Source organism: Peromyscus eremicus, chromosome 23 (assembly GCF_949786415.1).
Source record: "Peromyscus eremicus chromosome 23, PerEre_H2_v1, whole genome shotgun sequence".
Lineage (NCBI taxonomy): Eukaryota > Metazoa > Chordata > Mammalia > Rodentia > Cricetidae > Peromyscus > Peromyscus eremicus.
Genome location: NC_081438.1, coordinates 4,779,619 through 4,848,567, shown reverse-complemented (window position 1 = coordinate 4,848,567; position 68,949 = coordinate 4,779,619). Strand labels below are relative to the sequence as shown.

Genomic DNA, 68,949 nt, shown 5'->3' with positions numbered 1-68,949 from the left:
TGTTTTATAAATTTATAAATAGCAAAAGGCTCTGATAAGGCCTGTGATCATTAACTTGTAGGGATGGTGGCTGGGAGATGCCCAGTAGGGGGGGTGGAGAATCAGAACACCAGGGTGGGGGGAGGGTGACCTGGGGGCTGTGGGGAGCAACATCCCCTCCCCCCCCATTCCCAAAGCCGGCAGAACTTTCACGCGAATATCTCCCTGCTCGCTACTTTGTTGGGTTTCCTGCACGGTGCCTGAATTCTCATAATATGGGGGTGAGCCCCCAGAGGGAGGCTCTTACTAAATCAGCTTCACAGATAGGGAAACCGAGGCTCCGACTCGGGCAGGAGCTGTGAAGGAGGGGCCTGAGGGCTGGCTGAGGAGTTTGCCAACAGTCTCCCGAGAACATTCAGGGAGCAGCCGCTTTTCTGTCCAAGGTCCTGATCCTGACTTGGGGTGGGGGAGGGCTGGTGGAGCCCAGCATTTCTGGAAGTGTTGGGGAACCTCCCTGGGCCTTGGGCAAGGGGCAGGGGAGCAGTCAGGCCCCCTGCCTTGGCAGGAAGAGGAGGGCAAAGGACTGCCTCGCTGCAGGGGAGGGGCAAAGGGCCAGGTATTGCCAGACCCAGGGCACAAGAAACCTGGATAGGGTGGGGCCGGGCCTGACCTGTTCAGGGGCGCCAGGTGGGACTAGGGGCTCAGGTGTGAGGCTCAGGGGACAGGGATGCCACCGGTCTTCTTACCTGGCTAGGTAGGTACCTCTTGATCAGCAGCCCCCACAGTGGGGGAAGTAGAGGCTGGAGTAGGGTTTGGTCCAAAGCAGCTGAGCAGAGGTCAAAGGGCTCCCTGGGGGCTGGCAGAGTCCTGGAAGCAGACAGGGAGAGGGACCGCAAGGAGGATGAGGAGGGAGAGGGTTGGAGGAGCTGGGAGAGCAGAGGAGCCAGGGAGGCAGAGGGTCTCGGAGCAGCTGGGAGAAGGGGCAGGGGAGAGAGGCTGAGCTGGGAGGAGGCTGGAGTTCCTCCCTCCCAGGTTGGTTTTCTTTAATGCTAACAGCGCGCTATTTGCTTTCCATTTAAATTCGAGATGTTGCTATAAATTATCAACCAGCTCCTTGTCCCTGCGGAGTTTATAACTAACTACCTGGGTTACTTATTGTTCAGGTAACAAAGGGGACCTGAAAATGTCCCAGGGACAAAAGTGGGGCCTCTAGTTTTAGGACAGGGGGGTGAGAACTCTGGGGAGAGGGTTGGAGGACCCCCATAAAGGTCTGGGTAGTGGGGAGGTTGAGGCTGGAATAGGGGGTGATAAGGACTAACTCCTCATGGGAGCTGTTGGCTCAAAGACCCACATTTGGAAGAGGGAGAGGTGGATCTGGGGTCTGACCCCCATATGCCTCATGTGTGAGACCACTGTAGACACCCCAATTCTCCTTCAGATCTCTACCGTGTGACCTTGGGCAAGTCTCTTCCCCTCCCCTGCCTCAGTGTCACCGTAGACAAGGAATAAAGACAAACTCTCCACCTTGGTTCTATTTCTACTCATCCCTCCCCTCCCCTAGCCTTCTTCCCCCCTCCCCCAGACTCCCTCCCCTCTGTATCCCTTCTTTGGTACCTGAGATGCTGACTTTGCTGGTCCTGGATGCACAAACTGATTTCTACCTCACGGCCTTTGCCTGTCCTGTTCTTCCTGCTCAGGACCCTTTCCCCCACCTTCTTCCCTGGCTCTTAGCACCCTAGCTGCACGTGGGCTGTACCCCACTTTCTCTCCCCTTCACTGAGTCTGCCTACTTTCTCCGGCCCCTTAATCGTTTATTTATTTAGTCTCTTTGTTCATTTCTTATCTCCTGATGTGATCTTGTCTCTCTTTCCCAGGGGAGGGAAAGAGACTTGCCCAAGGTCCCGCAGCAGATATCTGAAGGACAGAGATCTGAGGGGAGAACTGGGTTGTCTGCAGTGGCCTCACACATCTCCAGGGAAAAGCTGGTGATGTCACCACTTGCCCGGTGCCCCCCCCCCATCCAGCCTTGATACACCAGGCATGAGTGAACAAGTGATTAGACATCCCTGAGGACACCTCCTACTCCTCCCTAGGGGAACACTTGGGATCCAGAGCTGTGTCCTGTCTGCCAACTGCTTCAACGCCATCCTGGTTGTTTCCTGACCCTCCTTGTCACCCAGCAGCAGGGTTCTTACAGCTGGGGGCCCAGGGGCAGGCAGCAAGCAGGATGCTTCACTGGACAGTGGCTTGCCTTGGTTCCCATCCCAGCTCTGCCCCTTTCCAGCCTACTAGGTGGGTTCTGTCCCTGAGCCCCAGTTTCTTCGTGAGAACAACACTCAGTCACCAGGTCAAGAGCACGACACACACTAAGCGGAACAGAGCCTGTAACATGTGTAGTCCCATTTCACAGATGAGCAGAGGAAGGTTCAATGAGGCAAAATGATTCCCTCAAGCAGTAAGGCCAGACTCAGGCCTGAGATGGCTTAGCCCGCGCGTCTGCACAGCGCTCTTGATTTCCATGCCTGTCTTTGTGTGTTCGCCGCCCCGCACCCCCAGTCATTTTTACGGCTCAGCTTGACCTTCAGAAATCCTTTCCCACTTGGGGCTTTAAAACTCACAAAAGGCTGCTGGGTGGTGGTGGTGCATGCCTTAAGCCAGCACTCAGGAGGCAGAGGCATGCAGATCTCTGAGTCCAAGGACAGCCCGGTCTACAGAGTGAGTTCCAGGACAGCCAAGGCTACAGAGAGAAACCCTATCTCAAAAAACCAAAAATACCAGGGCCGGAGAGATGACTCAGTGGTTAAGAGCACTGGCTGCTCTTCCAAATGAACCTAGGTTCAATTCCACATGACAGCTCATAACTATCTGTAACTCCAGTTCCAGAGGATCCAACACCCCCACACAGACATACATGCAGGCAAAATATATGCATGTGTATATACTGATATACACGAAATAAAAATAAATAACATTTTTTAAAAAGCAACCCAAAACCAAACTAAACCAAAGACCCCCACAAAGGGTTTAAAAATGTATTAAACTTGGATTTCCCTTTGGAATTTCTGAAACACACAAACACACACACACACACACACACACACACACACACACACACACACTTGAGACATGATCTCAAGTATGCCAGACTAGCCCCAAGGTTGATATATCAAGGGTGACCTTGAACTCCTGATCCTCCTGCCTCTGTAATCTGTGCTGAGATTACAGGCCTGTGCCACCATACCTGTTTTGTTTTTTTATTTTTTTATTTTTTAAACAGGGTTTCTTTGTGTAGCTGGGCTGTCCTAGAATTCACTTTGTAGACCAGGCAGGCTTTGAACTCAGGGATCTGTCTGCCTCTTCTTCCACCCCCAGAACCTTAGGATTAAAGGTGTGTGCTACCACAACTGGCATCCAGTTTTATGTGATGCTGGGACTGAATCCAGGGCTCCGGGCATGCTTGGCAAGTGCTTACCAATTGAGCTAGTTCCCGGCCTGAGAAATAGGAAATACCTTTAGTCCTACTTTACATATGAAGAAATGGGAAGGGGGCATGGATGTAAGCCACGTTGCAAGGCCATTCAGAGAGTGGGTAGCAGAGCTGGGAACCTTCCTAGATCTAAGCCCTACCCCCAACCCCCACTGAGAATTGGACTTCCTCTCCAGAGGAGTGGCCCTTCAGTCCGGTCTCTTAGCTCCATGGCTCTGGATATCAGAGAACCAAAGGCCTAACGCTGGGGACACCTGTTTGACTCCAGAATAGGGAGGACAAGATGAAGGCAGATCATCACTCTTCTGGGTTCTGCTGTGGGGATGGGGTACACAGAACCGCAGTGATGGTGATGATGATGATGATGATGATAATGATAACTATACCATTCCACTCATGAACCCTTGCTGTGGGCCAGGCTCGGCCCCAAAGCCTTCATCCCTACTGGGGACTCATTTACTTCTTCCGGCAGAGTCAGAATGAGTGTGCATATGCTTGCACACATGTGTGAAGGGGGAGGGAGAAAAGGAAGAAGGGAGGGGGAGGGAGAGAGAAACAGACTAATGCAGTAAATCTGCCCCCCAAGAGTGGCACAGATGACTTCTCCCAGGAAAAGACAGAGGATGGGTCCTTTCAGCTCTGGGATTTTTATTTTTCATATATTGTTTTGAGACAGGACCTCCCAATGCTGAGGTCACCCCCTGGCTCTGTCTGGCATTTCATAATCACTTTCTGCTGATGTGAAAAGAACTGATTGAAAAACAGGTGTGATGGCGCACGCCTTTAATCCCAGCACTGGAGAGGCAGAGGCAGGAGGATCTCTGTGAGTTCCAGGCCAGCCAAAGCTATACAATGAGACCTTGTTTCAGCCACCCTCCCCCAAACAAAACACAAGTTCCTATCACTTTGAACACTTCCGCTCCCATTCAAATGCCGTCTTCTGTTTCTGTGTGTGTTTGTGGGGGGTGGCTGCGGTGTCTATTATTCCATTTGACCTAGCATAGGAGAAATCAAGAGAATTAGAGATGGAGCAGGGAGAGAGAGGGTGAGGTTAGGGAGGGGGAGAGGAAGGAAGGGAAGGAGGGAGAGAGACTGAGACAGAGAGAGAGAGAGAGAGAGACAGACAGACAGACAGACAGACAGAGAATATGAATCAGAGACACCCTGACAGAATATGAGAAAAGCCCCACCTGTCCTGAGAGCTAAGTGACCTGTCTCCCTGCAGGGGAGGGAGGAGAAAGGTGAGGGCGAGAGGGAGGGGGGGAGCAGGTGGAGGGCTGCCCTTGCCAGCGAAGGGAGGCCACCAGATAAATATGTTAGCAGAAGCTGGACTTTGCCCCCACTTCCCTCCTAGCCCTGACTGGCACCCAGGGAAGGGAGGAGGGGTGGGGCTTCACGAAGGCCCTGAACACGGGGTGGAAAAGGAGGAGGGGAGGAGTCTGCGGGGGGGGGGGGGGGTCCCAGCGATGAGAAATATTCTTGAGCCCCGACTAGATCAATCTGGGACAAGATTTCACTTTTCTGAACTAGAATTTCGTCCGAGGTGGAGCCAGGGTCCAAACGAAGCGCACTTCCTGGGTTTACTTTGAGATTCAGGCGGCTCCCAGTGAGTCCTAGAGGCCATCGGTTCCTTTTTATTTGCTGTGCCAGTTTAGATTGCCCCGGCCTTCTTCTCTGTACCCCTGCCGGTCTGGAAACCACTGATAACAGGAGGGAGCCAGAGGGTCTAAGCCAGTGGTTCTCAACCTTCCTAATGCTGGGACCTTAAGTACAGTTCCTCATGTGGGGACCCCCAACTGTAAAATTATTTCATTGCTGCTTCCTAGCTGTAATTTTGCTACTGTTATGAACAGTCATGTAAATCTCCGTTTTCCAGTGGTTTTAGGTGACTCCTGGGAAAGGGGTCATGACCCACAGGTTGAGAACCCCTGAGCTGACTTTGGGGAGGAGGGAAGTGCTGGGAGGTAGGCTGCCGGCTGGCTTCAGAGTGCTGGGGGCCACTTTCAGTTTGCAGTTCAGTCTGAAACGTTAGATGCAGCCAGTCCTCTGTGTCACTGAGTTCCAAACGTGCAGAGTCAGCCAGCTGGGGACTGAAAATACCTTATGGAATTGCCTCTGCACTGAACCTGTATAGATTGTGTTTCTCACTGTTGTAACCTGCGCTGATTAAAGTAGATGGAGGATGTGCGCAGGTTCCGTGCAAGTCCCAGCCCAGCCCTTTTACTTTCTGAGACAGAATTGCACAGTGCAGCCCCAGTTGGCCTGCTACTCAGTATATAGACCAGGCTGGCCTTGAACTCAGAGATCTGCCTGGCTTTGCCTCCTGAATGCTGGGATTAAAGGCATGTACCATCTTTACCCAGCCTCAGCCTGCTTTCTTATACATCCTAGGACCACCTGTCCAGAGGTGGCCTCACCCACAAAAGTCTGGTCCCTCTGACATCAATCACTTATTAAGAAAATACCCCACAATCTTGTCTACAGGCCAATCCCCCTCCCCCAACTCCGCCCCAAAACAGGGTTTCCCTGTGAAGCCCCAACTGTCCTGGAATTTGATTTATAGACCTGGCTGGCCTCGAACTCAGAGATCCACCTGCCTCTGCCTCCAGTGTGCTGGGATTAGAGGTGTGTGCCACCACTGCCCAGCTACAGGCCAATCTTATGGAGGCATTTTCTCAATTTGTGGTCCCCCTCTGCTCAGATAACTCTAGCTTATGTTAAGTTGTCTAAAAAACAACCAAACAAGTCAGCATCTATCTACCCAGGCAACCATCCACCCATCCACCCATCCATCCACCCATCCACCCATCCATCCACCCACCCATCCATTCATCCATCCATCCATCCATCCATCACCCATCCATCCATCATCCATTTATCCATCCATCCATCCATTTATCCATCCATCCATCCATCATCCATCCATCCATTCATCATCCAGTCTGTCCTCCATCCACTCATTCACTTGGATATCATCCATGGCACACTCTGTGTCAGGCTATTTTGGGTTCTGGGAACCAGACAGGTCTCCCACCCTTAACAGTTGTTTAAAACTCACTTAACAAGGCCTGTGAGAGGGCTCAGCAGGGCAAAGCACTTGCTGCAGAGACCTGATGGCTTGAGTCTGATCTTCTGGACCTATATAAAGGTGGGAAGAGAAAACTGACCTCCACACACATACTGTAGCACACGTGCGCACATGCGCACACAAGTGCACACACGTGCCCGTACTGGTGAGTAGGTTCAGAAGAGGGGAGGAACTCCGAAGGAGTCACAGGTGAGGGTCTTCCCTGCTTCCAGTGGGCATCTGTGCATGTGTCCACGTGTCCTAGAACAGGACCTAGTACAGGTCCTACTCACAGAGCAGGGCCCAGCCTCATCCGAGGTGTCTTAAAGGGCCGTTGAGCAGACCCTGTCCTCACTCCCCTCCAGGGAGGACCCATGGCGCGTGGCGAAGATGGTCAAGTCCTATCTGCAACAGCACAACATCCCGCAGCGGGAGGTGGTCGACACCACCGGTCTCAACCAGTCCCACCTGTCTCAGCACCTCAACAAGGGCACCCCCATGAAGACGCAGAAGCGGGCTGCTCTGTACACCTGGTACGTCCGCAAGCAGCGAGAGGTGGCTCAGCGTAAGTAACGACCCCAGCCTGTGTCCTCCCTGGCAGGGCCCGCAGCTCTCCATCCACAGCGCATGGGGGGGCGGGGAGTCGCCACCCCCATCACACAGACAAGTGAGGCTGAGAGGAAGCGGAAGGACACCCCCAAATGTACTGGCCACTCTGCCCAAGGCACGGAGGGAAGGGAGCCGTATCGGTCCCAGGGATCTGCAGCTACACAAGCTGGATCTCTCCTTCCAGGAACGCACTGCTCAATGAATGGGAAACTGAGAGAGATCGCTATGTTTAGTAAGACACGGATTTTATATGCTAATGACAAAAGCCGGCAATAGTGAGCACTTACTGTGTGCTGGGTTCAGTGCTGAGTAAAATGGTGAGCAGATCGTGGAGGGGAGAGTAAGCCCTTCTATCTCAGGAAGCCGGGGTTTCAGGAAGGTCCCATGCGAAGCACGACCATTACTTAGGTCTTAAAGTGTCCCTGCGGAGGTATAAAGAAGGGTGTCGCCATCAAGAGGAACAGCATGAGAAGGCTCAGACACTAATACTTAAGCAGTGGTTCTTAGCTTTCCTAATTCGGTGACTCTTTAATACAGTTCCTCATGGTGTGCTGACCCCCAACCATAAAATTATTTTATTGCTACTTCATAACTGTAATTTTGCTCCTGTTATGAATCCCCATGTAAATATCTGATATGCATCCCCTGTGGGGGTCTCGACCCACATGTTGAGAACTGATGACTTAGAGGCTGATGAACTTCTCATATCTCTCTCTCTCTAACATACTTAGGATTGAACACAAAGCCTCACACACGTTGGGCATGTGCTTTACCATGCACGGAGCTAAGTTTCCAGACCTTTGTTTACTTTTTGATACAGGGTCTCACTATGTAGCCCAGGTTGGCCTTGAACCTGTGATATTGCTGACTCAGCCTCCCAAGTACCAGGATGACAAGTGGGTTCTGCTACATCCAACTTGATATCACTCTTTCTAAGGCTTCTAATAGTTGGCTGTAATTGGGAGACATTGTGGCTTATTTAACTAGCCACTTACTGAGGGACTTTTAGAGTTTTTCTGATAGGTTCTCATGACCCTTTTTTGCAAAGAACATCCACATAGAAAAATTCCTAGATGTGGGATGTTGGGGTGCAGAGTAAGTGCTTTTAAGATTGTTGATGGAGCCGGGCGGTGGTGGCGCACGCCTTTAATCCCAGCACTTGGGAGGCAGAGGCAGGTGGATCTTTGTGAGTTCGAGGCCAGCCTGGTCTACAGAGCGAGATCCAGGAAAAGGCGCAAAGCTACACAGAGAAACCCTGTCTCAAAAAACCAAAAAAAAAAAAAAAAAAGATTGTTGATGGAGCCAGGCAGCAGTGGCGCACGCCTTTAATCCCAGCAGAGGCAGGCAGATCTCTGTGAGTTCAAGGCCAGCTTAGTCTACAGAGCGAGTTCCAGGACAGACTGAGCTGCACAGAGAAACCCTGTCTCAAAAAAAAAAAAAAACCAAAACAAAAAAACTAAATCAACAACAAAAATTGTTGCTGAACAGTTATGAGATAGTTGGGGTTAAAAGTCTGACCACTCAATGACCTGAACTGGACCACCAGACGGAGGTTTTTTTTTTTTTTTAAGCTCTATTTTATTTGATTTTTCTTTTTCTTCCTTCTTTCATTTTTGAGACTATAATTACATCATTTCTCCCTTACCTCTCTTCCCTCTAAACCCTCCCATATACCTCTCCTTGCTCTCTCTCAAATGCATGGTCTCTTTTTTCATTAATTGTTGTTACATGCATATATGTGTGTGTATAGACATGTATCCCTAAATACAACCTGCTCAGTCTGTATAGTGTTTTCAGGGCTGAGCATCTGGTACTGGATGACCTATCTGTGTGCTCTTCTCTGGGGAAGACTTATTTCTCCCTCTGTCAGTGTTCCTAAGTTGCCTGTAGTTCTTGTGTAGGGTTGAGGTCTCATGCTCCCCTTCCCCTGTGGTATGTCCATTGCTGATGTCTTTGTCCGCCTTGTTCAGCTCATGTTTAGACGATTGTCTTGGTAAGACTATGGGTATAACTTCTGACATCCCTAAGAGACAGTCTTACGGTAAATTCCCTGACCCTCTGGCTCTTACCATCTTTCTGCCTCCAGTCCGAAATGTTCCTTGAACCTTCCACACAGGAGCTGTTTTGTAACCCTGCAGCCCAAGGGGTTGGTTTGGTTTTATTTTGTGTGTGTGAGTGTTTTTGTCAACGTAAGTTGTCTGTGTGTCTCATGCCTGCAGAGGGAGGCCGGAAGAGGGCACTGGATCCCTGGGCACTAAAGTTACAGGCGGTTGTGAGCCACCACGTGGGTGCAGGGACTGACTCCTCTGGGAGAGCGGCCAGTGCTGAAGCCATCTCTCCAGCCTCCAGCCCAGAGTTTGGAACTTTAAGGGAGAAACTGGAGGATGGGAGAAGAATGTTCAAGATGAGCCCCAAGTATTAGAGCTCTTTTAGTGAAATGGGGTAGAACCCCAATTCAAACTGACTTAAGAATTTTAAAAAAGGAATTTATTGCTCATGAATGAGCAATCCAGGGCTGTTTCAGGCATGGCTGCCTCCAGGGCCTTAACTGACTTTTTCATACACTTCGTAGCTTGGGTTGGGTTTGTTTTCCTCCTCCCATCTTTTCCTCTTTCCTTCTTTTTTTTGACTAGGGTCTCATGTGTAGCCTGCTCTCCCTCATACTCACTACACAGCCAAGGATGGCTGCTGCTTCTTCTCCCTCTTCCTCCTCCTCCTCCTCCTCCTCCTCCTCCTCCTCCTCCTCCTCTTCTCCTCCCCTTCTCCTCCTCCTCCTCTTCCTCCTGTTCCTCTGAGACAGGGTTTCTCTGTGTAGTTTTGGTGCCTGTCCTGGATCTCACTCTGTAGACCAGGCTGGCCTTGAACTCACGGAGACTCTGCTTCCCAATGCTGGTGTTAAAGGAGTGTGCCCCCACTGTCCAGCCGAGGGTGGTTTCTTGAATTGCTCCTCCTGCCCCCACTCCCCAGGTGCCAAGCTCACAGCTGCCACCACGTCGGCTCCTTGGGCTGGTTTCTCTTCTGTGGGCATCCCGTCGGGGGTCTCCTTATAGGGGCACAGACTGGTCCTGGGAGCGCTGGGCTGTCATCCTACCAGCTCAGCAACCTCAGAGAGGAAAACAGTCTTCCGGTTTTCAGTTGGATGACTTACTTTAATAACAATAAAAATCCTTTAAAATAGGCCTAAGACACAAAAATCCACAAATCTTTCAGTGGTGGTGGTGAGCTTTGGATGTTGCTATTGTTTTTGTTTTGAGACAGGGTCTCGCTATGTAGCCTTGGCTGGCCTGGAACGCACAATGTAGATCAGGCTGGTCTTGAACTCACAAGAGATCTGCTTGCCTCTGCCTTCCGAGTACTGGGATTAAAAACATATGCCACCACACCTAGCCCCAGTCCACAGATCTGAAGTGTACCATTCATCTGGGCACAGTGGCCAGCCTGGTCTAAATTAACTTACTTCCCCCCCCTTTTCCCTCCCCCGCTCCTTTCTTTTTTTCATTTTCTTCGTTCCTCTGAGGCAAGGTCCCTCTGTTGCCCCAGCTTGCCTGGAACTTGCTCTGCAGCCCAGGCTGGCCTCAAACTTAGAGCAATCCTCCTGCCTCAGCCTCCAGCGGGCTGGGATTTTAGCTGTGAGAATGCTCTCCCAATGCATCTCTGCAAAGCTAACAGAGCAGCAGAGCTGCCCGTTGGATGAAGACCTGCACAGTGCCGTTTCCTAGCAACCCCTCCAGGAAGGCTTGTCACCAGTCCCGACCTCCACCACGGCTGCTTACGGCCGGTCCCGAAGTTGCATGATGTATACATGGTGGTATTGTATTGTGGTTTTAACTTTAAATTTTTTGGGTAACCCATTACACTGATATTATCATATAATTACCGAAGTTCATCTTTAAGAAGCACATATTAGTCAGGCAGTGGAGGCATACGCCTTTAATCCCAGCACTCAGGAGGTAGAAGAAGGCAGCTCTCTGTGAGTTCAAGGCTAGCCTGGTCTACAGAGCAAGTTCCAGGACAGCTAGGTCTACACAGAGAAACCCTGTCTCAGAAAACAAGCAAACAAACACCCCCCCAAAAAAAAACAACAAAAACAAAAACAAAAAACCCCAAACAAAACAAAACAAAAAAAAAGAAGTACCTATTTAGAGCCAGCTGTGGTGGTGGCAGATGCCTTTAATCCCAGCACTCATGAGGCAAAGGCAGGCAGATCTCTGTGAATTTGAGACCAGCTTCATCTATATGCCAAGTTCTAGGACAGACAGAGTTGCATAGTAAGATGATGTCTCAAAAAAAAAAAAAAAAGCTCCTCTTCCTGAGGACTCAGGTTCGATTCCCAGCACCCACATCAGTGTTTCAGAATCACCTGCAACACCCTTTTCAGGCCTCTGTGGGCACACACACACACACACACACACACACACACACACGCACACACACACGCACACACACACAATTACATGCACATACAAACAAAAAATTATTAATCATACACAAAGTGTTTCAGGTTTAGGGGCCAAACCATAGCGTCTGGTACCTCAGGTCTTGGTCCTGGCTCCTGCCATCCTGTGGCCACCCAGTGAGTGTGTACAGAAGCAAGATGCGACCTCAGAGGCAGTGTGAGTGAGTGTGAATGGGCCACAACTGTGAAGAATGTTGCACTGTGGGCCAAGTTAATTAATGAATTGTTTGTCGTTTAAGACAGGATCTCTCTATGTAGCTCTGGCTGATCTGGCATTCAACATGCAGAGCAGGCTGGCCTTGAACTCCCAGACCTCTGCCTACCTCTGCCTCTTGAGTGCTGGGATTTATGGCACCAAGTCCTCTTTTAGCAGTGGATGGGGCTTGGCTTTGGGTTGGACTCAAGACTTCATGCATGCTAGGCAAGGTCTCTACCACTGACTCATGGCTCCAGTCCAGATTCGATGCCTTTAGTCTTAGCTGCCAACTGCTCTGTTTCAGCGCCTTGGGGAAGACAGAGGATGGGGGCGGGTCCGGTGAGCCGACGGTGCAGGTGGGCGTGGTCAACTCACCTCGCTCTCTGTCCCGACAGAATTCACCCACGCGGGCCAGGGGGGACTGATTGAAGAGCCCACAGGCGATGAACTGCCGACCAAAAAGGGACGGAGGAACCGGTTCAAGTGGGGCCCAGCGTCCCAGCAGATCCTGTTCCAGGCCTACGAGAGGCAGAAGAACCCCAGCAAGGAAGAGCGGGAGACCTTGGTGGAGGAGTGTAATAGGTGGGGTGGTGGTCTAGCCAGGGCTAAGGCTAAGCCAGGGAAGGGGGGTGTCTCTGGGTCCCCGGGGGGCTCACCAGTCCTTGAGAACTCTTGCTGTCCATTGAGAGGAATCCATTTCTTCCCATTGTTTTGAATTGAATTCTCAGCATCCCCCACCCACCCCAGCAACACTTTGGGGGGGGGGGTCACTCATCTCCTATCATCTCATCTACAACCCTATGCCTGTTTTGTACATATCGTGACTGAGGTCAGAGAGGCTAAGTCACTTGTCCAGGGTCACACAGCAGGACTGGTACTGTAATCCAGATCTGTCAGATTCAGCACTTGGGTAGACTCCACTTCTCAGCACAATCCTCCCTTCTCTGAGTCTGCCCTGCGGGCTCATGGGTGCCATCTTTGCAGGGCGGAGTGCATCCAGAGGGGGGTGTCACCGTCTCAGGCACAGGGGCTAGGCTCCAACCTCGTCACGGAGGTGCGTGTGTACAACTGGTTTGCCAACCGGCGCAAGGAGGAAGCCTTCCGGCACAAGCTAGCCATGGACACATACAACGGGCCTCCACCGGGGCCAGGCCCGGGCCCTGCACTGCCTGCTCACAGCTCCCCGGGCTTGTCCACATCCGCCCTCTCCCCCAGTAAGGTCCACGGTGAGTGCTGTGCGGTAGGGACATTGGGATAGGGGTGGAGAGAAGTGGATGGGCAGAAGGGCTGGAGGGATCGACCCAGGGGTGACAACCACCCCCAAATACTCTGCACCCCGCCCCTCCACTCTGCCCCACCCACTCTATCCACTCCACTCCGTCTGCGCTCCGCCCCTCCCCATCCACCTCACTCCATCCACTCCATTCCCCTTCTCCCACTATGCTCAGTTCACACTTCCTTCCATCCTTTTACCCCACTCCACTCTCGCCACTCACTCCAGTTCACGCTGTGCACTCCACCCCACTCCGATTAGCCGGATCCACCCTGGCTCATACCGTCCTGCCCACTCACTAAAACTCCATCCATGCCACGCTGTTCATCCCACTCCAACCCACTCTATTCAACACAACTCGCCTCCGGTTACTTCCGGGCAACACAAGCACTTTGGATCTATCCATCCAGACCATTTCAGTTCAACTCAATCGTGTTCAGGTCATAGTTTGATCCAACCGATTCCCATTCAAACCATTCAGTTGGACCAAACTAATTCCACGGAATCCAGTTCGTCATACATAGTGTACCCCATGGTGTCTGGGAATTGGGGCCAGGACCTCTTGCACACACCTCTCACCCATGCACATCCTACTGTATACTGAGTCATTTCTAGACGACTTATGACACCCAGTACAGTGAAATCACCATGTAGACAGTTATACAGTATAGGCTGAGGACTAGTGACAAGAAAACCACCTACATGTGTTCAGTGCAAATGTGGAATTGTTTTTTCAAATATTTTTGATCCAACAATTGATTGAATCCGAGGCTGCAGCACCTGTGGATAAGAGGCTGGCTGTAAAGCTCAATTCAATTTAGTCCAATTCAATTGGATTTCGATCAGCTCAGCAAAAGCTCAGTCTCGCTCAACTCATTTCTGGGCCCATTTCAGGAGATTTAATTTAATGTGGCCAATTGCAGCCCACTCTGCTCAGCTCAGTTGACTTCCATTTAGTTCTCTGAGCCCCGATTCGGCTCAGTCCCATTGTTCTTTGAGTGTCTTCTACACAGAGGGGGGCACACCAGGCAGTGGGGGACACAGGACCATGAATAAAAAGATCTGGAAGCAGCTAGCACAGAAAGATGGGGTGCCGGAAAAACAGTGGTGTGGTGAGGTCTGTGGGGAGCAGAGGACGGGAAAGGGGGCGCTCAGGCTAGACGTTGCTCCCCACTCCAGGTGTGCGGTATGGACAGCCTACAACCAGTGAGGCCGCCACCGAGGTGCCCTCAAGCAGCGGCGGCCCCTTAGTGACAGTGTCTGCGGCCTTACACCAAGTGTCCCCCACGGGCCTGGAGCCCAGCAGCAGCCTGCTGAGCACTGAGGCCAAGCTGGTGAGTGAACAGCTCCACCCTGTGTGGAAACCCTGCGTAGCCCCATTTTCCATGGCTAGGAGACAGTGTGGGGATACTCCAACTCAACTTGCCTTACCCTCCTCACAGGTCTCGGCCACTGGGGGTCCCCTGCCTCCAGTCAGCACCCTGACAGCCCTGCACAGCTTGGAGCAGACATCTCCAGGTCTCAACCAGCAGCCGCAGAACCTCATCATGGCTTCGCTGCCTGGGGTCATGACCATTGGGCCTGGGGAGCCCACCTCCCTGGGCCCCACGTTCACGAACACAGGCGCCTCCACCCTGGTCATTGGTAAGGCAGGTGGGGGTGAGTGGGCCCCTGTGCCTCCTGCAGAGTCTGGGATCTGGAAAGAAGAGCCACTGGGACCCATCCATCCACCCAACACCTACTTTCTAAATGTCTGTGACTAGGCACCCATGATCCCAGACAATGAACCAAACAGAACCAATAAGCACAGTGTAGAAATTACTGAAATCATCCAGTATGAGGAGACCGTAGGGAAAACAGCAGGGTAAGGATGTATGTGTGAGGTGTTTTCTAGTTCTTCAGCTTTTTTTTTTAAAGTCTCAAACCCTTTATATGCAGGAACTATTGCTCAGTGTCTAAGACATAGGGAGCTGCTAGAAGAGGGAGCAGAGAGAGAGGCCGGGGCTTTGCCACTGCTGTGGAACCCCTAGGGCTCCAGGGAGGCCTGACCACCTCTAATCTACTCCCAGCCTGCCTCTCCCGCCAGGCCAGATGTGGAGCTATTGGCCTGGAGGATGACTCTTCACGGCCACGTGTTTGTGGTGGTCCTACTGTAGGGCTATTCTTAGCTCCTCCCTTTCCTCTTAAAACCGACAGGCTCTGGGAAGGGGGGATAGTGTCCCTCAAAGGGTCTGGGCTGGGTCTAGGGAGGACGCAGGGTGGCGGGTGCGAGGTTTCGCTGACTCCTGCCTGTCCTGCACCAGGTCTGGCCTCCACCCAGGCACAGAGCGTGCCGGTCATCAACAGTATGGGCAGCAGCCTGACCACCCTGCAGCCGGTCCAGTTCTCCCAGCCGCTGCACCCCTCCTACCAGCAGCCTCTCATGCCCCCTGTACAGAGCCACGTGGCCCAGAGCCCCTTCATGGCCACCATGGCCCAGCTGCAGAGCCCCCACGGTGAGCGTCCCTCACGTTGGTCTAGGGGAGGTGGGCTAGAGGTCGGCTGTGGGTAGGCACAAGATAGGGTAGGTAGCAGGTGCTGTGGTCTGCCTGTGTGTGGTGCAGGTATCTACCGGCCACCAACCTGCTTCTCTGTGTGTGTGCACAGGAGCTCATGTGGGCTTTTCAATGTGTGCAGTGCTGGCGTCCATCGGTCAGGTGCCCAGCTTTGTTTGGGTGCTGGAGCACAGGCCACTGCCTATTCTCTGAAACCCCTGGGGCGGTGCACCCTTCAGTTTATGACCTTTCCACTTTTAGAAAGGTGGCTTGTGGATATCTCATGTTACATATGACTCCCAGTCCAGGGTGGGCAGCACCTGTCCACAGAACGCTGTTATTTCTGCGATCAGAGATGGGAACCACAGGATGTAGGTTAAAGATTCACGCAGGGTTGTGGGGAAATAGCTCAGTCAGTAAAGTGCTGAAGACTCACCCTTCAGAAGCCACGCGGGGGTGGGACATGGTGGTGTGTGCGCTTCTTGTAACCCAGAGCTGAGGAGGCGGAGGCACACTGGTGATCCCTGGGGCTCGGGCCAGCCAGTCTAGCCTACTTGGCGAGCTCCAGGCAAGAGCGAGAACTTTCTCAGAAAAGAGGGTGGGTGGCACCCGAGAACAACAGCTGGGGATCTATTGGCCTCACACACCTACACTTGTATGTGCACACACACACACACACACACACACACACACACACACACCTATGCACGCACACTCACATAGCCTCACACCAGGTCTGCATAAGGCTGCCCATCAAATGGGCCACGGGGCCACCCTTACGGAACGCTTCAGGTTCAGACCTTTTGCACTTCAGCATGGAGACAGGGACTTAAGGACCTGTGTGAGGCTGAAAGTGAATCTGTGTCTGTGTGAGCACCTTGCTTTTAGCTGAGCTCCTAGGACAGTGTGCCATTACTGTATGCTAGGTGAGTGTTCAAGTCTCTGGGAGAGTCTCGAGGTGGAACCGTTCATGTTGGCGGTGTCCTGGAGATAGAGGCATTGCTAGCCTCTGCCCTGCTCAGCCCAGATGGAGGCCACCAGCCTCCTTCAGAGGCCTGCATTTGGCACAACCACACCTGAGCTTCAGGCTACAGCACCCGCGCTTGCTACTCTGGTCCCTCTGCTTAGTTAGCATCGCACACTGAGCACAGTACTAGAGAATACCTGCACTTGGTACCACAGTACCACCTGCATTTAGTACGGCAGTATCCTCATCTACTACATCACCTGTACTCAGCACAGGCCCACTGTGCCTCTGCTCCTCATTTGCTTATACACAGCTGGGTCGTATTCTACCTGGGGCAGTGGAGAACACAGAATGAGTTGGAGTGGTACTGGGCCTTCCCCTGGCTGCTCCCCATCTGGCTTAGCTGAGCAGGCCCCTATAATGGGAAGGTAGGGGTCCATCTCTCTCATCCGGATCCCAAAGCACTGCCCCATCAGGGCATTCATCGGGCCCCCTGCCCACTTCCTATAGGGTACTCAGTCTTGAGGGAAGGGTCCAGTTAGCCCTATCTATCTGTGTCCTCTCTGCCCAGCCCTCTACAGCCACAAGCCCGAAGTGGCCCAGTACACCCACACAAGCCTGCTTCCGCAGACCATGCTGATCACAGATACCAACATCAGTGCCCTTGCCAGCCTCACACCCACCAAGCAGGTAAGGCCCTGCCTCCTGAAGCCACATCTGAAGCCCCACCCTCCCATGCCATGGGCTCAGGGTGTTACTCTGGTTCCCTAGGTCTTCACCTCAGACACAGAGGCCTCCAGTGAGCCTGGGCTTCATGAACCATCATCTCCAGCCACCTCCGTCCACATCCCCAGCCAGGACCCATCGAGCATCCAGCTCCTGCAGCCGGCCCACCGGCTCAGCACCAGTCCCACCGGTGAGGGATCTGCTGCCTCCCAGTAGGATGTGAGGTGGTGTGTGCAATGGACTGAGGGTGGATGGGGGGGGGGGGGGCTTCACGTGTGGAGGTCAGAGGCCAGCTTTCAGGACTTGGTTCTCTCCTTCCACCATGTGGTCCCGAGGATTAAACTGAGGTCATCAGCTTCTTTACGGTCTCACCCACCCTGAGGCACTCCTACCCACCATGCCATCTCCCCAGGCCTGGCTCAGTGCTTAGTGGCCAGCATTAAAAATTCAGCTTTTAGCGGGCGGTGGTGACGCACACCTTTAATCCCAGCACTCGGGAGGCAGAGCCAAGCAGATCTCTGTGAGTTCAAGGCCAGCCTGGGCTACCAAGTGAGTTCCAGGAAAGGCACAAAGCTACACAGAGAAACCCTGTCTCGAAAAACCAAAAAAAAAAAAAAATTCAGCTTTTGCTGGGTGTGATGGTGCCCGCCTTTAATCCCAGCACTTAGGAGGCATAAACAGATGGATCTCTATGAGTTCGAGGCCAGCCTGGTCTACAGAGTGAGTTCCAGAACAGCCAGGGCTACACAGAGAAACCCTGTCTCAAAAAACCAAAACAACAAACCAAACAAAACCCCCCAAAAACTCAGCTTTCACCCAGGAGTCTGGCTCTATGGCCTCATCTGGGAAACTGGGAGGGCTCATGTCCTTATATCATAATGGACATGCACCCCTCAGCCCGTCCAGCTCCACCTACTCAGCTTACAGCCTACAGCGTCATGGAGGCTGCTGGGCTCTGAGGTCTGGGGTGTCCTCCACCCCCAATTTTGTGACTTCAGGAAAGCTGCTATCCCATGGAGCCTCAGATCCCCCACGTGGCCCTTACAGCTGTAATGGCAGTTATTGAAGACACTGTCTCCTTGTACAGATGGGCAAACACACACTCAAGGAGGTGAGGGAGCCATCTCCCACAGCTATGGTGGAGACAGGTTGGACCAGGTCAGATCCAGAGCTCACCCTCTGTCACTTTCATCGGTTTGGAACCTCTCAAGACAGGGTTGATGGCATTCACACTGTGTACAGGGAGTTGCGCAGCACACTGTAGGGCAAGCGCATCTGCCATCTGTCCCACACAGCAGCGGCAGGCTGGGACACACCGGGACAGCGGCAGGACACAATGGTCTCAGCGAAGAATGTCTTCTCTAGGAGGCTTTAGTGTTTTCTTCTCTCTCTAGTTTAAGACTTCTGATTAGATGTGGCCCGCCCACATGGCCAAGGGTAACTTCTGCCATTCACTGTTAACCACATCTACAAAGTGCCTTCTGAAGGGCTGTATACAAGCACGAAGCCCTGGGTTCGATCCCCAGTAATGCAAAAACCAACCAGCTTTTCCAATAACAGCCAGTCAGTGTTGACTCAGCCCGGCATCTGTGAGGCTCCCTGTAGGCCCTGAGGGGAGAGGGCTGACTTGGGCTCCTGGGATCTGTTGATTAAGAATGGGAGGCTCTGCTTTCTCCCTCTGGAGTATCCCTAGGGACGGGCAGGTGGGGTGGAGGTCAGAGGGGACTTGGCTGACAGCCAGTGACCTCATTTGCTTCTCCAGTGTCCTCCAGCAGCCTGGTGTTGTACCAGAGCTCCGACTCCACCAATGGGCACAGCCACCTGCTGCCATCCAACCATGGTGTCATCGAGACTTTTATCTCCACCCAGATGGCCTCTTCCTCCCAGTAACCATGGTGACTGCCTCTCAGGCGCTGGGTTCCCAGAGCCTGTACTGCCTGCACAGGGGACAAGAAGGACCACAAGCCATGCTGCTTGGAGGACATCTGAGACTGCCATGTGTCTCCTGCCATAGGCTGCTGGCCTTCTCATCCCCCAGCTGCTCCTCCAGCATCAGAGAGGGATGGCTTTGGGGTGTCTCAGCCTGAGAAGGGGACCACAAGCGACTGGAAGACAGATCAATCTGGGCAGTGTTTTGGAAGATGATCCCGCTGCTCAGGAGACTTGATACTTGGAACAGAAGGGGGAAGCCTGTGATGCTGGCACCCCCAGTCAGAGCCTGCAGCCCCCACAGGACCTGAGGCCCTAGATCCACCGCTGCCTTCTGTCTCCTGTGCATCCTCAGGCCATTCCACTCTGCGCCAGATCCTTCCAGCCAGTGATCCACATGCCTGTTTGCTGATCATCCTCCCCACCCCAAACGTGGGTTTTCCAAGCAGCTGTTCTGTGAGGCCTGGGAGCTCTGGGGAAGGCATGCAGGGCTCTTCTAGGCTTTCTCGAACTGAGCCATCCCCTCTCCAGCCCCAGGATCTCATTTGCTCCCTCGGACGGACATGTCTTTGATGCCAGCCTGGTATCTCGCCTCTACTAGAAAGGCCACTTCAGGGAAAGGGGTTGTCATCCCTGTTCCTTAGGGTGTGACTCCCGGAGGAGACGACACCCTGGGCCATCAGCTCCTCTGGCTTTAGGGCCCTAACAACAATTCCTTCCGGTGTGAGGGAGGCGGAACTCAGAAGGCAAGGCCTGAGCCGTGTCTGGTGGAGAGTGTTGAGACCAGCAGAGAGAAGTCACCTACTGGCCTGGGCTGAAGCCTGGGGGTCAGCAACCATTCTGAGGCATCCAAGGTCCTGAGTGCGGCTGTGAGGGGCAAAGCAGCTCTGAGAACCCAGAGCACATGTGACGCCATCTCCTTGGGCCTACTACAGAGAACCTGGCTCTTAGTGGGCTCCGGTCTGGGACCGAGGAAGGGCCAGGAGAGAGCCAGTGACCCCTGCAGCTTAGAGCCAGCTACGGACAAGTCTGTACACTTATTTAACTTTTAGTAAAGTCAATGAAAAAAATGTATGGGAGCTTCCTGCTTATCCCTCAGTGGCCAGGAGGGAGGGCCGAGGGAAGCCAGGCGCAGGCCAGGGGTCCTGAGGCATAGGCAGACTCCAGACACATGGTCGCACGGTTCTCTTGTTTACCTGGAAATGAGGTAAGGTAAACAAGAGCAGACTCCACCTGAATCTGTACCTCCTCCCTGCAGAAGATTCACTGAAAGAAACCCTGTCCACGTGTGGTGCCATTTCCTGGGTCTTGAAGCTGAGGTGAGGAAGCAGGTCAGGGGGTGTGGATGGGAGGGTCCCATATGTGGTTTTTATTTAAGATGTTCCCCAACTTTCTGTGCTGAGGATGTGGCTCAGTGGTAGAGCCCTTGCCTAGTGAGCACGACTGTGTAGGTGTGATCCCCAGCACCAACACCCCAGCACTGACTCTCGTCATCCCACTCAGGAGGCCGAAGCACCAGACTGGCAGCTCTCGGGCCAGTTTGAGCTACACAGAGACTCTTTCAGACGAACAATAAAACAAGGAGTCAGTACCAGGCAGGCGCAGCACCTAGTCTATGACTTGGGTCACCTGATAATTTATTTTCCTTTTTCTCTTTGGTGCTGGGGACAGAACTTGAGGCCCTGTGGCCAAGCCTGCACCTACCACCCAGCAGGTCTCCGCACTCTGGCACCTTATTTTCAGTGACTGAACTGACTTAAGACACGCTACTACGGACAGTATATTAACAAATCTGGGGTAAGAGGATTCTGGGGGAAAGTAGGGTGATATCTTTCCTTCCCTTCCAGACAATGTTGTTAGGTCTGTGTGGGCTGGGGAAGAGGTATAAAAGTTTTTCTGGGCCTCAGTAGCTTGGAGACCCCTCCCCCTCACTCTTCAAGACCACTTGTCACACCAGGCTGGGCAGGTGGGGGAGATGGAAGCTGAGACTCAGTCTCAAAAGCTGGAAGAGCCCTCCTTCCTGAGGTAATAGAATGTTCTGGAACCGCAAGTCCATCCCCTTGCTCAGGCCTCTCCGCACACACCCACTCCTTTGCTTGGACTCTTGGACAGGCCCAACTAAAGTCACTTGTGGGCAGAGGCGGTGCTGGAACCTGGAGGGAGTGTGGCTTGGCCCCGCCCTGACCCCGTGGGTACCTCACCCTCAAGAGCCGGTGGCCATGGTGCCTACAGCCTGACGTCAGTTTTCAGCACGCTCTGCTGGTGGGCACGGGGGAGCCTCCCTGGCTTTCTTGGTCTTTTTCTTCCTTTTCTTCTTTTTGGTCCCAAGTGACGCTGGGTCCCCGTTGACGCTGCCTGCCTCCTTTACCGGTTTCAGGCCTGCGGCTCCGGCCAGGTCAATGTCGGCCTCCTTCCTGGCTTTCTTTTTCAGCTTCTTCTTCTTCTTCTTCTCCGCCTCCCTCTCCACCTCGGCAGGACAGTGTATGGCCGACTCCTGGAGAATGTCCGACGCGGACACAGCTGCCTCCCGGCATCTCTGCCACTCCTCGTCACTGTCTTCGCTGCTGCCGGGAGAGCAGTCGGATTAGCCGGTGTCTGGACGGGCCTCACAGCTGCCCTGCCACCTCCAGACCAGGTGGAGGCGGCCAAGCAGCTCGGGCTCAGGGGCGAGGCAGCCTCAAGGTCGGCTTCTTGGCCATGTGACCTTAACTCTCTGACCTCAGTACTCTGATCTACAACAAGGACCTTGAGAGCACCCAAACCTCACAGAGCGTCTCAGGAGGCAAGGATGATGAAGGAAGCCATCTGGCGCAAGATGGCTGCTCATGACGTGTGGAGATCCTTAGCTCCCCCTAGAAGACCCTGTGCACTTCCTGTTGGGGCACACTGTCCTGTGATCTGATAGGCCTCTTCCCTTGGTCTGGACCTGACTGGGGCCACGTAGCTACTTCACGGGATCAGCCAGGAGAGGAGAGGCTGTGAACTCTCACCTGGAGCTGGGGGGCTGGCGCTTTCGGCAGCGTTTCTGAGAAGCTTCCTTCTCGTGGCCTCCGGGGATGGATGTGAAGAAAAGGCGGAAGCCTAAGAATCATGGGGGCAGAGTCAGCAATCGGAGAAGCGGGCACCGACCCTTCCTCCGGTGCGGAGGCTACAGCCTGTCCTCAGGCACCCCTGCCATGTGCATGTAAACTGAAGCTTGTCTGAGGAAGGGCTGGCTTGTTCTCCTGTGGAGCTGGAGATTGGAGGGAGGGGTATAGGGGAGAAGGGAAGCAGGGATGAGGGGTGGAGAATGACTCCAATCCAGACAGCAAGCTTCAGAGGCTTCTGGTGGATTTTGTTTTGAGACAGGGTCTCTCTATATAGTCCTTGCTGTCCTGCAGCTTGCTCCATAGACCAGGCTGGCCTCGAACTCAAGAGATCCACCTGCCTCTGTCTTGAGTGCAGGGATTAAAAGTGTATGCCACCACACCCAGCCTTCAGAAGCTTCCGGAAGATAGCAGCTGAGTCTCTTACCTGTGGCAGCCTCCAAAGAGGCCCAAGTATAGGACAGGGTCAGACAAGAGTGGGTGGGAAAGACTGTGGGCTGAGAAAGTAAGATGCTTCTGCCGGTACCAGGGCAAGTGAGGGGTCTCAGAGCTGGCTCATTCTGGGAATGGGGTACCATAATTCCCGCCTCAGAGTGCGGGGAGAGCAAATGCAAGGAGAAACCCATGGCACAGTGCTGCCGCCCTGTGGCGCTGGCAGAATGTCCCACGGCGCCACAGACACACAGCGGCGCCTCCCAGGGCGCTGCACCCACCCACCCAGTGGCACCTCCCCACGGCAGCATTTATGAGCACTTTAAGGACTCACCATCCTCCTCCTCCTCTGCCACCTGCTGCACCTCCACCTTGCGCGGCTTCTTCCACACTTCTGAGATGGCGATGGAGCTGAGGGAGAGGAGGTGCCAGACTTAGGATGGCATTTCGGGTACCAACAAAAGCACCTTTTGTTTTTTTTTTTTTTTTCTTTTTTTTTTCTTTTTTTTTTTAGATTTATTTATTTATTATGTACACAGTGTTCTGCCTACATGCATGCCTGCAGGCCAGAAGAGGGCACCAGATCTCACTACAGATGGTTGTGAGCCACCATGTGGTTGCTGGGAATTGAACTCAGGACCTCTGGAAGAATAGCCAGTGCTCTTAACCGCTGAGCCACCTCTCCAGCCCGCACCTTTTGTTTTTAAATTTAAAAAATTTTCCTTTCTTTCTTTTTTTTTTTTTTTTTGCTGGGTTTGGGGCACAAGATTGTAATCCCAGAATCTGGGAGGTTAAGGCAAGGGGATCATGAGATAAAGGGCGCTCCTGCTCACCTGTCCAGCATGGCTCCCAGCTTCTTGGCCACGTGGGCTCGGAACTCAGGAGTGGTCTGAAGCTCATTGGCATCTTCGTTGTGCTGGTTCACTTCACGCCTGAAACACACGACAGGACATCACTTTCTGACAGCTTAGAAGCTGCTCCCACAAGGGAGGGACCACTTGTCTTGTTCCCGCTGACACCCTGCGGTCTAACCTAGCACCTGGAACACACAGGGGACCGATATTTGTTCAATGACTCAGAGAAGCTTCTTTTTTTTTTTTGATTTTTCGAGACAGGTTTCTCTGTGTAACAGAGTCCTGGCTGTCCTGGAACTCGCCTTGTAGACCAGGCTGGCCTCGAACTCACAGAGATCCTCCTGCCTCTGCCTCCCGAGTGCTGGGATTAAAGGCGTCCGCCACCACCGCCGGGCCCAGAGAAGCTTCTTTCCAGAGCACAGTACCTGAGGCTTGGCTGGGACGCTGGCACCTGTTTACCTGCTGCATCTGTGGAGCGATGAAAACATGATGTTTAGAGTGAACCACCGCGGCTGTGGGCTGGGCACATTTTAAATGACTCACATGTATAACTCAAGGATTCCCCCCTTCCATTTGAGAGGTGACCATTATCCTCATTCTGCCAAAGAGACGTGAAAAATAATTTGGCTAGAGTCTAAAAACTAATTTTTTTTTTTTTTGGTTTTTCGAGACAAGGTGTAGCTTTGCACCTTTCCTGGATCTCACTCTGTAGCCCAGGCTGGTCTTGAACTCACAAAGATTCACCTGCCTCTGCCTCCCGAGTGCTGGGATTAAAGGCGTGCACCACCACTGCCCGGCTAATTTTTTTTTTTAAATGAGATTTTGTTACATAGCCCAGGTTAGCCCTGAGTTCATGCATGACTAATAGCTGATTTAACGGGAGCTAGAAGGAGGGTACAAAAGGAGGGTACAGAAGGAGGGTACAGGTCACTCGGTTCCAGAGGCCCGTTAATGTTTAACAGGCAAGCCTAGTGTGATGTGATTATGGTTTATTGAGTGCCTACTATGCGGGGCTGTATGCTGTGGAAGAAGAGACTGGCTTTTGTCATGGTCACTGGGGACGATGATGGTGGAGTCCGCTGGACAAAGTGACGGATGGCTGAACTAATAAGCAGGTGCCCCGCCTGCCGAATAACTCAGACAAATGTCGGTGTCCTCCGAGGACTGACGTTCTTGGTGAGAACAGACGCTAAATGACGGTAACACAATATAAAATCGGGTGATAGCAACAGTGTATAAAAAACACGCACAACAAAGGAGAGGCGAGGAGCACAGTGTGGGGGACTTTTCCTCCAAAGGTGGGCAAGGAGGGCTCTGCAAGGTAACAGCTGGGCAGAAACCTGAGAGAGGCGAAGGGGTGAGTCGAGTGGTGCCTGGAGTCTTTCAGGCAGACGGAGGCAAGCCCGCAAAGCAGGAAGGAACCTGCGGTGCTGAAAGCCACCTGGAGGCTGGTGTGGCCAGGAGAGGAGCAGAGAGAGAGACTGTGGGGGTCGATCACCCAGGCCTCCCAGGAAGGCGGCATGAGGACTTGGGTTCTGAGAAAGAGGAGTTGATGGAGGAGTCAAGGTCTCCAGCGACACAAACCGGCTTAGGTTTTTATAGACTATCTCAGGCCACTAGACAGAAGACCCAAGAGGACAAAGGCTGACGGGGGTCTGCTCACATCACTGAGGGCTCTGAATACAGACAGTGTAATGATGGAGTCTACACAGTGGGATGGGCTGGATGTTGTACGAGAGGGACAATGGATGATGGCTGAGATTCTGAGGTGGACAATGGGACCAGGATGGTCACTTGATGGCTCCTAGCACAATGCAGAGTACGGTGCATTAACTCCAGAGCCACCATTGTGTCTACGTCACTGTGTGTTCACAGTGTGTCTGCCTGATACACTGTTCTATGTCAATGCACTCTCAAATGCCTGATGCCCCTGGATATGATGTGTGGGAGATGGTCATCTGTCTTCTATAGCACGGAGTCATGAAGAGTAGCTCCCATTATGACTATGGCAAGGTCCTCCCAGGAAACAGAAAACAGTGTCAAACTCCAGACCCGGGGCGAGTCATTTAACCCCCTCCCCACAAGCTTTTGTTTTTTACATCTCTAAACTGAGGAGATTACCTTTCAGCAATGGCAAGATCACTTTTTAAAAAGTATGGCAGCACATGCCTTTAATCCCAGCACTCAGAAGGCAGAGGCAGACAGATCTCTGTGAGTTAGAGGCCAGCCTGGTCTACATTAGTGAATTCCACGACAGTCAGGGCGACAGAGAGACCCTGTCTCAAAACAAAAACAAACAAAAAACAAAACCAATACAAACAAAACATCTTTCATAGTTAGTGTTATACACTGTTTTCATGTCCATCCCCTTCCTAGACTTGAAACGTTTATTATTCCACCATGGGTTTTGGGGATCCAACTCAGCTTGCAGGCTTGTGTGGCAATTGCTGAGCCAACTGCCGATCTAGAGATGGGTCTGAAGATTACAGGAATTTTAAAGTAGAGAAGAGTGTAAATGATTTCTTTCCAACTCTGTATTGTGAATAAAAATACTTCAGTGTATCCCTAAGTAAAAGAGTGTAATGGAAGGGATATAATAACAGTATGGTGACTTCCGCTGCAACCAAGTAACGGGCATTGTCAAATGTCTGGCTTGTCGCTCACATGCATGACGGGAAAAGATGCCAACTTTAACTCGGAGTTAATGAAAGTAAAGATGCTGTATTTTTTCTATTTCAAATCATAGGACCTGTTGGATTCTCTATCCATGATTAAGAATCCCTATAGTGGCAGATTTCGGATTCACTTCCAGTTTGCTAGGGAATCACAGTTAGACACACTCACTGGTGACCTGGAGTGGGACAGCATGCGAGGGCCGGGAAAGACAGGATTCTGAGAACACAGGCAGGGGTTGCATCTCGGTCATGGTTACCTCCCCAGAGAAGAGCAGTAAGGACGCGTGGAGGAAAGCGCCGTCAGGAGACATTTAGGTCCCTCGGCTCTCTCCGCTGGAATAAAGGAGTCGCCCTCCACCCTTGGTGTGACTCTGACCCCCAGATGGTTTCAGGAGCTTCTGGAAGCCCCTCGAAGACGCCAAGACGCCGCGACTGCATCCCACCATCCATCCCTCCCCGGGCCCAGGGGAGGAACCCCGCCCTTCGGACAGCCCCCTACCGGCTCTGGATTTCTCCGTCCCCCGCGGGCGCTGCTCCAGCCCCCAGGCGGGCATCGCCGCCTCGCGGCACCGCGCCAGCTCCTCCGCATCGCTGTTGCTGCTGCTGCAGCTCTCGGAATCGCTCATGGTACCGCTGGGCGCCACCATCTTGACGTGCCGCAGAGGATGGTGGGGAAAGCGCCCATGTTGGATGTGACCTCCCCTTTCCCATGACCCACGTGAGCGCGAGGGACGCTCAGAGCATCATGGGGATTGTAGTTCTCAGGCCGCCACTGGCGGTGAACCGTCCTGAAAGATGAGCTGTAGGAGGGTCCATGAGATGACCACCTTCTCCAATCCATTTTTTCCTTTTCCTTTTCTTTTTTTTTCTCTTCTCTTTTCCTTAGCCTTTATTTTCTTTTCTTCCTTCCCTCCTTCCCTTTACCCCCTCTCTCTATTTCTTTCTTTCTTTCTTTCTTTCTTTTTTTTTGCTTTTCGAGACAGGGTTACTCTGTGTAGCTTTGCGCCTTTCCTGGAACTCTCTTTGGAGACCAGGCTGGCCTCGAACTCATAGAGATCCACCTGCCTCTGCCTCCTGAGTGCTGGGATTAAAGGCGTGCGCCACCACCGCCCAGCCCTCTATTTCTTGAATATTTCTTTGTTTGTTTGTTTGTTTTGATACAGGGTCTTGCTGTGTCGCTTACGCTGGCCTGGAGTTTTCGATCCTTTTGCATCACCCTCCTGTGGTCTGGGGTTATAGGCATGTACCCTCAAGCCTGGCTTCCAATCTTTACTGGATGGGGGGAAATGAGATACACATAGGGAACAGTAATATCCTAAAGTCAGACAAGGAGGTAATAACAGAAGCAGGATTAGTTCTTTTTTTTTTTTTTCTTTTTAAGGAAAAATGAATTTTTTTTGCGATTTGATGAAATTGGGAAGGCTAACTGCCTTTTTTAGTTCATATTTTGATCTTAGGAAGATTGTTCAACTATAGGCTTTCTACAAACAAGAAGACAGGTCAGAATGACTCTTGGAATAGCCGAGGCCTTGCCAGTTACAGCAGTCCATAAGACAGCTGCAGATTAACACTTAAGATCTGGTTTAAGATGCAGACTCTGGTCTCTAAATTCCTCCTGTGACTGGTACATAAAGTGAGCCTGAGGAAGGGTTGGATGAACAGTTTAGTCTGAGAAATACTGCGATTTTGTGCCCTCCCCCGAGCATCTTATACTGTGGGGAACTGAATGTGGAGGTCATGAAAAATTTGGCAATAATAAAGGTTCTGAATTTGCAAAAAGAGCAAACACATTTCAAAACCAAGCATGTGATGAACCTGTGATGTTTCTGGTGCTTGCAAAACTTTACTGCGGCATTGAACTCATGATATGCACACAGTACTGCATATGTCTTCAGACACGAAACACCAATGAATGCTGAAACTCCTTGGCATGGCTTTGAGACTAACGCATGCCATGAGCTGCAGTGTTCTTACTGTACATACAAAGTTGTCTGCTCTAAGGAAACACAACGGTTTGATTGCGGGAAGCAAAGAATGCTTTTTTTTAAAATGTCATTCCTTAGCACATATCAAATTACTACATCTTTGGATTGTTTTCTATTACAATATTTGATTGTAAAAGTTACTAACTTGGGGCTGGAGAGATGACTCAGAGGTTAAGAGCTGACTGCTCTTGCAGAGGTCTTGAATTCAATTCCCAGCAACCATCTGGCGCCCTCTTCTGGCTTGCAGGCATACATGCAGACAGAACACTGTATACATAATAAATAAATAAATAAATAAATAAATAAATAAATAAATAAATAAATAAACAAACAAACAAACAAACAAACAAACAAACAAACAAATAAATAAATAAATAAATAAATAAATAAATAAATCTAAAAATGGTTGACTTTTGCCCTAGGTTTAGGGCAGCGTTTCCAACAACTTCTGGAATGGCCTTAGACGTGTGTCAGCTGTTTTGCACGGTGTATTTCTGAGAAGAGGCATTCTCAGCACTGATGATTATAGAACCAAAATATTGATCCACTCTGACAAACATTGAAGAAGTTCTGTGGCCCACAGTATCAAATATTTAGGCAAGATTATGTAAAATTAAGCAAACATATCAATCTCGTTAACATGCAACATTGCTTCTGTCTATGTTTCCCTTGTGTGCATTTATGCATGTTTATGTGTGTGTAGATACATGTACACATAGGTGGGCATGACTATGGAGGTCAGAGGTGAACCTGGAGTATTGTTCCTGAGGTGCTGTCTCCCTTGTTTTTTTTTTTTTTAAAGTCAAGGTCACTCACTGGCCTTGAAACTCACTGAGTAAGCTAGACTGGCTGGCCAGCAAGCCCTAGGGATTTGCCTGGCTCCTTCCCTGGTGCTGGGATCACCAGGGTGCACCACCATGCCTGGCTTTTATTATGTGGGTTCAGGATGTGGAACTCAGACCCTTGCAAAGGTGAACACTTTACTGAATGAGCAATATCCCCACCCCACCTGCCCTTTTGAGACCGGTGGACATATCCCTGGCTAGCCTGGAACTTGCTACGTAGACAAGGCTGGCCTTGAACTTACATTGCCCCTTCTTGTTTCTGCCTCTCTCATATCAGGATTACAAGTGAGTGCTTGTAATTACACTTGCTTTACTCTTTAACCAACGGCAAGTGATATACACATCAAATAACTTTAAAAAATTTGTATTATATTTATTTATTCGTGTGTGTGTGTGTGTGTGTGTGTGTGTGTGTATGTGTGTGTGTTTGTGTGTGGGTGTGTTTGTGTGTGTGTGTGGTGTGTGTGAAAACATGTGGAAGGTAGAGGACAACTTGAGAGGGTCAGTTCTGCACTTCTACCATGTGGTTCCCAGGGATCAAACTCAGTTTGCCAGACTTGGCAGCAAAGACTTTTACGTCCTAAGCCATCTTGCTGGTTCCAAATAATTGTTTTAAAATATATATATATTTTATAATTTGTTTTCTGCAAGTGTTTTTTTTTTCCTGCTTGCTTCACATACTTATATGTCTGTGATGATGTGAAAAAAATTTCTTGAGAGGAAAACAGTCTTTTTTTCTTTCTTTCTTTCTTTCTTTCTTTCTTTCTTTCTTTCTTCCTTCCTTCCTTCCTTCCTTCCTTCCTTTCTTTCTTTCTTTTTCTTTTCTTTCTTTGAGACAGGGTTTCTCCGTGTAGTTTTGGTAGCCTGTCCTGGATCTCACTCTGTAACCCAGGCTGGCCTCAAACTCACAGAGATCTGCCTGGCTCTGCGTCCCGAGTGCTGGGATTAAAGGCGTGCGCCACCACCGCCCGACAGTCAAGAGCACTTGTTGCTCCTGAAGAGGACCGGGATTCTATTCCTAGCACTCTCATGGTGGCACACAACCATCCACAATTCCTATTCTAGGGAATCCGACATCGACCTCTGAGGGTTTCAGGAATGAATGTAGTGCATATACATATGTGCAGGCAAAGCACTCATACACACCCAATAAAATAAATAAGCCTTAACATTTTTTAAGTGACTGCTGTGATCAAAACATTTGAATCTCTTGCAAACTCTTGTGTGGAATTCCTACCTCCCCAGCTGATGGCATTAGGAGATGGAGCCTTTGGAGATGATTGACAAGCAACAGAGCCTTTATCACTGCTGTTAATGCTCCCAGAGATCTGCCTTTCTCTCCTTCCACCACATGAGGGCATAGTGAGAAGCTGCCATCTGTAAACCAGCAAGAGGTCCTCACCAGGTACCAATGATCTTGAACTTCTCAGTAAGAAACAAATGCTTGTTATTGATAGGCCACTGGGCTTAACGGTTTTGTTATAGGAGTCTAAATGATCCAAGACAGTGACTTGTTCATCTTTTCTTTTGAGAAAAGGTCTCATAGCTCAGGCTGGCCCCAAATGTAGCCAAGGATGACTGAATTCTTGATTTTCCTGTCTCTGTGCTGGGATTACAGGGGTGTGCCACTACACCTGGTTTGGGAGGTACTGGGGATTGAACTGGGACGTCATAGGTGCCAAGTGAGTGTTCTGCCGGTGGATCTGCCTCAGCCCTGTTCATTCCTTTTTCAAAGCACCTACAGGGGCTGTGTTATGAAGTATACAAAGCTATGGGTGAGCTAACCTGTTTACCCTTTGCAAAAGAGAGGCTCTTTCAATCCCTGGAGACAAGAGAACTAGGAAAGGTATAGAATACTAATGTTAAATTATTCAGAGGTTTTTGAAAACCAGCTATGAAGTGGACTTGAAACTATGGTAAGTCCACCAGAAAACAGGTCAAAAGGGAGCCTTTGATAGGTTGTTTGGCATAAACCCAATCACAATATCCTTTGGCAATAAAAATGAGTTTTTTTTCCTTTGTCTCTAAACTATTATTTACTATTTATATATGGGTTTTAGGAGTTATGGGCAGACAACTTGGAGTCAGGGTCTCACGACGTAGCCCTGGCTGGTCTAGAACTCACAATGTAGACGAGGCTGGCCTCCAACTCACAAAGATCTACCTGCCTCTGTTTCTCAAGTGCTGGGATTAAAGGCCTGCCACCACGCCAAGGAGGGATTTTAAAACATTGTCTGGTCTTCAATCTCCCAGGCTTTGTCTCTTTTCGTTTCAGTTTCTCTATATCCATCAGTCCCCAGAGCTGAGAGGCCTCTGTGGAAATGAATGAAAACCACTAAAATGGGAAGAAACAAAGGCTGTTTATTCTCAATTCGAAAGGAACTTGATGCCCTACCCTGCCTTTGATAGTCAGAGGCCGGCAGAAGGAGGGTGGGGGACAGGGAAAGCTTCAGATATGCCCTGATGGAGGTTTCTGGTGTAGGCAAGTTGGAGATAAGACATCCTGAAGCTGGGTCAGTGTAACTGGTTGGGAGGCTTATTTGGCTTCCTCTGAACAAGTTAAGAGTTTATTAGTGAAACTGCCATTTACTGACTAAATCCTGGTGGTGTGGCCATGAGGATTTCTGCAGTGACTGTAGAATTCCATTGCCACACAGAGGGTCTGGCTATTGTCTGGTTGCATATGACTTCTCACATCCCTTCTGGTTCCCCCTGGCAGGGTACTGAAGACTCGGACCATCCTGGCAGAGAACCGGAAGGAGGGACAATGAGGCTGAGTCTAGGATAAGACAGTGATCAAAAATGCAGAGGCGTTTACAGAGGAAACTAGCTGGGTGCAAATGAAGCTTTCCCCTCTCTCTTCCTAGACAGGGTGAGGGTGACACTGTCTTGGATGTCATAGGATTTAAAGTCAAGCCAGTCCTGCAAGATGTGGCCCTGGAACTCCAGCTGCTGCTCCTGGCTTTGAAAGCCCTGCCGGTCTTCAATCTGCTGCTTCAGGCTCAGGACAAAGTCAAGGGGGTGGATGGCGTAGGCGTGGCTCCCACCATCCGGGTTTTTCACAAAGACCTGGATCTCGGGGGAGATGGTGTCCAGCAGGCAGATGTGGATGTGGGAAAAGATTCCGTAGTAGGCAAATGAACAATGGCTCCTGAGGAGCTGCCGGGTGCCGCCGGGCTCTTGAAAGGACAGGCGCTGCAGGCCGGAGTAGCCCCGGCTCCGTCGGATTTTCTCTTTAAGTTTCTTTATGGGTTCATAAGGGTTCACCCAGAGGATTAAATCGGGGTGACCCCACTGCTCCACTGTCACCTGGATATCTGGTGCTCTCTGCAAGACAGGAGAGGCAGGGTTAGGCTCACATTTCTGTCTGATGACCTGTACATTCCCTTCCCAGATTCATCTTCGTCATAGCAAAAACAGCTTCCTCGTCACTGTCATGATCATGATCATCATCAGCAGCAGCAGCAGCAGCAGATGTTTGGGGAGTGCCAATCACTTGTATTGGGGAGTGCCCAATCTTACTGGGCATCTCCCATGAGTACATTTTCAGCCCCATGAGGTTGGCTCTCCCCCCACTTGGTAGTCACAATGATTGTGCCCACGTAGAGCTCAGTATTCACTGCATGGCACAGCAGAGTTTTGAAGGACTCTAAGCCTAGCGTTGTAAAGTTTTCAAGATAAAAAAAAAATCCTCCAGCCCAGGTGGGGGTGACATATATGTGTCATTCTGGCACTCAGAACAGGGGATCGTGAGCTCGAGAGTGTCCTAGGATACACAGTGAAGCCTGGCTTCAAAAATCCCAGAGGCACAGGCTGGGTATGGTGGTGCACACCTTTAATCCCAGCACTCTGGAGGCAGAGGCGGGCAGATCTCTGTGAATTTGAGGCTAGTCTGGTCTATAGAGCGAGCTCCAGGACAGTCAGGGCTACGTAGTCCTGGTTTCATAAATAAACCCCGGAGGCATACCTTTCCGTCCTAGCCACTGGTTTTATTTGGCTGTAGCCCCTCATTTTCTGCCTGCACCTTACTTTAGAGTCTCTGCTCTAGTTTCTGCCATCTGCAGCCTCTTGTTCTCACACGTACGATGCTCATCCCCACCTCCCGTTCTTTTCTCTTCAACCTGGAGTATCTTGGAGAAAGAGCTAGATAGATAGATAGATAGACAGACAGATAGTGTGAGTGTGTGTGTGTGTGTTTGTGTGTGTGAGTGTGTATGAGTATGTGTGTGTGAGTGTGTGTATGAGTATGTGTGTGTGAGTATGTATGAGTGTGTGAGTATATGAGAATGTGTGTGTGTGAGTGTGTATGAGTATGTGTGTGTGAGTGTATATGAGTGTGTGTGTATGAGTATGTGTGTGTGAGAGTGTGTATGAGTATGTGTGTGAGTGTGTGTTTCTGTGAGTGTATGTGAGTGTGTGTGAGTGTGTGAGTATGAATTTGTGAGTGTGTATGAGTGTGTGTGTGAGTGTGTATGAGTGTGTGTGTGTATGAGTATGTGTGTGTGTGAGAGAGAGTATGTGTCTGTGTGACAGTGTACATGTGGAGGACAGACAACTTTCAGGAGTCAATTCTGTTCCTTCTACCATGTAGGCACCAGGGATGGAACTCAGGTCCTCAGGCTTAGCAGCAAGCCCCTTCACCCACAGAGCCTTCTCACTGGCATTTATATCCTTGTCGGGTGCTTTGGGCTCACTCCAGCTTGAAGTTCCTGCAGGGAATCTTGCCTGGTGATTCTAGCTAGTGTTTACTGTCTGTTTCCAGAGCCCCATTAAAGACCTAATTGAACCTAGCTTTGCTGCCTATTAGCACTATGACCTTGATTCCTTGACTTAACCCCTCCGGAGCCTCAGCTTGCCTTTCTGAAAAATGGAAACAATAGTCCTTACAGTAACAAACAACAAAGATAGTGATAATATTCAACCTTTCCCTAGAATTGCCTGTGAAGTTCAGTAGAGACAGCCCCTAGATAAATACTTTGCAAGTTGTAAATACTAGATTATTATGCTCTTTCCCTGTGTCGGAGATGTACCATCGTACAGTGTTTCTTAGTGCTTCTCGTTTTCCGAGAGTCTCATCTCTTTGGTAATCTGTCTTGCAGGTTTGCGCAAACCTGCTCTAGTTTGCTGCTAATAGTGTTGTATGTATTCCTCAACAACAAGGTCATGTCCCATTTCTGTACCTTCCACACTTCCTCCTCCCTCTCTCCCCAACCCCAAGTCCAATGCTGGCACCTAACAGCTGAGTGACTTGACCTAGCTGTACTCAGAGCACACAAGCAGTAATCGGGAATGTGAACCTGAGATTCCAGTAGGGGAAGAGTGTAAGGATGTAAAAGTTGGGATCTCAAGGATTAGAAAAATCCAAGTTCATAGCTGGCTGCAGGGTGGTGTCGCAGGCTTCCTGCCTCTGAAGTGCTGTTCTCCACAGGCACCTAACTGGGCAAACCAACACGATGCAGGTGTAGTGTTTGGATTGTCAGCCACTAACAGTCCTGGGAGGAGCCATTACCTTCACAGTCCAGCTGGGGACCGGGGTGTCCCTGTTGTCATAGCAACAGTCCTGTTTCAGACACTGGTTGGCCCGCTGAGCAACTATGTCCCATCTGTACCCTTCCGCCACATTGTGGGTAGGGTCTGCCGGGTCCAGGATGATGGGTCTGCAACACAGAGAGAGGATGCCCAGGATCTTTCCAGTTTGGAGGCTATTGTCTGGGGAGACGCTTCTCAGCCACCATCCTTTCCAGCCACAGAGCATCTGTCCATCCCCCAGAGCTGTCAGTCAAGGAGGGCCTTAAACTATCTATCACAGGAGAGCAAAGGCATGAAGAAGATGAGATTTTGGAGAGGATGAGGCTGCTGGGTGCATCCTGGAGCAGTACGAGATGTCCACTCCGGCAGGGGAGACCTCTCAAAGTCATGACAGGCTGCCCAAGTTTGAGGCCAAATTTGATGAATGGCCTTTGATAACAGTGACACCACCATCATCATCTATCGATAACTTCTGAAGCACTGGACCAGAACCTGAGTGAACCTGCTTTAATCCTCTCAACAGTTCTAGAGGGATTATCCTTACTATTATTGCTATCCCTGTTTTAGAGGCGAAGGAATGGAGACCTAGACCTTAAGGTCTCATGGTTGATAGAGAAGGTTCCAATTCTCCTACCTCAGCAGGGAAAGCTCAGTCTGCCTCTAAGATGTCTCTCCTGTATGCAAACACTGAATGACTAAACGTTACTGGCTTGAGTGGAGCCCGATGGCCTTCATGGGCCCCATGGGAGACTGCCTGAGGTAGACTCCACGTCCATAAGTAAGACCTACACTTTGTGTTCCTGGAGGTCGGGGCTTAGGAGTGGTGACTTTGTCCCTGGGATAGAATGTGAAAGCAGGCTCCTGGGGTGAACTGGACACTTTGAGCTCCATGCCTTTGGCTCCAGGCATCCCCCACTATCTGACCGAGATGATCAGGGAGCAGCCCATGCTGTCCCAAAGGCAGTCTCAGTGCACACTTAATAAAGTCAAGTCATAAGACTCCATATTTTCCCCCAGTCTCTCTCTTTTTGCTTTTTTCTGTGGGACTTTGTGTCCAGCGGTGGCCCAGTACCTTTCCCTTTTGAGCTGTTTCCTGACACAGTCCTCGATGACTGGGTTCTGCAGCGTGTAGTACTTGGTCCAGTAGATGCAGATGAGTTCATGATCCTGGAGCAACTCCATCACAGTGGCGAGCCCTTCATCCAGCCTGAAGTTAGCATCCTCCTGGGTGCCTGCTTCCCATGCATAGACAGTTAGTAGTTCCAGGGCATAGAGAGGGGGCAGGTTGGCCCGGGGGCACTTGTCTCTCACATACTGCAGAGAGAGGGGAGAGAGACGGAGAGGGACGTAAAGATTAAGTGTAAGGAGGGCATCCGGCCCAGGGGCAGAAAGTCCAAAGTCTAACCTGGGTTCTTTTACCTACTGGCTGTGTGACCTTGGCCAAGTTGCTTTCCCTCTCTGGGCCTTGGCTTTCCCATTTTAGGATTAAGGGCCTAGTAGGATTCAAATTGTGTCTGAATTAAAATTTAGGGGAATATAATTTATCTTTGAATCTCTCCTCCTCCTCCTCCTCCTCTTCCTCCTCCTTCTTCGTGTGTGTGTGTGTGTGTGTGTGTGTGTGTGTGTGTGTATGTGAAGTTAGTTCCTCTCTACAACCTTTACATGGGTTCCTGGGGTCAGGTTAAATTCTGGTCACCAAGCTTGTGTGGCTAGCACTTTTACCCCACTGAGACATCTCATCAGATGGATTTGAAATTCTTTTTGTATGTTTATAAAAGCGTGTGACAATACGTGGACATGGGTGTGGGGGCTAGAGGTCCGTGTGATATATTTTCCTCAGTTGCCCTCCACATTTTTTGTTGTTGTTGTTTTCTTCGAGACAGGGTTTCTCTGTGTAGCTTTGCACGCTTCCTGGATCTTGTTCTGTAGACCAGACTGGCCTCGAACTCACAGAGATCCGCCTGACTCTGCCTCCCGAGTGCTGGGATTAAAGGCGTGCGCCACCACTGCCTGTCAGGCATTTTCTTAATTAGTGATCGATGAGGGAGGGCCCAACCCATGATGGGTGCACAATTCCTTGGATGGTGGTCCTGGGTTCTATAAGAAAGCAGGCTGAGCAAGCCATAGGGAGCAATCCAGTAAGCAGCACCCCTCCATGGCTTCTGCATCAGCTCCAGGTTCCAGCCCTCCTTGTTCCTGTCTTGACTTCCTCCAATGATGGACTATAATGTGGAAGTGTAAGCCAAATAAACCCTTTCCTTCCCAACTTGCTTTTGGTCGTGGTGTTTCATCATAGCAATTGTAACCCAAACTAAGACATAACTCTTTTTACTTTTTTTTCAAGGCCTGGCTATGAAGCCCAGGTTCATGCGTGTGTGTGTGTGTGTGTGTGTGTGTGTGTGTGTGTGTGTGTGTGTGTGTCTGTGTATGTGTGTGTGTGTATGTGTGTGTGTGTGTGTTACAGATGAGTATTCCACCTGACAGCTAATTTTTTTTTTTTAAAACTTTTTTTTTTTTTTTTTAAGATTTTATTTATTTATTATGTATACAGTGTTCTGTCAGCACATATCCCTGCAGGCCAGAAGAGGGCGCCAGATCTCATTACAGATGGTTGTGAGCCACCATGTGGTTGCTGGGAATTGAACTCAGGACCTTTGGAAGAGCAAGCAGTGCTCTTAACCTCTGAGCCATCTCTCCAGCCCTAATTTTTTTTTTTAAAGAGTAGATTGATTATAATAGAATCCATCCATGGGCAATCTCTTTTTCCTCACTCCAGTATAGTGAATTTATGGAGTGTAGCTGGAGATGAATTCACAGGTAAAGGTGAGCAGTGCCATCAAAGGGTACTGAGATCGAATTTTACCAGACTCCTTAAAAAATTACTTTATTTTTAAATCATGTGTGTGTGTGTGTGTGTGTGTGTGTGTATTCATGTATGTGTATGAGTGTGTGAGTGTGGGTACCCATGGAGGCCAGAGACACTGACCAGATCCTCTAAAGCTGGGGGTACAGGCAGCTGTGAGCTGCCTGATCTTGGCCCTGAGAACTGAACTCGGGTCCTCTGGAAGAGTAGTGCCTGCCCTTAACAGCTGAGTCATCTCTCTAGCTCCTGCGTAGCTGTTTTTGAGACAGGGTCTCACTGTGTAGCCCAGGCTGGCCTGGAGCTCACTATATAGTCCAGGATATTCCTTTTGCTTCAGTCTCAGTGTTGGGGAGCATTTAACTATGCAAAGATGTGTTGCATTTTGTTTACGCTGAAGAATATTTGTTTAACTATGTAAAGGTATATTGCATTTGTTTAATTATGTAAAGATGTGTTGCTGTTTTACCTTTGTCTGCCTAAGGCACCTGATTGGTCTAATAAAAAGCTGAACAGCCGCCGGGCAGTGGTGGCGCACGCCTTTAATCCCAGCACTCGGGAGGCAGAGCCAGGTGGATTTCTGTGAGTTCTAGGCCAGCCTGGACTACCAAGTGAGTTCCAGGAAAAGGCGCAAAGCTACACAGAGAAACCCTGTCTCGAAAAACCAAAAAAAAAAAAAAAAAAAAAAGCTGAACGGCCAATAGTGAGGGAGGAGGTATAGGTGGACTTCCAGGTAGGGGAGAGAAATTTAGGCTGATGGGCAGGGGAGAAAAAGAGATGCCAGGGAGATGCCAGAGGGGGTTGTGGGCGTCTCAGGGGTTGGGGGGCAGCCTATCAGACACAGAGAAAGCAGGAAAGTAGGACATACAGAATGAAAGCAAGGTAAGAAGCCCCGAGACAAAACAGATGATTAGAAACAGGTTAAATTAAGTTAAAAAAAAAGCTAGTGGGACACGCCTAAGCTAAGGCTGGGCATTTGTAATTAATAAATCTCCCTGGTTTCATTTGGGAGCTGGTGGGTAGCCCAAAGAAAATGCTAAGTACATCCTAGCATTCTCCCACTCTCCCCTGACCCTGTTTCCTCTCGATGCCCCACCTCCCACCCCCCCACACACCCCCCACCCCCCACCCCCACCCCCCACCCCCGCAGTCCCCAACCCCCCCACCCCCCACCCTCACAGTCCCCTTACCTGCTGGTACCAGTGTTTGACCAACCGCAGGAAGCTCTTCAGCTTAGTTGGCCGGTGTTTCACGAAGTTTCTCTGCAGCTCGCTGAAGGATGGAGAGAAACTTCCAGGGTACCCATTAGCCTTGATCAGATTCACATAGACCTCAGGGGGTAACTGAGCATTAGGACAGGAAGGCCCTGAGGAGAGTGAAAACAAAGACTGAGTGAAGATTCTGGAAGCCCTGGGGAACCAAGTAGGTATTTGGGGAGGGCTCAGTCACTCTGGGGTTATGTCTCCAGGGAGACTTGAGACCTTGAGTGATGGTCTTTCCAGTGAGATTCATTCTCTCTCTCTTAGTTTTTTTTCAAGACAGGGTTTCGCCTGCCTGCCCTGGAACTCGCTCTGTAGACCAGGCTGGCCTCAAACTCACAGAGATCCACCTGCCTCTGCCTCCCGAGTGTTGAGGTTAAAGGCGTGCGCCACCACTACAACCAAGTTTTGCTGGTGAGGTTCTTTAAAAACTTCATTCTTTAAATTTTACTTTGGTGTCAGAGTCTCACTAGGTACCCATGGCTACTTGTTCTATAGACTGGCCTTGAACTCTTAGAGATCCACCTGACACTCTTTCCTGAGTGCTGGGATTAAAGGCATCCTCCAACACATCCCATCTGGTGAGATTCTTATTCCAGAGGGCCAGCTTTGGGCTCTCCATGTTCAGGTCCTCCCAGACATCCCCAACACTTCCAGATTTCTTTAATTTTTCTTTAATTTAATTTCATTTCATTTTATCAATAGATCTCTTTCTGGGTGATTGATTGAAATCTGGTGATATTCATAGGGGAGAACTGGGCCCATGCCATGCTATGAATGACTTTCTTCCTGAGGCTGGATCCTATTTCTTTCTTTCTTTCTTTCTTTCTTTCTTTCTTTCTTTCTTTCTTTCTTTCTTTCTTTCTTTCTTTCTTTGTTTCTTCCTTCCTTCCTTTCTTTCTTTCTTTCTTTCTTTCTTTCTTTCTTCTTCCTTCCTTCCTTCCTTCCTTTTTTTTTTTTTTTTTTTTTTCCTGAGACAGGGTTTCTCTGTGTAGCTTTGGAGCCTTTCCTGGAACTTGCTCTGTAGCCCAGACTGGCCTCGAACTCACAGAGATCTGCCTGCCTCTGCCTCCTGAGTGCTGGAATTAAAGGCGGCGCCACCACTGCCAGGCCTGGATCCTATTTTTAACACCCACAGAATAATGCTGTGCAGATTATAATCAGTGGGAGTTGGCATATGATACAACACTCATTATGGTTTGGATTTTCAGACTTGTGTGTGTGTGTGTGTGTGTGTGTGTGTGTGTGTGTGTGTATATAGTGTGTGTGCGTGTGTGCCTGCACGAGTTTGTATGTGCACAACATACATGGGTGCTCAAAGAAGTCAGAAAAGTGTGCTGGGTCCTATGGAGCTGGAGGTACAGGTGGTCGTGAGCTGCCATGTGGTCCATAAACTAGGTCCTTGGCGAGAGTAATTTCCCTTAACCACTGAGCCATCTCTCCAGGCCTGGTTTGGGTATTAAGTGTCCCCTGAAGACCCATGTGCTAAAGGTTTAGTTGTCAATCTGAGGTGAACCGTTAAGGGGTGGAGACTAGAAGAAGGAAGTCAGGTCATTGGGGCTGCCTTTGAAGGGACTATAGAGACACCTCTCTTAAGGACAGCTCCCTCCCTCCCACAACTCCTTCCTGGAAGATGAGCAAGTCTCTTCCTCCGTCACATTACTCCATGCTAGCTTGACATGTAGGCCGGAGACAACAGAAAGAACCGCACGGTCAGTTACTGAAACCTCTGACACCGTGAGCCCAACCAGGGCTTTCCTCCTTGTAAGTCGCTTCTCTTGGGTCTTTTGTCACAGTGTTTTGAAGCTGACTGACATCATATCACCAGCCTTAGAGTAAGACCTGGTGGAGAGCCAACACTTAGGAGTCTCTGCCTGAGGACAGACAGCGAGTGCAGGTGACTTAACCCTCCGGCGTCTGGGGCTGCCCTCAGCTAACCGATAATCACTGCAGTGCCAGGGGGTAGTGGACAAGGTGGAGGAGGTCCCTATAGTAATCGTCTGAGCCCTGCAGGGCCGGGAAGCCAGTTCCTCAGGCTGAGGGAGGCATTTAGCGCCTTCCCCTTTCTGTTTTTAAGTCCCCAATGAAGTGTATGTCCCTTCCCCACAGGTCTGCTTCTGGGAATGCGGTGTGTGTCCAGACACAGCAAGTGTCTTGTAGGAAGGACTCAGTTCCTAATCTGAGTCCTTCCCCTGCTTGGGTGTCCGAGCTTTCCGAGTATTCTTCCCACGGTAAGTCCCTCCCTGAACATGATTTGGTCCTTATCCAGCGTACCCCATTCTTTCCCACCGTTTGTCATGTGTTCAGAGTGTGCCTCTGTGATAAGTTTCTGTTTCCCAGGTCTGAGTGTGTTAGTCTTGAGCACACGGTGGCAGCTGAGCCCCAGCCCAGGATGTGGGTAGCGTGGAGGAATGCACGTGGCCACCAGAGGCAAGGGGTCACAGTCTCCTGGGGTGGGTAGGCCGGACATGTAAGACGTCTGTTCCCCTTACCCAGGGCTCTGTAGGCAGGCACAATGGTGACAGTGATGGGATCCCAGGTCTCCCTTGTTCTGATAGTGAAGATGAGACCAGTGGGGACACCTTCAGTCACTCCCAGGTTATGGAGCCCCAGGTCCAGCAGCTCTTGGCAATAGTACATCCTTTTCTGTATGATTCTCAGTACAGCTTGGTGATGCTTAGCCTCTTCTTGGAAGCTGTGGAAACAGCTCAGGAACACCACCAGCTCCACATCCGTGGTACTCCGAAGCACTGTGCCGTTCCCGAAGCAGCCCACCTGTGGAAGACAGGACTCTGTCACCCCAAGGCCCTCTGCCATGTGCCCAGCAGCCTTAGGGCTCTTCCATGCAGTATATCCCTTTAATATATAGTCCTCCCATGGGGGCTGGGTGAGAACTGCTACCATCTCACGTCACAGGTGCAGAGAGATGGAGGGTGAACTTGGCACTCAGGATCTCTGGCAGCTGGACTCCAGCACCCCAGGCCTCCTTATGGTTTCTTTTCTGACATCGGGTCTCCCTAGGCATCCTAGAGCTTGCTGCGTAGCTCAGGCTGTCTTTGAACTCACGAGCCTCCTGACTGATTCAGCCTCCCAAGCAATGGGGTTACAGGCATGCCCTGCCATAGCAGCCCCTGCTTATCCACTACACTGTACACCTTTGGAGACTCAGTCTTGTCCAACCCAGAGAAAGGCCCACTCTAAGGGAATAATGACTGAGTATCCCTAATCTGAAAACTCCAAAATGTTCAGAATCCAAGAGTATTTTAATTGCGGACATGCCACATCCCTGACCTCGTGTGACCCAAAATATTGTACAAAAGTGCCTTTGGGCTGTGTGAAAACACATGGACATATGAGTAGATCTGGGTCCTATCCTAAGGTATCTCATTATGTTTATGTAAATAAGTCAAAGCCCAGTGTGTGGGGGATTTCTAAACCTGAAACATGTCTGGGCCTTAAGTATCTGATAAAGGGCTCCCAGCCTGTAGAAATATCTACTGAATGGGCTGTGAAACAGATAGTCAGCCTCATCCGTCCATGCTCCCTCCCACCCTCCTTCCCTCCCTCCCTCCCTCCCTGAAACTGTATTTGGATGGATCAAGGAGCCTCCATGACCGTAGGCAAGCACTTTGGTACTGGATACCTAACCCTGACCTTTGAATCTCATCCCTGGTTTATCTGCTATGTGATCATTAGGAGCCCAAAGTCCATCACGAGTAAAATGAAAATAATAATGAAATGTGAGTCATTAGAATCCAGGCAAGGTCAATTACAATACTGTATGCGGAGGGCGGGGTGTGGGGCCCGGGGTCCTGGATGTCAGTGTGTGTCTCTTCTTTTTCATTTAGTTGATTCTTCTGCTGCCTAGATATAGTCTCCCTGTCTCTTAATGGCAGGTGACTGAACTGTTTAATTTTTTTTTTAAATTTTATATGTACACACACACACACACACACACACACACACACACACACACACACACGGCACACATGGAGGACACAGGACAACTGATGGGGGTTCCTTCCTTCCTTTCACCAAGTGGGTTCCTGGGATTACACCCAGGCTGTCAGGCTTGGTAGTAGGCATCTTTCCATGCGGAGCCATCCTGCTGGCCAAAGAACCAGATGATTCTGAAGAGAGAGCCAAAGTTTACTCTCCAGGCTCTGCCTCCCTGGCATACAATCCCTCTGGCTCCCCTCTTTCTCACCCCACATTGGTGCGCGTGGGGCTGCCGGGGGAGGGTCAGTCTCCAGGTGGCTACCGTTCCTGGTCAGGGGAGTCAGTGCAGAAATTAAAATTCTGCCGTCACAGACTGAGCAGCCCCTGTATCTGGTACCACCAAAGACTATTTAATACAATTCTCCACTCTCATCACCGCAGAGACGGGGCCTGTGACCCATCTCCCCAGCTGGGAAGACAGAGGGAGTGGAGCACAGTCTGCTTGCAAGGTCTCCCAGCCAGACAGGGAGCCAGATGGAAAGTCAGAAGACATGGCCGGCCGGTACCTCTTCCTCCTCTATGTCCTGGGATGCTGTCCATGAACCACACTCTGTTCCCAAGGAGCAGGCACCTGCCATCATTATTCTCCATTTTTATTCTGATCCCACCAGTCTTCGGACTCAGTATTCCTACCCTGAGAGAAAGGACTGGAGATTGGTGCTGGATGTGGGCACAGGACAATCCCTCTCAGGTCCTGTCTACACTGCCCTCTCCCTTCCCTGAGCAGTTTAGAACAGACTTCATGATTTGCTTCTGTTGGAATCTACTCACACCTGATTGGTTAGATGAGCATTCATTCATGTGGACAGCTCAGGGCCCCCCCACCCCGCCGCTCCCCCGGAAACTCCAAAGGTGCAAGGAATGTAGGCTTCGAGTCTAGGGTGCATTCTCGGCGTCTTGCTCTTTGGGTGTGGCTATCATTTAGTGGATTAAGGGAAGGAGAGCTGAGGCTTAACAGTTAGCATCTGTCACCATCAAAACTCATTCTGTTTGTTGACTCTTCCTAGGTACTTTCGATTCTATCCACCGCACCCTTAGGTATGTCAGGGAGGGAGTGGTCGAGAGGATGGCCTTGCCCAAGAGAGAAGTCCCACCGACCAGAAAGAAGCCCTAGGTAAGGGTCACAAAGAAAGCTTTGTGTCTAAGAATTTACCCTGAGATAACCTTTAGGCTGCACTGCCTCTGTGCCGGGTGGTGGGAGTTGATGTTCATGATGCCACAATCACAGTCGGGCACTCCAAGGGTCTGAGACACGAGACGGTACCATCAAAGCCACACAGCTGCTGAGAGGAAAAGCCCAGAGACAAATCCAGCTCTGAGTGGTGGCACAGCTAGGACTGTCACTTCTAAATCACGTGACCTGGGGCCTTGGAGACAGGATTGGTGCAAGGAAGGCACAGGGGCTCAAGGCTACTGAATCCTTCCCAAAGTTAAAGCCTTAGGCTGGGAATCCAGAGTCCTAACTCTAGCCCGGATGTTGCCACCAATTTGGCGTGTGACATTAGGCCATGTCACCCTCTCTGTGGGTCAGTCTCCTTCATGTTTAAATGAACAATTGACTGAGGCTAGTTCTCTAAAATTGTGTGTGTGTGTGTGTGTGTGTGTGTGTGTGTGTGTGTGCACCTGTGTGTGGAGGCCAGAGGTCAACCTTGAGGATCATTCCTTAGGCTGTCCACCTTGTTTTTAGACACTGGGGGTCTCTTACTGTGACCTGGGGCTTGCTGACTCGGCTAGGCTGGTGGGAGTCCTGGTGATTCTCCTGTCTCTGCCTCCCTAGGGCTGGAATTCTAAGTGTGTGCAACCACACTCAGCTCTTTACGGGGGTGCTGGAGATCCAGCTCAGGTCTTCAGTTTACAGTTGCCCTACCCCTTCCAGAATCTGCTGAACTCTGCCTGTCCTGAGCTGTGATCCTAGCTAGCCTCGGGGTGGATGAGGTAGCTGGAGGAAGGATTTAAGGGGAAAAGGTCTTAGAACCTTGGGTCACAGCTTGAGTATTCAAATTCACACCCTAGCTCCAACACCAGCCATGCAACTGGTGAGTAAGCCACACTGCCCCTCTCAGCCTCCATTCTAAAAATCTTTCTGTTATCAGAAAATTAAAACACAGACAAGTAGGAGGAAGATACAAAGAACACCCAGGCACCCAGCACATCAGAACCTGTCACGTCTGTGTCTGTCTGTCTTTTGTAGGCCCAGAGTCTCGTACACACTGAACGTTTGTTCACCTTAACAAGCAGTAAGGAGCTTTGTCCCAAAACAGCATAGCATGTGAGTCCCCCCAAAAGAGAGCCCCCAACCCCAGCAGGTGCTATTAGACTTGGCAAAACAAACAGTGGTTTTCTTCCCCAAATGCACGCCACATTAAACATTTACCAATCGTCCCTAAACACACACACACACACACACACACACACACACACACACACACACACACTCTCTCTCTCTCTCTCTCTTTCTTCTTATCTGAATCTTGTAACCTAGGCTGGCTTCCAACCCATGGTCCTCTTGCTTCCACCTCCCAAGTGTTGGGATTGCAGGAGTGGGCCCCCACGTCGGGCTCCCCAAACTGTATGTTACTGTATTTTAGTCGTCAGGATCCAACGAGAGGCCTCGCATTGCATGTGGCCATTATAACGCTTACACCTCTGTTCGGCGCATCTGTAAAGTGGGAAAAGAACTGTATCTACCTCACAGAACGTAAGCCTTAATGATGGAACATTAAGGGTTAGGCTACCATACTCCCCAAAGGTGGTCTATTAGCTTTTTTACTGGTTCATTCTGCTCAAGGCAATGGGCTGTAGACGGCTAGCTGGGGTATCCTGAGATGTCAGACGTGTGAACTAGGGACTGTGAGTTAAGGGGACCCCTGGCACTGGGTTTTGCCTTCTCCTGGTTAGGAAGGGAGGGGTCCAGTCTTACCTTGACCACCTTCAGCACCCGCACGTCCCGGGGCAGTCCACGTTCTCCCTGGAAGTTCTCCTGCCTCAGGAATTCTTCCACCGTCCTCACAGTGTCCAGCACCTCCTCTTTCCATTCTCTGGTTGGCTGCAGCCACTGAGCCACGAAGGAGTCCAGCTTGGAGGCTGGGAAGCTGTACAGCTCCTGGGCCAGTGCCATGTTGGTGCTGACTGGCCCACTGCTGCAGGGTTATATAGCCAAGCACCCACCCAACTTCCCGGACACACCTCCTTTTTTTTTTAAGGTGGCTCTTTTCCAGCTGACCTCTAACACCCTGTGGTGGGAAGGATGGGAAAAGAGAGGAAGGTGGGAGTAACAGGCTTACTGGGGGTCCCCTTCTTGGAGATGTACTGTCATGGGAGATGTGCTGGGGGATGGGAGGCTGGGGCCTCCTTAACAAGTGGGTCGGGGCCGCCTTAACAAGGCTGGCATCCTGCCAACCTTTGTCCTGTAGGTTTCGATTCTCTACACACGGAGTTTCCCTTCTGTGACGTGTGTAAACTGAAATTGGCTTGAGTTTGACCTTCTGGGGACACCTTGTCTAGATGACTCAGGCCAGCTGCCCCCACCCATCATATGGAAACTGAGGTTTGGAAAGAGAAAGGGCCAACTCATGGTCGTGGTAAGGAGTGAGGACTGGAATCGAAAGGACACTCTGAAGTCACCAGAGGCTTGGCCTCGTGGACCTTCCTACTTTATTGTTTAAAAGAATCTTAAAATTTAAATTATATTATTTATTTGGGGGTTTTTTTGGGGGGGAGGGCGTGCATGCCTTGGTGCAAATGTAGGGGTCAGTTCTCTGCTTCCACCACATGGGCTCCAGGAATCGAACACGGGTCATCAGGCTTGGCAGCAAGCAGCTTTACCTGCTGAGCCATCTTGCTGACCCAGACCCTCACATTCTTTTTGTTTTGTTTTGTTTTTTGAGACAGGGTTTCTCTGTGTAGCTTTGTGCCTTTCCTGGAACTCACTTGGTAGCCCAGGCTGGCCTCGAACTCACAGAGATCCGCCTGGCTCTGCCTCCCAAGTGCTGGGATTAAAGGTGTGCGCCACCACCGCCCAGCGACCCTCACATTCTTAATGCACCAGCTCGGTTTAGTCACGAGCGCCACCTCATAAATTTGCGCTGCTGAAACGTAAGACGACCGAGCAGAGAATATACGTGGTCAAGAATTTCTGTTTTCTTACAAAGCATTGATTAAGTGGCTCGTGGACACCGCACTAGAAAGACAAGCTAAGAAAAGCTTCAGACCCACAGGGCTCTCTGAGCAACGGAGCAAATGAGCAGGAAGGGAGATTCCTAGAGTCTAGGGTGTGATGCTTTCCCTGCTGCCAGCAGGTACAGAGACCTGGGAGGAAGCCAGGGAGAAGAATTTGTTGAGGGTCGATGGCAGTGCCAGCAAACACCCGTGTAACATGAGTCTTGCTGACTAGAGTCAGAGGGATGCGGTAGCTCGGTAGCTCAGGGGCAGAGGGTCTGAAGAGGGTGGGAAGCCCTAGGCTCAATCCCACAGAACCACAAACGAAGGAACGCAGACCAACTAGAAGTCAGTCAGGAAGGAGGGAGCGCGTAGAGGCTGAGAAATGGGAGCAAGGCTGCTTGCCAGGGACTCATAGGGTGAACAGACCTGGGCATTCGCTGAGGAGGGGACACATCTAGGTGGGAGAGCACAGCGCTTCTCACTCACCTATTCCCCACTTTCCTGTGTTCATTCATCCAACAGACATTTACTGAACACTCACTGTGTTCCAGGAACAAGAATCCCTGTCCCCAGAGAACTTACATACCAGTGGTTAGAAAGACAACAAGCCATATTAACAAGTAAAATGAGAGTAAGTAAAAAGTCAATGAGAACTAAGCAGAAAAATAAAACAGAAAGGGGCCAATAGGTTGTGTGTGTGTGTGTGTGTGTGTGTGTGTGTGTGTGTGTGTGTGTGATATAGGTGCTTGGTCTATATAATCAGGGAGGGCTCACTTGAGGAGGGCTTGAACAAAGACAAGAAGGCAGTGCAGAGTGAGCCTTACATACATACGGCAGCCTTACATACAGCAGACGGAAGAGATCCTTTGTGGCAGAAAGAAAAACATGAGCATGTGCAAAGGTCCTGTGGCGGCAATGTGCTTATTGGGTCTGAGGAATATCAGGGTGCCTAGAACAGAATAATCATGGTGGGGAGTTGAAAGGGAATAAGAACCGAGTCATAAAGAGTGGGAGGCAAATGCTGCAGCCTCTTGAAGACTATCGTGACTTTGGCTTTATTTAGAAAGAAATGAGGAACAGTTGGAGAGTTCTGAGCAGAGGATGGCTATATGGGCTGACTGATTATTTTTTCTCTTTTGGTTTTTGGAAACAGGGTTTCTCTGTAGCCATGGCTGTCCTGGAACTCACTCTGTAGCCCAGGCTGGCCTGGAACTCACAGAGATCCGCCTGCCTCTGCCTCCCGTGTGCTGGGATTAAAGGTGTGCACCACCACTGCCTGGTTCTGACTGATATTTTAAAAGACACCTTTTGTTTGATTAATTAATAACTTGAATGTGCGTATGGGCACTCACATGTGCATTACACACAATATTAATAAAATGAAATACTTAAAAAATGATGCCCCTAACACGGAGATAGTTAGAGCCACAAGACTCACGTGGAGAAGAAAGAGTGAATGGAGACTGAGCTCTGAAGCAGTTACAGGATTCAGAGTCTGGGGAGATGCAAGAGTTCAGCAAAGAAGAATAAGGAAATGCTGGAGAGTGAAGAAAAGAATGTTCTGGAAGCCGAGTGATAATATTGTTTGAGAAAGAGGAAGTGGCCCACTGGGTCACATGCCAGGTGAATATGTCCTGACTCTGCCCCGAAGGCAGTGGTGAGTCAGAAGCACATTGCAGCAGCGAGTTTAGACTTTAGGGCAATTGCTCTGTCATCTTCTGCCCTGAGGATGTATGGCGGAAACGCAAGAGTAGATGTAAGGTCTGGACCCCGTGTGGCAGTCCAAGTAGGACACAATGGTGGGCTGGCTGGTGGTGGCGCATGCCTTTGACCTCAGCACTAGGGAGGCAGAGGCAGGCGGGTCTCTGTGAGCTTGAAACCAGTCTGGTCGACCTAGTGAGTTCCATGTTAGCAGAGGCTACATAATGAGACCCTGTCGAAAGAAAGAAAAGGTGTGTGTGTGTGTGTGTGTGTGTGTGTGTGTGTGTGTGTGTATGCTGTGCATGTGTGTGCAGGCTGTATGTATGCTGTGTGTGTGTATTCTCTGTGTGCGTATGCTTTGTGTGTGTGTGCGTGCACGTGCGTGCGTGTGCGTGTGCGTGTGTGTGTGTGTGTGTGTGTGTGTGTGTGTATTCTGTGTGTGTAAGCACCATTGGAAGCATTTGGAAGTGTGTCCTGGGTTACCTGGAGTTGCAGCTGTGAACTGCAAATGCTGGATGCCGGGAATCAAACTCAGGTTCCCTGCGAGAACAGTGTGTGCTCTCAACCACTGATCCATCTCTCCAAGCCTTCTTCCTGGGCAGGAGGAATGATGCATGTCAGGATTGAGAGGAGAGATCCAGTTTGCAGGATGGGGGTGACTGGAGGAGGGACACAGGGGTCAGGGAGGGAGAGCAGACTGAGGTCCTCTAGGACAGTAGGAGTGTGTGGTGGTGATGGCCACCGTCTCTGAACAGACACACCCACTGGTGTGTCAGTTCTACTAGCAGTTAGAACACTTGCATTTCTGTTCTCTTGACTGTCAAACAGGGTGATTGATTACCAATCTAAGCCTCTTGTGGTGATGAAATAAATGGCATGTGGTCCGTGCTGGTCCTAGTACACTGAAAGTCTCAAGAAATAAGAGTCCCCAGTCTGTAGAATTCATAGTTTGATTGCCTTAGCCTAGGCAAGGGACTGAGTTTATCTTGGGTCAGGTGATCATCCCTCGCCAATCCGCTAAGGCCAGAGGGTAGAGTCATTGGTGTCAACAGGATTACTTGAGAATTGGAGAAGGCTAGCAGGATGATGAAGCCAGACTTCCTGGCATGTGCCTACTGTGGAGGGAGGCCAGGTAGGAGAGAAAAGTATCCTCCAGGAGACATGGGAGAGCCTGGATGTTCCCCAAAAGTCTTTCCTGGTTCCTCTTTCTCAGCTTCTGTGTAAACATAATCTCCTATATTCTGTCTGTCTGTCTGTCTGTCTTCGAGACAGGGTTTCTCTGTGTCGTCCTGGAACTCACTCTGTAGACCAGGCTGGCTTCGAACTCAGAGATCTGCCTGTCTCTGCCTCCAGAGTACTGGGTTTAAAGGCATGCATCCCCACCTCATGGCTAATTTCTTATATTTTAAGATCCCCTCACCATCTGTAAAATGTAGGATTGTTATTCCTACAGGTCCATCCAACTCCAAGGCAGCTGTGAAGATAGTCAAATGATATTGTCTGTGGAGACTCTTGGTATAAAGGCCACACCGGTGCATGGGATTCTGCATGTGTTGAGGGACAGATAAGTGAACTGAATTGAGCTGCTGACACAGAGGTCTCAGGGCAGAAAAGATGCCCCACTTGGGTTTATTCAGTGACATAAGGATGATGAAAAGAATTTGGGAGAAAGGAGGGACAAACAGCTCATGTGGCCTCTCCCTGGGCGTGAATGAGGGCTTTGGCTTTCGTCTCTTGCTGTGTGGGGCTCTATTCTGTGGGTGAGTGGCTCTTTCTGTATTTAAGTAAGGGCTTGGGTGGATCTGTTCTTAACTGTTTAGCTTCTTTCAATCCTGACTGTACAATCCTTTACTGTACCAGGCCCTACTTCCCAAGATTGAAATATGTGATGGGTTAGGGAGTAGCCAATGGATGGAGTCTACCCTCATCACCTTTGGTCCAAGAGGATTTAGACAGAGGGAGACCATGTCTACCCACCAGTATGGGGTTTGTAAAGGTCACTTGGGTGCATCTTCAGAGAATGACATGTGGGCTAAGGGCACCTGAAACTGTGTGGACTCTAAAATGGCGTCAGACACAATGAAGACAATGTTGAAGGATTCAGCGTCATGCTTTGGTTCATTTATTCATTCAGCAGGCACATGTCAAACATTTGCACTGAATTGGTGCTATTCTAGACCACAAGGGCCAAGGCATAAGGCATTCAAAAAAAAAATCAAGTCTCAATAGACTAGAGAGATAGAGCTAACAAAGCAACATGATTAATATCCCACTTCCTTTCACAGAAGTCTACTGTGGACGAAGAGAGAGAATATGAGCATAAGATGACTTGGACAGCTGCATGGGCTGTATAGTAGTCGTTTTCAAACTTGAGCGTGCATCAGAATAACTTGGAGGGTTTGTTATGACACTGAATACTGATTCTCAGTGGATTATCTGGCTCGGATTAATATTCCTTTCTAACGGGCTCCTGGAGTGACGGCAAGTCTGTCAATCTGAGGTCTGTACTTTGAGATTCAGTGACTTACAAGTCTGAATCTTGAAAGATGAAAACATGGGTCAGGGAGAAAGGATAGCTGACTCAAAGTGATGGAGGCGTGACTCAGCATCGGTGTGAGTTTTGAGTATTCAGGAGACCCGTGTGTTTTGAGTCGGGAAGGAGAAGGAAGTAGGGCTTGCTGTGGGATGGTCTGTATGTCAAGTGTGTTGCTGTTTGGTTAGTAAATAAATCACTGATTGGCCAGTGGCTAGGCAGGAAGTGTAGGTGGGACAAGGAGGAGAATAAAGGTGGGAAGTAGAAGGCTGAGTCAGAGAGACACTGCCAGCCGCCACGATGAGAAACAGCATGTGAAGATGCCGGTAAGCAACGAGCCATGTGGCAAGGTATAGATTTATAGAAATGGATTAATTTAAGCTGTAAGAACAGTTAGCAAGAAGCCTGCCACGGCCATACAGTTTGTAACCAATATAAGTCTCTGTGTTTACTTGGTCGGGTCTGAGCGGCTGTGGGACTGGCAGGTGAGAGAGACTTGTCCTGACTGTGGGCCAGGCAGGAAAACTCTAGCTACAAGGGCTCAGCTTGATGATATTAAAGACTGGCTATTAAGCAAAGAGACTTGAACTTCATTCTGTATGTATGGGGAAACACAGGAGGGTTTTAAGCAAGAGAAGGATATGTTGATATTTAGGCTACAGAAAGAACACAACACCTGGGTAAAAGGATGAGGTGGGGAGGCATAAGACCACAGGTGTTGACACCATGCACAGCTGGACTCGGACTAGCTCACCCTTCTGAGCTGGATGGTGTCACAGTCTCTGATCTGTAGCTCTGCAAGGCTGTAATTATCTTCCAGCTCCTCATCCTCCAACATCAGTACCTGATCCTCTGTATAAAGCCCTACAGCAGCTTCAATTTTCATCTTCAGGTCATAGATGGTAGCATCAGGGTCAATGGCGTAAGGCTTGCTCTGGCCACTGGAATCCTTCACAAAGACCTGCATCTCAGGAGGAAAGGTCTCCAGCACCCGGACGGTCACCTTAGAGAATATTCCGTATTCTGATAGGGTCTTCTGGCTACTGAGCAGTTGCCTATCTCCTTGAGGCTCCTGGAAGGAGATGCGTAGATCCCCGAAGATGTCGTTTTTTCTCTTGATCTCTGCCTTCATCTTCCTGATGGGGCTGTAGGGGTCTGCCCAGAGGCTCCATGTTTCTCTTCCCGTCTGTTTCACCATCACCTGAACGTCCCTTGCTCGCTGTGAGAGAGGTAAGAAAGAGAAAGGGCATCTGTGTGGTAAGAACTGTCTACTGTCTACAGAGGCTCTCTCTTCTAGCTCCTGATAGAGACAAACTGGGAGATGCTGAGTAATTATATGGGGCAACAGGAAAGCTACTTGGCTACCCTAGGTTTAGAGTACCACCAAGTCACACTGTGTTCCTCGACTTACCCAAACTGGAGCAACAACTGGTGTCTAAATAATACTCTTCCTGCGTGGAGCGATGCAGAACCTTCATCCACCATGGGCACACAACAGTGTCGTGTTTATGGAAGCCTGGGAATTGCAGTGATGTAACTGAATGTTCGTGCCTGGCCTTAGGATGGTTGTTCAAGGGTGACCACTGTGCCAGCAAAAGTCTGCCACAGGGTACTGTTTCTAGCCATTAAAACACTTCCTAGAATGCTGCTGACATATTTGCTGGAGAGATGGCTTGCATCTGGGATGGTTTCCTGGTCGGTTGAATGAGATATCCCTCACAGTCTTGGGCATTTGAACATCTGGCTCTTGGTTGGTGGAACTGTTTGAAAAGACTTAGAGGGTGTGGTCCTGCTGGGGCAGTGGGGGGCAGGGGAGTACTGGAATATCACTGGGGGCAGGTTTTAGGGTTTCAAAAGCCCCCAGCATTCACTGTTCCCTGTTTTGGACTCCTGCTTATCATTGAAGATGTGAGCTCCAACCCCGTGCCCGCCTGCTGCCACACGTCCCGCCATGATGGAGGACTCATCCCTGTGCACCTGTAAGTGCAAACGAACGCTCCCTTCTATAAGTTGCCTTGCCCGTGGTGTTTTATCACAGCCCGGAGAGAAGTATCAGAAACAGATTTCATCCTCATATTTGTTTAGCACGATCCTAGCATAAGTCCCTTGAGCGGGCATAATCGACATTACCCCGTGTCATGCTCAAAAGCGCCCTGATTTGGACTCCGTGTCCTAGGGTGGCGCCTTTCGGATCTGTATGTACGTGTGGCTAGGGAATTGTCTGTTAGATAATTCAGTAAAGGACTAACCCATTGAAAAATAACTTAGGTGAGGACACACAGAGTCACGGGCACACACGGAGCGTAGGCCCTACTTACAGAAGGGAGGTAAGTGGGGGCAAGTGGACGCCTGGGAGATGGATTTCTGAGAAACTAAGAGTTGAGATGGAGGGAGAGTTAAGCGGGTGATTTTTGTTTTGTTTTTCTTGCTTCCCAAGGGTCCCTTGGTTTGGGGGACATTCTCAGCCACTGGGACCCGATGGCCAGGTGGCAGGTCCCTGTCAGACCCTGTCTGTCTACCTTGCCTCACTTGCTGTGGGCCACCTTTGAGGACAGATTCTGAATTCTCCTGCAGAAGATAAAAAGTGGTTCAAGGGACAGGATTTATGTGGGCTTGTGTCCAAGCGTTGGATCCAGACTTAGTGCTCAGATCCAAGACAACTGTGGCCAAGGGGGCAAGGCCATCCACAGGAAGGTTGAGTGGCTGGTCTGTTGTCTGCAGTGGGTTGTAGGGGGCTTAGTTTTTGTTTTTCTTTTCGAGACAGGGTTTTGCTGTGTAGTTTTGGTGCCTATCCTGGAACTCACTCTGTAGACCAGGCTAGCCTCGAACTCACAGAGATTCGCCTGGCTCTGCTTCCCGAGTGCTGGGACTAAAGGCGTGTGCCAACACTGCCCGGTGAGCCTTAGTTTTTTTTTTTTTTTTTTTAAAAACTTAATACATTTACTATTTATGTAGCAAGAAACCATACTTTGATGACCCACCAAAGAGGGAAGTATAACTCTAGAGAGAGCCACCGGGATAGATAGATGTGAGTAAACTCTTTGTCTCTGTATGAGTACAGTGCGGGGCGGATGGCCTGCCCATCTTACAGGGGAAAGGCCTGAGGCCGAGACATCTATAGATGAGAATTGGGCTGCAATATGTCGCCTGTTCTGGGACTTATGGGTGCTGAGGGAAGAGCTGCGGGTACTCCATGTGAGTGTCAATACACATTCTGACTATGATACTGTACCGGTACATCCCAGCCCCCGCTGTGGTCTTCAGTCCAGCAACAGGCCTGTTGCAGGCAGATAGAAGCTTCTTTGGCCACCAGGTCCCAGCCGCTTTTACTTCCTAAGTTGTTGGTGGGGTCCGCGGGGTCTAGGATGATGGGCCTGGGGGAGAGAATGGAAGCAGATCCCTGTTACAGTCAGGATACTGGCCTCTGGCACTCATGTCTGTGGAATCAATCATAAAGCACATTACAATGGTAAGTTGTCACGTGATGTTTAAGCTCACTAAAAAGCTGGCTCTGGAGCCACAACCCCTACAGTTTTAAAGCCAAACATGTGTGTTGAAGTGTTCTTCCGAGACTCTCTGTCTCGGGTCTGGCTGTCCCTCCCACCTGCCACCCTGTAATGGGAAAACGGAAGAAAAGCAATAACAACAACAAAATGCTTTTACTCTTGAACCTGGAGAACAGCAGCGGGGACACACACACACACACACACACACACACACACACACACACACACACACACGGATGGACGGACACACCTGTTTCCACCCGGAGGCTACTGTTGTTTATCCCATGCTATGGAGGGGACAGAGGGCCGGAAGTTCAGCCATGGGTCAGCCATGGGAAGCTCATCCGTGGAGAGAAAGATCAGTTGGGAACTCCGGATGACCCCTCCACGTCCCTGGGTGACCTCTGCAGGGTGCTGTAAGCAGTCTGATGCTGTTCCTTTTGTTCGCTTTCCCGCTCAGGCTACTCCAGTGGTCTCTGCTGGATCTGTGAGCACCTGATTTGATTGGATGATAATCTGCTATCAGCTGCTTCTCTCTACCTGCTACTTGCTATTTTTTTCTTTCACTTCTGCTGCCACATACTTCTTATTAACTCACTCATTTGTAACAGAAAGTATGGCCAACAGAACATTCTTCAGAATGTCCAGGACACGGGTGGTAGGCACCTTTGGGTCGGAGCAATGCCTGCAAGTAAAGCCCTTCATTAGGAGTGGAGCCTAAGAAAGTTCGAGAGACCCAGATCTCTGAGATCTTGCTGGACATGCCCTTTCTTGTACTGGAAAGCAGGCGTCGAGAGAAGGCTAGAGCCGCTGTAACCTTGAAGGGATAAACCGGAACTTGACAGTGAAGCCCTGGGAAGGGCAGGGCTGAACAACTCACAGAAAGAAACCTTGGCGATACAGCCATGCCTCAGGTTTACCTCTGAATGTTTTCAACCGCAGAAGCCACGTGAGTCCCTTTATTTTTCCAAGCTGCTTCAGTCAGGGTTTCCATTCCCTAAAGCCGTAAATGCTACGGTTGATGATACTCACCGGTCCCTTTTCAGCTGTTGTTTGAGAAAGTTTCCCACGACCTCGTTTTGGAAATTGTAGTACTTGGTCCAGTATACGCAGATGTCTTGGTAGTCTCTGAGGAGCTCCATCACGGCTACAAACCCTTCATCCAAATTGAAGTTTTCACTGCTCTCTGTACCCGTTTCCCAGGCGTAGATGGTGAGAAGCTCCAGCGAATATTTTGGGGGTAATGCTGCTCTTCTATATTTACTTCTCAGGTACTGGAGAAAGGTGGGGGGGGGGGAGAAGGAAAGGGAAGGAAGGGTGGGGGAAGAGAGGGGGAGGGAAGGAGGGAGAGAGAGAGAGAATATGTTCTTGATGCTCTAAAAACTTTCGGGTTCCTCCATTGCTTCCTGTGACAGAGCCATGAACTGGTGGCCCTGGGTGGGCTTTTGGTCTGGGGTCTCCCGTGGACCATCTGCACATCAGCCTGTGATTTTCATTTAGAATGGAGGAGGCAATGTGGCGGAGCAGATACGGGGAATAACTGGGAAAATCTAAAACACACAGACAGCTCAGAACAGAATAAACTGAATGGAATACAAAGAAAGAATGGTATCAAATGTTTAATTCCTCCAAAATTAATTATGAATTTATGGCAGTCTTTAGATTTATTTTATTTATGTGTCCTTGGGGAATTCCATACCTGTATACAATGTATTTTAATCATAGCCACCTCACCCCCTTTCACCTTCTCGCCCCCCATATCTTCCTCCTTCTTCTATTTTTTTTTTATAACCCATGGAGTCCAGTTGGAGCGGCCCTATGTGCATGGATGTGGGGCCATCCACCAGAGCATGGGCAACCTGTCAGGAGCCACACCCCAGGAGAAAATGAACTCTCCCTCTCCCAGAAGCCATCAACAGCCAGCGGCTCTCGGCTCTCCCCCATTGACGCTGGGATGCTGACCGGCTCAATCTTGCTCATGCAGACAGCTGACGCTGCTGTGAGCGCCGCCGGAGTCTGTCACATCCTGGAGACACTATTTCCTAGCCACCCTCCCTGACCTCTGGCTCAGTCTCCTTCTGCCTCCTCTCCACGGTGTCTCTCCTCAGACATTCCACGCGGGGTGAGTAACCCCACTGTCACTTGTCATGAGTCTGTGATAGCCCCTGTGTCCTGGGGGGAAAGTCTTCTCAGTGAGAGTAGAGAGCTGCACTAAGCCGTGCATTTAATGTCAGGCCTTTAGAAAACAATTTGATGCCGTGTCCATTAGCAAAACGACAGTAGATCTGTGTAAAACCCAGGTGATTTATTTTCGAGACGGAGTCTTGCTGTGTAGCCCAGGCTAGCCTGAAACTTACGGTCCTTCTGCCTCAGTCTCCTATGTGTTGGGACTACAGGTATGCGCAGCATGCCCGGGCTCCCAATGATTTTGCCTTGTATGTGTATTGTGTGTGTGTGTGTGTGTGTGTGTGTGTGTGTGTGTGTGTGTGGTGGGGGAGGGGTGCTTGCCACACTTGTGGACGTCACAGGCCAACCTTGGATGTCAGTCCTCATTTTCTACCTGGTAACAAAAACAGCAGTTTTGGGCATAAAAATGAACAGTAGTCAAGGGTTAGGGATATAGCTTCGAGGTTGAGTGCTTTTCTAGCATGCACAAGGTCCTGGGTTCAATCCCTCAGAACTTAAAAAGAAAACCAGTCAAGTGCAACAGAATGGGTGCTCAGGGTTAGTTCCCACCAGATTTGTGGATTTAGTAGTTTTAACAAAGGTAGTATTTTAGTTCGGTGAGAAAAGGATGCAAAATTCAAAATGTGATGCACAACCTGTTAGCCATTTGGAAGAAAATAAAGGTGTCACCAAAGTCATGCCACATTCAAACAGAAGTTAAAAATGGATTAAAGTATATATTAAAAATATTATAAGAAAATTAGGTGGCTATTAAACACACACGAGTCCAGTTGGAGTTGCCCTCATGAGCATGGGTTAGCATATCGCCACACTGATTTGCACACATGCATAAACATGAAAATTTTTACCTTTTTAATACGTATTTTATGCTGTTTGAATTTTTTTTTTTTTTGATTTTTCGAGACAGGGTTTCTCTGTGTAGCTTTGCGCCTTTCCTGGAACTCACTTGGTAGCCCAGGCTGGCCTCGAACTCACAGAGATCTGCCTGGCTCTGCCTCCCAAGTGCTGGGATTAAAGGCGTGCGCCACCACCGCCCGGCCGCTGTTTGAATTTTTATGATGGCTCCATTGCAATATTCAGATAACCATATATGTATTTTTTTCTATGAAGAGAGAGAGGTGGTTCAGATAAGTAACCAAAATCTATCATAGAAGGTCAGGAATATTCATCTGCAGAAATCTGAGCCAGGGAGAGGGTGCAGTTTTCCACACAAAGGTGAGGACCAGAGTTCAGATCCCCAGAAGCCATATAAATGCTGAGTGGGTATTGTAGCATGCCTATAATCCCAGTTCTTGGGAGGCAGAAACAGGATCTCTGTGGAGCAAGCTAGCTAGACAGCCATGTAGACAAGCCTAAGGTCAACAGAAAGACCTTGTCCTAGTATATATGGAGGAGATTGAGGAAGACTCCTGACATCAACCTGAGGCCTATACACACACACATGCTCACACACACAGATACCCATGGATATACAGACACATGTGTGCACTCCAGTACATGCATGCACGTACACACACAATTTGCAAAAAAAAAAATCATTATGTCCCTAAATTATGTGTAAATGTGTGTTAGTGATCGAGTATGTGCATGTGAGTGCAGTGCCTTTAGAGGCCAGAAGAGGGCATTAGATTCCCTGTAGCTGGAGTTAGGGTAGTTGTGGGCTGCCCAGTGTGGGAGTTGGGAATTGAACTTGAGTCTTGTGCAAGAGCAGTACATGCTCTTGACGGCTGAACTATCTCTCCAGTTCACTCTGTTCATAAAGTTGGCCCAGTTAGAGCCAGTAGGTGAATGGGGTATTGATGAAAACATCTGCAGCACAGACGGGAAGAATGGTAAATACCTTCGGTTCATGAGGTCTAAAGTTGACGAGGAAACGACAAAGTAAAGTGTCCAGCTGACAGAAATAGACGGTGCCCTCACATTCGGTGCCAAAGGTCAACAGCAGGTGTGTTTGTTTAAAGGGTGGACCAGAAACACAGTGGGATGGCATGATGCCAGTTACCTAGTCTTTTGAGGGTGAGCTGTGTGAATACAGAAAAAAACAAAACAAGGAAAGGCAGCCACTGCATTGTGACTGGTTACATAAGACTGCATGTGAGTTTCACTTTCTTGCTTATGCATTTTTAGAGATTTTTTTTTTATAATGAGCCCTTTGCAATACTCAGATAATGTGAAAGAAATGCTGTTGTGAAGAACTGTCCCTGTCACTGTGGAAGAAGACAAATTCCAGAGTTGAGCATGCTTGTTCAAACCTCAACTCTGCTCTCAGGTCGGTTTTCTCATCTCCCGTTAGGAATTTGTTAGAAAGACTGAATGGGGGAAATCGTGTGGCGTGTGCAGCCTAGATCTTAGGACATAATTAGTATTTCATAATGGTCTCTATTATTGTTATTATGGTTATCAAAACGCCGCATGCCTGTTTGTCCTCACCAGGAAGCACTGAATTGCCCTTGGGGAAGGTGTCACTGGAGGAAGGAGTCTCTAAGCGAGACACAAACCCCATCGCCACAATAACGCCTGGCTCCGATATTGTGCTGCGCACGGCAGGTCGTGAACAGCCTCCATCTATCCGGTTTCATTCACTCTTTATCCTGCCTCCCAGCCACTCTTCTCATCCCCACTCCATCTCTCTTGGTGGTGCCGAGGACCCGAACCCAGGGCCTTACGCATCCCAAGCAAGCTCCCTGCCAACAAGCGACATCCCAGCTCGTTTTTGTTTGTTTTCCCACTCTTAAAAAAAAAAACAAAAATGCCGGGCTGTGTCCACCCACCCCTCCCTCTTCTCCCAGCCCTCACCTGCAGGTACCAGAACTTCACCAGCCGAAGGAGGTTCTTCAGTTTCACTGGGCGGCTTTTCACAAAATGCCTCTGCAGCTCTGTGAAGCTTGGAGAGAACTCTCCAGGGTAGCCTTGACTCTTTATTAGATTTTCATAGATTTCCGGTGCTGGCTTCATGTCTCGGGAAAAGGGTCCTGGGAGGAGAAAGTTATCTGGTCAGGAAACTCTAGCTTTTGAGATGGGAAAGATAGGAAAACCTCCCTCCTTCCCCTCCTTCATCCTCCTTCATCCCTCCCTCCCCTCCTTCATCCTCCTTCATCCCTCCCTCCCCTCCTTCATCCCCCTTCATCCCTCCCTCCCCTCCTTCATCTCCCTTCAGCCTTCCCTCCCTCCCTTCTTTCATCCCCCTCCCTCCCTCCCTTCTGTCCTTTCCCGACAGGGTCTCTCTGTATATCCCAGGCTATCATTGGGCTTATGATCCACCCACCTCAGCTTCCTGACTACGGGGATCACAGTCAAGCTCATGGAATCCTCAGATCAGCTCCATAAGGGAGGTAATTGTAACGGCAACCATGGGCAATTGCCATTTTTGTAACTCAAATATGGGCAAATACTGTCCGTCCCCATGACTCTCCTTAACATTATCATACCCACTAAGTTAGTATGCTGCATCAGAAGTGCTAAGTTGTTAGCCCAAGGTAATACAAGTTATAAAATGTGAAGATATGAGAATCTTGTTTTAAAGATGATTCTAATCCAGTTCTGTCTGACTCCAAAGACCTTAGACTGATTGTTTGATCTGGTGTTTTCCAGAGGGTGGGTAGGAAATCGTTTTGATGAATTCTCTTTGCCCATGCAACACTGGTACATGGGAACCCATGCATTTATGGGATCTTCACGGTATATTTCCAGTCCCACCTACCCACTAAAGAGCAAACTCCCTTGGTTTCTACTTTCTCTAAACTCTTCCAGAAGGAAGAGACCCCAGAACCATCTCTCTGAAGCTGACCCACCACAGGATTTACCCAAAGCGTCATAAGCCGGGAGAACGTCCATCCGAATAATGCAGTCACTCTTCCTGGGCTGGACATTTAAGGTCAGGGAGCGAGGGGTCCGATTCCCCTCTCTGTGTTTAACCACAGTGATGTTGTACGCCAGGCTCCTCCTGCAGTGAAGGAGCTTGTCCTCAATGAAGTCGATGATGAATTCTCGGTGTCTCGCCTGATGTTGGAAACTGGAGAAGCAGCTCAGGAACAGAACTATGTCCTGGTCAGATCTGTGGTTCAGCATTGTCCCCTTTCCTGAGGAGCCTCCCTGTGGAGGGGACAGTGCTAAATTGACCTATCTTGAGATTCGGTGCTCTGAGTTTGAGAGGTACACCCAAAGCATCGGTGGTAAGTACCCTATATAACCCTCGTATAGGGAACTTGCAGAGGGAAGCCTTTGACCGGATGGCGGTGGTGCATGCCTTTAATCCCAACACTCAGGAGGCAGAAGAAGGCGGATCTACATGAATTTGAGGCCAGCAAGGTCTACTGTTGTGGAATATTAATCTAAGATGTGTTACATTCGTTTATGCTGTAGAATATTTGTTTAATGATCCAAAGATGCGTTGCATTCCTTTATATTGCATTTGTGTAACTCTGTGAATCTGTGTTACTACTGTGCCTGTCTAAAACACCTGATGGTCTAATAAAGAGCTGAATGGCCAATAGAGACAACAGAAAGGCTAGGCGGAGCTGGCAGGCAGAGAGAATAAATAGGAGGAGTAATCTGGGAAGAGAGATTGAGGAATGAGAAAGAGGAGGAGAGGAAGACTCCAGGGGCCAGGCAGCTGCTACACAGCAAGCCATGGAAAAAGAAGTAAAGAAAGGTATACAGAAAGAGAGAAAGATAAAAGCTCAGAGGCAAAAGATAGATGGGATAATTTAAGTTAAGAAAAGTTGGCTAGAAACAAGCCAAGCTAAGGCCAGGCATTCATAAGTAAGAATAAGCCTCATGAGATTTATTTGGGAGCTGGGTGGTGGGTGCCCTGAAGAGCCAAAAGAGTAAACAACAACAACAACAACAACAACAACAAAAAACCCAATCAACTACCATCTACAGACTGAGCTCCAGGACAGTCACAACTAGGCAGAGAAACTCTATCTCGGAAAAACCACGCACAAAAAAGAAGCCATTGGTCCCCATCATGGAGACCTTTGCTGTGGGCATCGCAGGTTGGGCATCCCTAGTTCGAAACTGAGAAATCCAAATGTTCTGAAATCTCAAACTTAAAAAACAAACACTTTTTTATGTATTTTTTTTCCTGCATGTATGTCTGTGTACCACATGAATGCCTGTTGTCCCCAGAGGCCAGAAGAAGGTCTAGGTGGGTCCTCTGGAACTAGAGATACAGATGGTTGTAAGCTACCATACTAGGGAAACAAAATATCAACCTCAGAGCTACATCCCCAGCCCCAAACAAATTACTGTTTGAAAAATGCTATAATGAAACACAATGCTGTTATCTAATTAAAAACCAAAACAGAGTGAGGTGAGAGGGCATGAATCTCAGGGTCCCCTCCCCTCCAGTGCCTCACTAGGTAGCCAAGCCTGGAACTTGCTAGGTAGCCCAGATTTGACAGTCTTAAACTGGTAATCCCCCTGCTTCAGTCTCCTAAGTGCCAGGGTTACAGTCAGGGCCCGCCACACCCAGCTCTAGACTTTCTATCTGTTGTTGTTTCTTTCAGATCCCAGAAGCGAAGAGGCTGCTAGAGGGCTGGACCTGGGAGCTGGAAGCCGAGTTAGAGGTTTGGAGGGCCAGAATACAAAAGGGGTGAGTTGTATCTTTTGAAGCGACTGTGGGAGCTTCAGTTTCTGTCTTGAAACCCATTTTGCTAACAGCTCTTCCTAATCTCTGGTGTCAGCTGTCTGTTTAGGTTCTTCATAACCCAAAGTCCTTTGTCTCCAGGCCTAACCTCTGTGGCCATGACTCAGGGTTTCCAGATAAAGCCTGGCTTACTCCAGTTGATGTGAAATGTCTTTCATTTTAGCAAAATGAAGAACATCCAGATTTCTGATTCGAACTATCTTGGTTGAAGGGGACATGTTCTAAGCTGGCGCTTTCCCGGGAGAAATGATGCTTTCTAAATAGATGCTTTATTGATTACCCAGGCAGCCCCTGGAATCCCATTGAGTTTACCAAGTACTGCCTTGCTAGGAAGTTTCTAACTTGACCAAGGGCACTAACTTAGAACAATAGGTTTCCTTTATGACTTCAGAGGTAAAGTGGTATTTCTTAAGCAAGAAGGAAAGGCACATATTTTGTGGAAACTGGTCCACTCAAAGTTGAGAATCCTAAATTCTCACTACCACCTCTGCCCTTCAGCTTTGCAAGACTGATTTTATATACAAAAGCCTTTCCTGTGCTTTATCCATTTATTGCTTATAATAAACCCAACTAAAGAAGAGGAGACTGAGGCTCAGAGGGATGAAATGGCCCATCTCCCAAGGTCACAAACTCCACAGGGCAGAGATGGGATTTGAACCCAGGACTGACCCTTTGTGCTCACCTTCACCACCTTAAGCACCTTGACTTCTTGGTCCAGAAACAGCTCATCACGGAAGCATTGGTCCCGAAGGAACCCCTCGATTCTCTCCCAGGCGTCCTGCCCTTCCTCTTTCCAGTCCCTCTGGGGCTGAAGGCTGTGCTCCAGGAAGTGGTCCAGCTTGTCCCCAGGGGTCCCATACAGATCGGGGGTTGGATCCATCTCTGCAGGATCAACCTGTCTCTTGGGGTGAATCCTCTGTGTGTTTGCTCAGGGAGAAGTTTCCAGCCTTGCCCAGATGAAAGTCTGGGGAAGGAGACGAGGGTGGGGAAAGGCTGAACGATGTCTCCAGGCAACGCTCTGCTCCTCCCTCGGGATCGGCTTCTCAGCTCTGCAGCTAGCCAGACTGAGAAACGAAACCAGGCTTTCCCGAGAATTGAAAGTGAGAACCAGTTTCCTTTCTTCAAGGCAGGAAGGAACAAGAAGGAAGGAAGGCCCAGGAGTCTTCCGACAGGCTCTGTGGTGAGCATTGGATATGTCTTTTCAGCAGTCCCAGTGGTAGCAACTGGCCAGATAATCGTATCTGCCCCGGTGATCTGGCAGAGGCAAATTCAAACTCTTTTATTCAATCTTAATTACTAAATATGTCTTGGGCAGAGACATAGTTACACATAGTTAACGCTGAGGGTCATTACACAACATCCATACTCCAAGTTCCTGTCGCCCTCAGCCTACCTCCCCAAGGCTGCTAACCTATAGGAGATATCTTAGTTGAAGGTCACAGCCAGTCTTGAGGGCCAGACTCTCCAGCTGCAGGGCCGATCAAGGTGGCATCTCTCCGATGTCCCCAGCTGTCCTGAAGATGTGAAGAGTGATGCATTGTTCTTGGTCTCTGCTTATAGACTGTTAAGCGGGCAATGTGAGGTTCTTCTCTTAGGCAGTCCTGTGCCTGGTTATCTTGAGTGAGTGGTGTCACTGGGTCCAGGTTATCAGGTGAAGCCTTGGGATAGTGGGGTTCCTGACTAAGCTATTTTTTCATGTCTAAAAGGCATTTTGGGGGAGGGCAATGCTCATCACAAATATTAACCCTCATATCACACCACACAGTAAATATACATCTATACATCCGGTTTTAGTTAATGTTTCTATTTCTGCAATAAAATACTATGACCAAAAGGGTAACTTGGGGATGGAAGGGTTTATTTCACTTTACAGACTGTCCATCGTGCAGGGCAGTCAGGTCAGGAACTCAAGTCAGAAGCCTGGAGACAGGAATTGATGCAAAGGCCATAGATGGATGCCTGTTGGTTTACTCGTCATGGCTTGGTCAGTCTGCTTTTTCATTCACGGCAGGACCACCTGCCCAGGGTTGACACAACCCTCCCACATCAATCAATTAAGAAAATGCCCCATAGGCCTGCCTACAGGCCAGTCTTATGGAGGCATTTTCTCAATTGATTGGTCCCTCTTCTCAGGTGACCGTAGCTTGTGTTGAGGTGGGAGATACTTGAAGTAGTAACACTGATGCTATAAAGGATTTACTAATAAACTTGCTTATGAAATAAGAATTACACCAGCAGAACTTATCGATAATGACCAGGCTTGTCCATCACTTTATTACGTCCTAGGGGTGGTGTGTCCAATGATGTCCAGGGCCTAATTTCCCTGATAAGATTTTAACACAAGCTCAATCTCCCCCTCTCCCCCCAATAAATATATAGGTCGGCTCCCTTTCTACTCCCAGGAATAAGTCATTTATCAGTCTGTGCTGGATGGGTGGAGCCTGACAGACTGCAGATTCTGAGGCTGCCCCGGGTTGCAATCATCCTGCATTCTGAAAATGGAGTCTGCCAGGGAAAGGCACAGCCTGAAACCATCATTTTAGACCATGTGCAGTGACTTAAGAGTAGTTACTGTAATTGAGAGTGCAATGAAACCATTGAATTAGATCATTGTAGGAAGAAAGAAAGGTTTATTGGGAGATCAAAATGCCAAGGCTGTCACTCAGGAGGTGGGGAGGAGGCCAAGAAAACAGCAAAAGGCAGAAGAAGCCTTGCTAGATTTAAAGGAATAGGCTAAAGTGTATATGTGTGTGAGTGAGTGTGTGATAGTGTGTATGTACATGTTTATGTGTGCGTGTGTTTTTGAGTGTGTGTGTGTGTGTGTGTGTGAAGAGAGAGTGTGTGAGAATGTGTGTGTGAGAGAGTGTGCGTGTGTGTATGTGTGTGTGTGTGTGTGTGTGTGTGTGTGTGAACCAGAACAGCCTGGGAGTTAGAGTAGCAGGAAGTGAGGTACAAGCTGAAACAGCGTGGTCACTAGCATGGGGACTTCGATCTGTTCCAGGCTTGTTTGAGTTCATTGGAAAGTAGATCCATTGCAGAGGTAGATGGCTGTAGGGGGTGGATAAGGGAAATAGTAGCTTTTCCTGAGAAGCAGAAATTCACTTGACAAGGTTTCTGAGGAAGACTGAGTTTAGGCTCTGGTTTTTTGGGTTTCTTTTTTTCCCCAAGACAGGGTTTCTCTGTGTAGCCCTGGCTGTCCTGGAACTCACTTTGTAGACCAAGCTGGCCTTGAACTCACAGAGTTCAAGGGAGTTCTGTCTCCCAAGCCCTAGGATTAAAAGCATGCACCACCGATGCTGGGCTAGGCTTTGTTTACGTGCTGACAGTCCTTCTGTTTACCTGGTCAGCATCCAGCTGGAGCTGAACCTGGACTGTCATTGAGGACATTGTCAGTGGCACTGCCATTTGGGGGGGGGGGCAACAGTTACAAACTGACCCCAAAAGGACCTCAGCCTGCTGTCCTGGCAGCTGCCTCCTCAATTCTCTGTTTCCTCTAGCACAGGGAAGAGACATGGATTGTGTCTGCCCAGGAATCAGGGTTGCTGACTGCTGGGGAGTGAGCCTGGGGCTTGACTGACCCAAAGGAGCCTGGGGCTGGCTTAGTTCTTTGTTTTCTTTTCCCTTTATTTAAAGGTGTGTGTGTGTGTGTGTGTGTGTGTGTGTGTGTGTGTGTGTGTGTGTGTTTGCCTGCACGTGTGTATGTACACTGTGTGTGCAGTGCTGGCAGTGGCCAGAAGAGGGCATTATATCTCCCAGAAATTACAGATGTTTGTGAGCTGCCATGTGGGTGCTGGGAACTGAACCCGAGTCTTCTGCAAGAGCAGCCAGTTCTTGTAACAGCTAGGCCAGTTCCCTAGCCCCAATCTATTTAATTAATTTTTAAATTAATGCACAAAGTAACATATTTGCTCATGACCTTTTTATATATAGTTTTAGTTGGTCCTCCTGCCTTTCCTCCCCCTCATCTCCCTGGCCCAGTCCCCATCATACGTTCCCATCACTCGTATTCCCCCTCGACTGTGTCATCAATTTCTTCTTTTTCCGTGTCACAGGCCCCTCCCTCGCTTGTTCCTCGTCTCTGCGCACTCTCTCCCATATAAGTGCACGTGTGACAATTAGAAGCTAGGGTTCCTGTGTGAGAAAGAATATGCTGTGCTTGCTCTCTGAGTCTTGGTTACCTCGTGGAAGAAAATGACTTACAATTCTATTTTTTCTTGCAAATTTCATTTTTCTCTACAGTCGAATGAAACTCCAGTGTGTACACGGACTATACGTCTTACTGTCCATTCATCTGCAGGCGAACATGGAGGCTGATTCCATTTTCTTCCTGCTCTGAAAAGAGCAGCCGAGACCACAGATGTGCAAGCGTTTCTGAGGTAAGCTACTCTGCTGGTTGTTTTCTATCTACCTCACAAACCTAGACATATCTGGGAAGAGGGATTCTTAATTCAAGATATGCCCCGAGGAGCGGCTGGTAGGCAAATCTGTGGAGATACTGTACTGTCTTGGTTAACAATTAATGTGGAAGGGCCCAGTTCACTGTGGATGGTGTGGCCCCTGGGCTGATGCGCCTGGGTGCTATAAGAAAGCAGGTCCCTTGGAGCTGGAGTTAGAGGGAACTGTGAAGCCTTCAGATGTGGATGCTGGAAACTGTATCCACATCCCCTAAGAGCAGTTAGTGCCCTGAACTGATGCCCCGAACTCCAGACAAGCTCTTGGAGAGAGAGACATCTGGGAACCGATGGACACCAAAGAATCATAATTTCCCCAGAAATCTCACACTAGGGAATGGAAACGCAAAAGCCTGAGACCGCCAGGGGAGGAACATGCCTCCTAAGAAGTGAGTTCACACAGTTCTGAGAACTCACGAGGCCTCCTCTTGGGATAGGCTGGAGCCACAGCGATGGGTTGGTGATGGTCTGAACACACCTAGATCAGGGTTGCTGAACCGTAGGCACCTCTTGCCTGATGTTGAAACCAAAACCTCGTGCCATACTCCTGAAGGCTGCTTTGGGGCTGAGGAACTTTTTTTATTCCTCTTCCCAATGTGGTCACATTGAACATCAAGGAAGCCGGCTAAATGTGGAGTCTCTGGCTTGGTACTTCCGTGCATTTCTTTGATGCTGTGTGTACTGAGGTAACGGTAGGAAATAATGGCAGGTGTTGCCTCCAATGTTTGTAGTTTGCTGTTCTCAACGGCCTGCTTACACTTGTCAGAACATTGACTAGATCATCAAGCTGGAATTGATCGGAAAATGTTATTGTAATTTCAAAATAAAATCATATGCATTGATGCATTGACTGTTACTCTGTCTCACACTCTCAAGCAAGATTTAAAGGTATTTATTCGTTAGTACTGGTCATTAAGCCTAGGAGAGAGTGCATGCTACACGTATGTCCTACCATTGAACTACACTCTGTACCTCAAGCTTTCACACAGGAAATTAGTCGGGGTCTGAGTACCTCAGAATGGGATTTCGGGGCCACAGAAAACAGTGCCTGGGCTTACGGCGCTCCTCGGAAACGTTGAAGACACACGGAATCACACTGGGTGAAGTCAGGATCCTTACAGGCTTGGCAGAGCTGCGGTGCGCTCCGAGGAGCCGTGGCTTGGGTTTGGGGTTTCTGGGGCACGTGTGCAGCTGGTGCATCAGCTCCCTCTGCAGCGAGCTGTGGGAACCGCAGTGAGCGTGGGCTCCCCGGCTCCTCCGACCTGCAGTACTCACTCCGGCCAGAGGGGGCGCGGAGGAGCAGGAAAAAGGTGGGAAGCCGCAGCGGCCTCTGGGAGTGGGCGTGGCCCGGGCGCTGCTGCTGTGATTGGCCAGGCAGGGCACGGGGGCGGGGCTGAGCGCTCCCCGTGCTCTTTTGGGTGCTCTGTTCCGAGGTGGTGGCCGGCCTGTCCGGTCAGGGAGGACTGCTGTGCGGTGAGACAGGTAAGGAGCCGGGTGAGGAGCGGGCTGTGCGGCGTCTGTGGGAGGAGGGCGTCGCTTTTCTGAGGAATTTCCTCACTTTTTGGCCCCTCGGTGTCCGACTGAGCAAAGGGCCCATTGCACAGATGTGAAAGCCGAGGCTCTAAGCCAGTGAGAGCGGCTGAAATGGGGCTTGTCCCTGCGTCACTTCCGTGATGAATGGTGCTCCATCCTGGAGCTGCTCGCCCGCCCGCCCCTATTCAGCGCTGAGGCTGCCTTCCTGCACCACCGGGAATCCCTAGTGAACACACCTGGGGCTTTTTTGTTGTGGTGGTGGTGGTGGTGGTTTTTCTGCTTTCTTTCCACCAAGTTCTTGTCGCCACGTGAGACTTTGATATTATTTTGAACAAAAGGACACGGGCTAGATCGTTCCGGAACACGTAATTTCCTGTAGTCCTGCCTCGACGCCAGCAGTTCTCAACGTGTGGGTCACGACCCCTTGGCGGGCCGCCTGCGACCATGAGAAACCTCAGATGTTGACATTATGATTGGTAA

The 68,949-nt window shown here is 49.8% G+C and overlaps 4 protein-coding genes across 6 annotated transcripts in view; 1 reads left to right on the top strand and 3 right to left on the bottom strand.

The window, feature by feature from the left end:
* Positions 1-19,184, top strand: part of Hnf1a (HNF1 homeobox A) — a 20,192-nt gene extending 1,008 nt beyond the window's left edge. The window contains exons 2-10 of one of the 2 annotated variants that reach the window (XM_059249230.1): positions 6,899-7,098; positions 12,190-12,376; positions 12,779-13,020; positions 14,247-14,401; positions 14,510-14,711; positions 15,371-15,562; positions 17,140-17,258; positions 17,340-17,484; positions 19,057-19,184. In XM_059249230.1, the coding sequence (XP_059105213.1) occupies positions 6,899-7,098; positions 12,190-12,376; positions 12,779-13,020; positions 14,247-14,401; positions 14,510-14,711; positions 15,371-15,562; positions 17,140-17,258; positions 17,340-17,484; positions 19,057-19,184 (1,570 nt within the window). The remainder of the gene's footprint in view (positions 1-6,898; positions 7,099-12,189; positions 12,377-12,778; positions 13,021-14,246; positions 14,402-14,509; positions 14,712-15,370; positions 15,563-17,139; positions 17,259-17,339; positions 17,485-19,056) is intronic. The other variant, XM_059249231.1, reaches the window with a different exon arrangement.
* Positions 19,185-20,808: 1,624 nt separating this feature from the next.
* C23H12orf43 (chromosome 23 C12orf43 homolog) lies at positions 20,809-26,978 on the bottom strand. Of its 2 annotated transcripts, none has more exons than XM_059249032.1 (6): positions 26,770-26,978; positions 24,021-24,063; positions 23,575-23,673; positions 23,076-23,152; positions 22,214-22,304; positions 20,809-21,787 (listed from the first exon to the last, which is right to left on the bottom strand). In XM_059249032.1, the coding sequence occupies exons 1-6, from the start codon at positions 26,915-26,917 to the stop codon at positions 21,463-21,465; spliced, it is 783 nt and encodes a 260-aa protein (XP_059105015.1). In that variant the 5' UTR covers positions 26,918-26,978; the 3' UTR covers positions 20,809-21,462. The 2 variants fall into 2 exon arrangements, with proteins under 2 accessions (XP_059105015.1, XP_059105016.1); XM_059249033.1 differs by having other exon boundaries at positions 20,809-21,784.
* A 4,484-nt stretch (positions 26,979-31,462) lies between these two features.
* On the bottom strand, positions 31,463-46,101 carry LOC131898139 (2'-5'-oligoadenylate synthase-like protein 1). Its single transcript, XM_059249243.1, has 6 exons — positions 45,668-46,101; positions 41,241-41,523; positions 38,680-38,855; positions 35,702-35,943; positions 34,610-34,757; positions 31,463-32,427 (listed from the first exon to the last, which is right to left on the bottom strand). The coding sequence occupies exons 1-6, from the start codon at positions 45,863-45,865 to the stop codon at positions 31,927-31,929; spliced, it is 1,548 nt and encodes a 515-aa protein (XP_059105226.1). The 5' UTR covers positions 45,866-46,101; the 3' UTR covers positions 31,463-31,926.
* Positions 46,102-50,867: 4,766 nt separating this feature from the next.
* On the bottom strand, positions 50,868-63,526 carry LOC131898478 (2'-5'-oligoadenylate synthase-like protein 2). The gene is made up of 6 exons (XM_059249672.1): positions 63,168-63,526; positions 60,639-60,927; positions 59,632-59,807; positions 55,681-55,922; positions 54,375-54,516; positions 50,868-52,361 (listed from the first exon to the last, which is right to left on the bottom strand). The coding sequence occupies exons 1-6, from the start codon at positions 63,363-63,365 to the stop codon at positions 51,888-51,890; spliced, it is 1,521 nt and encodes a 506-aa protein (XP_059105655.1). The 5' UTR covers positions 63,366-63,526; the 3' UTR covers positions 50,868-51,887.
* Positions 63,527-68,949: the final 5,423 nt, after the last annotated feature.

Excerpts from the sequence above, each read along its gene's own strand:
- C23H12orf43 (XM_059249032.1), bottom strand. The coding sequence starts at position 26,917 with ATGGTGGCGCCCAGCGGTACCATGAGCGATTCCGAGAGCTGCAGCAGC. Across the intron at positions 23,153-23,574 it reads CTGGGAGCCATGCTGGACAG|CTCCATCGCCATCTCAGAAG; the intron begins GTGAGCAGGAGC and ends CCTCTCCCTCAG. Across the intron at positions 22,305-23,075 it reads GGCAGAGGAGGAGGAGGATG|GCTTCCGCCTTTTCTTCACA; the intron begins GTGAGTCCTTAA and ends CATGATTCTTAG.
- LOC131898139 (XM_059249243.1), bottom strand. The coding sequence starts at position 45,865 with ATGGCACTGGCCCAGGAGCTGTACAGCTTCCCAGCCTCCAAGCTGGAC. Across the intron at positions 34,758-35,701 it reads AAACAGCTCAAAAGGGAAAG|ACCCATCATCCTGGACCCGG; the intron begins GTACTGGGCCAC and ends TCTGTGTTGCAG. Across the intron at positions 32,428-34,609 it reads TCCCCAGCTGGACTGTGAAG|AGAGCACCAGATATCCAGGT; the intron begins GTAATGGCTCCT and ends CCTGTCTTGCAG.
- LOC131898478 (XM_059249672.1), bottom strand. The coding sequence starts at position 63,365 with ATGGATCCAACCCCCGATCTGTATGGGACCCCTGGGGACAAGCTGGAC. Across the intron at positions 60,928-63,167 it reads AGGTGCTTAAGGTGGTGAAG|GGAGGCTCCTCAGGAAAGGG; the intron begins GTGAGCACAAAG and ends TCCCCTCCACAG. Across the intron at positions 52,362-54,374 it reads GCGGGGGCTGGGATGTACCG|CGAGCAAGGGACGTTCAGGT; the intron begins GTACAGTATCAT and ends CCTCTCTCACAG.